General features: G+C 38.0%; 1 protein-coding gene across 4 annotated transcripts; it reads right to left on the reverse strand.

Annotated features, from left to right (window-relative positions):
• Nucleotides 1-14,744: 14,744 nt before the first annotated feature.
• On the reverse strand, nucleotides 14,745-53,603 carry npr3 (natriuretic peptide receptor 3). Of its 4 annotated transcripts, none has more exons than XM_036599001.1 (8): nucleotides 52,541-53,603; nucleotides 35,649-35,771; nucleotides 34,986-35,161; nucleotides 22,568-22,703; nucleotides 19,825-19,919; nucleotides 19,286-19,364; nucleotides 17,923-18,007; nucleotides 14,745-16,184 (listed from the first exon to the last, which is right to left on the reverse strand). In XM_036599001.1, exons 1-8 carry the CDS (start codon nucleotides 53,205-53,207, stop codon nucleotides 16,076-16,078), a joined length of 1,470 nt encoding a protein of 489 aa, XP_036454894.1. In that variant the 5' UTR covers nucleotides 53,208-53,603; the 3' UTR covers nucleotides 14,745-16,075. The 4 variants fall into 4 exon arrangements, with proteins under 4 accessions (XP_036454894.1, XP_036454892.1, XP_036454891.1 ...); XM_036598999.1 differs by having other exon boundaries at nucleotides 17,923-18,010; XM_036598998.1 differs by having other exon boundaries at nucleotides 19,244-19,364.
• Between the last annotated feature and the right edge of the window lie 13,464 nt (nucleotides 53,604-67,067).

Consider the following 67,067-nt stretch of genomic DNA (forward strand, 5'->3'; position numbering starts at 1 on the left):
CCACATTCACACAAACTGTACATTCCAACAATCACACATCCTGTGATTGTGGTGTGTGCTGTAAATCAGGGAGATTAGTACTTGTAGCATCAGTTATTAGGGATGCACTGATATTATTAGGGATGGACCGATCAGAAAATGGAACAAAACCCACCTGGATTAGCATTAAGGAGAAATGTAACATTTATTAGGGTTACACATGCAATAAAATGAATAAAGCCCAGCGTCGCTTAAACATTCTGCTCTTCTCGCATAAATGCACCATCAAATATCTGTTTTAACTATTGGTCAAATCTACTCATAGTTAGATATGATACTGATGTGTGAAAATTTATATTGTACAGAGCTGGGCTTTCTCTTTTGTCATATGGCAAATTAACCTGCTGTTTAAAAAAGCAATTTAAACAATAGCAAAATATTAAAAAAATAAATCTTAACATTTGTTTATTAAACTAAATGCAAACTAGACACCAACACTACTGTGACAACAATAAGCTTTTCGGTACAATTTACAGCCGCATTGCTAGATAGAATTGTGTCTGTCAGTCTGTCTTTAAAAGTTAATCAAGAGGTTTTTCTAATAGACAGCATTTCCCAATGGCCACCTAATAACACTTTGTTTCATGAGGGTCTGATTTTGTTTGACAACTTCCTGCCTTTACATGGAGTAAAACGGGCTGTCTTTAGTCAGTCAACAGTCAAACGGCCCCTTCATCTGAAACGACAAAACCAGAAGACAGAGCATAGTCACTGGACTCAGATGTGAGAAAATACATAAGCCTTGATATTCTTCAAACCAGGTTTGTATGATATGGTAAACTGAAAGCAAGTAAAGAAAAGGGCACACCTGTCTTGGTAAGTAGTGAGCCCTCCTGATTTTACTCAAGGTTGTAATGGACCACGTGTATGATGAACAAATCAACAATTATGCCCACTCCTCCAGAGTCAGTCTGATGCCAAGTTCCCAGTTGCCCACATTGTAATTTTATAGAGAGGAAAGCAACTGGGTGAAGTCTGGATGGTTCTCTTGGTTGTTAAGACAGTGGAGTCCAGTGCAGTCCAGCAGACACATGCTCAGAATAGTTGCTCCAATGTGGCTGTGACCAAAGGCAGGAGGTGATGAAACTTGACAGTGATGTCATTAAATCCTTCGTTGTCAGAAATGTTTTCTTTTCCACAAAGAAGCTCATTGTCCATTTTATCAGCTCCACTTACTATATAGGTGCACATTGTAGTTCTACAATTACAAGCAGCACTGCTGTGTCTGATCCACTCAGACCAGCGCAACACATTTCACACCCCTTTATGGTCTATTGGGAGATGTGTGAAGAGAGTGTGTTGAGAGTGAGTTTTGTTGCAGAACTGTGCTCTGTTATTCACTGTGCAGACCAACACCATTTTATTAAAGATAGATGACTGGTCAAGGGAGGATGACCTCCCTTAAAACATAATTTTCCCGCTTCCCTAACAGAGGAACTTGAACAGAAAAGGAAGATGACTGAGAGCAGCTCAAAAAAGGATGTGCGTTCTTGTGCTCTGTGCTGCTGTGTTAAACCATATGCAGCTCCTCTGTTTTTCTACATCAGAAATGATTTTACATTTTTATAAAGGTTTATCGACATCAAACTGATCAAATGTGTTCAAAGGTATTTTTCATGAATTTTATGTGATGAATAAATTTCTTTTGTGTTTACTATTTTGGGGAGGATGCTCCTCTGTTTCCTCTACTGACTGATAGCCTTTGCGTGCTAAACTGTGTTGGGGTAGCAGCATTGACTTTGTGTTGTTTTAACACTTTTAGCAGTAATTAGTGCTGTGTTGGGATGGGCAATATGGCAAAAAGAATATATCACAATACTTCGCAACATTTTTATGATACATAATATGCATCACAATATGCATTACAAAATTACTAAGTTGGGACACACAAACAGAACCTGTAGTGGCACATATAAAAAATACTACTACACTAATAATAATAATAATAATAATAATAATAATAAGAAAAGCTCCATTATTTGGCATTGAAGTCCCTGCAGTAAATGAATAATAAGCCTTAGTATGTACTAAGCCTGGAATGTTAAGGGGTTAATTATGCTAACTTTGTATAGAAACATGTAGTTTGTCAATGTTCTTTAAGTACTGATGATATCCAAGATCCAACCCCTAGTGCTGGGCAATACATTGTCTACACTGGTACACCAACATTCATGTCACACAACAATACTTGTCGTCTTATCTTGTATCTACACTCACTGGCCGTTTTATAAGCCACAACTACCATATAGATGCACTTCACTGGGTTACAATTATTGACCTGCAGCCCAGCTATTGCTATTCTTAGCACAGCAGTAATAGCAACACGGCAGTGACATGTATTTGTATGCATTTTTCGTTTCTTTCTGTAATACTATTACACTTTTTTAAATAGGCATTTAGACATTCTCATATCACCACTGAGCACCAAGTCTACAAATAATGTGTAGGAGGTTGAGACAAAATAGATACGTCTATGTGTACCTCTGAATCTGCCTCTCTGTCTGGTCAACTCTCGTGTTGTTGTCATGTCTTCTTGTCTACGATTGTTGTATGGTTAAGCCCTGTTAATGAGCCCTGTTGGGGAATAAAAATAATAGGCTAATGGTTCCTACTTAAAACGTCAGGGAGATGTTTAGAGAGAATGACAGAGTGAACGACCTCAGAAAGCAAATGAACAATGCTAATCAACATTTAATCATTTATGGTAGCTTCCTAATAATGCGTTCATCTTATCTATTATGTGAAGAAAAACAGTCCATCTGGCAACACTGTCGTTATTAGTGTTATTAAACTTAATTACCAGTGCTAATCATGGAATCCTCAAGTAAAGTTCCGCTCGGTTCCTGGACAGTTCCTGACAAGAATTCAACCACTGGCTAGTCTCAAATCAAAACAAAAGTATGAGGACACCTGAACATCACATCCATATGTACTTGTTAAATATCTCCTTCCAAAACTATGGCCATTAATCTGAAGCTGATACCCCCTTTTCTGCTATGACAGCCTTCATTCGTCTGGGAATCCACTCGACTTTTGAACATGGAAGTGGCGATTCTTGTTCATTTGGCCACATGAGCATTAGTGAGGCCTGGCTCACAGTCGGCAATCCGGTTAATCTAACAGGGGTTTGATGGGGTTAAGATCAGGGCTCTGCACAGGCCTGTCAAGCTCTTCCACACCAAACTTAGCAAACACATTTCTTACAACAACTCTCTAGTGTGTCATTTCATGCCGTGCCATTAAGATTTCCCTTCACTGGAAGTAAGCAGCCCAGCCCAAACCACAAAAAACAGGCCCAGACCAAACTTTACAGTTGGCGCTATGCACTGAAGCAGGTAGCATTCTCCTGATATCTGCCTAACCCAAATTCATCTGCCAGATGGACTGTGATTCATCACTCCAGACAACACATTTCCACTGCTCCAGAGTCCAGTGCTGGTGTGCATTAGTATAGGTTGTGCTAGTTTGCAGAGACAACTGCATTGTTTTATCTTCTGCAAGGTTATGATGGGTCTCAAGATCGTACTCAAGTTACAGGTCTTTTTGATTATGTCTGAAGTCATCAATTTTGTTTTTCAAGCCTGCCTCATGAGTCATGTGGCTTGAGTTCGCACCTCTGGTTAATGGCCCATTTACTGCTTGCATTTTCAGGAGTGCTTCTTTAGAAATGGTTAACAAGCGAGGTGACAGAATATTAGTTCAGGGCTTCCCACAGAAGTCTATACTTCCAGAGCTTTTCTGTTATAAAAACATAAAAACATCTAATTTAATAGACCTGGCTTGTAACGCACACTCACTCACCTCTGTACAGTGGCTTCCTCCGTAGTGTTCAGAGACAGACTTCAAACTCAAACCTTCACAGAAGGTAAACTGTAATGAATTTGTACTTGTGTACATCTTAATTGTCATACACATGTTAAAACCTTTAAATGTCTGTGTTGCCATCAAAAATATACAACACCAGTTGCTTGCGCTAACAACACTGCAAATGTCCTTGGGGTGGTAGCAGAAATTAGCAGTTTTGGATAAACAAAGACTAGCCTACTTGAAAGCAAAAACATTTCTGTGTAATAACCTATGATTTATTTTAATTCTGTTACATTTATTTTATCTCTAATTAGCAGCTGCACTTTCTCTTTTTCCCAAACTCTGTGCTTTTGCCATGGACTCAAACATACACAGCATAAGCTTGTGCATGCTGAAATGAACTCTCTCTCGATGTTCTAGAGCAGCAGAATCAGGTGGGGAAAAATTGCCCACACTCACACATCACGTTCACTACCTTTATGTTGCAGCCATTTCTCTCACTTTATAGGGCACTGCCTCATTTGTGAATTATGGACATTAAAATATTATTTATCATGTCATGCTGCCCTGTACACAGGCAGCCCCCCCCACAGCTGTTGAATGATGAATTTGAATGATGACATTGTTCATTTAAGTATTCTGCTCTGGAGTGTGCTTTTAAAAACTATTAAGCTTTGATATAAGATACTTTTAACTGCAGCATATAACATGGCCATCTAAATTTAAGGCATTATTCGAAAAGCATATAATACATACACTATATGGACAAAAGTTTTGGGACACCTACACATTACGCCTGCAGTAGCCTTTATGACAACCCGTTCTAAATCCATTGGCATCAGTATGGACTTGGTCCCTCCTTTGCAGCTATAACAGCTTCCACTCTTTTGGGAAGCTTTCTGCAACATTTTGGAGAGTATCTGTGGGAATTTTTGCTCATTCATCCAGAAGAGCATTTGTGAGGTCAAGAAAGGTATAAGTCTAAAGTCTTTAAAATAAACAGACATCTGTTTTACCTCTACACTGTCACATCTAGGGATGTGTCCATTAAATCTAAGTGTAAAATGAGTTCAGGCCTGATGTTAATCAGTGTTATATCTATTAACGTCTTTAGAATCAGAATCGGATATGTGTCCGATTCAGGAGCCCATACAATAGGGTCTGTTTACACCTTGCATCAACACGCATTTTTGGTGATTGGATCATGTTCGGATTTCACCTGACCACATGAAAAGCTAGGTGTTAATGTATAGCAAACATGCACAATTAAATTGACAGCTTCTTTACAAACACTTAAGTTCCTACTAAAGCCTGAGTAGACTGATAAATCAATGTGATGATCAGTTATTAATCTCAGCATTATGATCAAAGTAATAAGCTGCATTCTATTGCATTCTATTCTACCCTAAGCAGTACTGTTATGTTCCCTACACACTTGAGAGCTGGATGTCGGTTAAGGGAACACTTGCTAAATACCTTCATTTGAAACATCCTGCAGCACCTTCATAAGACCTGCAATGACTGATGGGTAAACTTTCCTGCAGCTTCCTGTGAAGTGATAAACTGCTGTTCACTACTCCCTGTGCAGTTTGAAGTTCCCTTCCAACAGAACTTTTTCACTCCATGTGGTTTGGAATCACCCTTAAAATGTCTGAATATCCTGTGCAGCCCACCTTGCAGGGAAGTGCGAGGGTGATTGGAATGCATAATCTCCTCAGTGGACATGTGTACTACTAGTGATAAGTTTAGCATCTGTTTTATACTGGACTCCTGCTCAGGGGTTTGTGGGAGCAGCAGTGGACTGAAGCAGGCAATAAGAGAAAAAAAAAGAGAATTTTGGGGATTTCATTTAAATGATAAGCAATTTTTTTTATTAACAAAATAATTACATGAAGAAAACTGACAACCAGTAACAGAGAGGAACAGTGAGAGTTAAGTAAATAAATAAATATATAGTTAAGTAAGTAAAGTAAATAGATAAATATATATTTTTCCCATGTGCCTTACAAAGATGTATTCTAAATGTATTCTGACTTCATTACATTTTACGTTTTGTAATGGAACACATTGCTAAATACATTTAAGACAGCATTTTGTCCAAATCTGAGCATTGTTATTGTTCTCGTTTTAGCAGAAACCCAGCGTAACACAGCAGTACTTCCAGCAGAAAAAAAACTGTGAAAAAATGTGAAAAAGGCCTCTTGGTCTGAGAATAACTCCAGCCTCACAAATCCTCCAACTTTTCTGCCTTTGTTTATTCTCACACCTGCTAGTCAGCACTTGGCAGGCGCATTTCTGATTACATAATCGTACATGGACAATAAAAATGCATTCTATTTATACTTTGTTTGAGTGATGATATGGAGTCCTGGATTGGATACATATCTGATCCATGGCCATGTGACCAGAATGAGATCCAAATTGGTTTTTTTTTCCTGCTGTGCAAGGAAATGACCATATTTCATCAACTACTAAAATTGTTAATTACTTCTCTCAAACTGTAATGGGTTACTATGGAGCCCTGCTGATGACCTCCTGTATAAATAAAATAATGCATGGCCACACCGTATTAACACATGGGAACGAGATCCTAATGTATGGCCACAACTTAGCAAGTCATGGGAACAAGTCATGGCTTCGCCATATTAACGCCTTATTAATGCCTTATTAATCTGTGGTCAAAGCTTAAGTATCTTATACCCATGCATTACTATGTCATGGCCACACATTAGGATCTCATTCCCACGCCTTACTAAGTCATGGCCACAACTTAATTATCTCATTCCCACGCTTTGATGTATGGTTTTTGTATACTCGATGTTAAGTGACGTTTTGTTTCATAGGAATGAATGTGGAGCAAAGGTTTGGGCACTCGGCTTATATGAAGAAGTTCATTAACCACACCCGATCAACCATGTCGGACATAATGTCAACCACCAGTAACCACCTAGCAACACCCTAGCAACCATCTGGGATACCATAGCAACTGCCAAGCAACACCTTAGCAACCACCTGCAATATACAGTAACCATCTATCAAACTTTAGCAGTCATCTGGGGTACCGTAGCAACCACCTAGCAACACCCTAGCAACTACATGGGATACCATTGTAACCGCCTTAGAACACTCTAGCAACCACTTGGAATACCATACAACACCGTAGCAACTCCTTAGCAACCACTGGGGATACCACAGTAACCACCTAGCAACATCCAAACAACCACCTGGGAAACCTAAGCAACAGCCTAGCAACGCCCTAGCAACTGCCTAACAACACCCAAACAACCACGTAGAATACCATAGCAACCACCAAGCAGTGTCCTACCAACAGCCTAGCAAAATACTAGCAGCCATCTGGAATACATTAGCAACAGCCTAGCAACACCATAGAAACTACCTGGGATACCATAGCAATCACTTAGCAATACCTTAGCAACCACCTGGGACAGCATAACAACTGGTTAGCAACACCTTAGTAACCACCTAGAGTACCCTAGCAACCACATTGGAACTGCTTAAGCTGCACAATCACGCTGCATTTTCTTCAGCAAATGTGCTAATATTGTTCTCTTAGAGACACAAGATTAATGCAAGTAACAGAAATCTTATTAGGTCAGTAACTGTAATGTGACTGAACCAAGACTGTGACTCTTTACAGTACTTCATTATAGAAAAAAGGTCATGCTTTACCCCCAACGCTGCACAAAAGCATCGTGATTAAGCTCATGTGCAGCTTATTGATTTTATTGATTTATTGATATTGAGAACTGCAAGCTCCAAAGAATGCAGTACCACTGTTCTACAGCTCCATGCTGGGAGGCTTATATCCCTTAAGTATGGTGACCTTAGGCTCATGTATATGTATTTAGCCTCTCATCTCTTGCAATACTCTTTATTTGCAATTCTATGTGGCATCATTAATCATTAATCCATATCCGTGCCCTTCTTCCCCCACACACCTGCGACTGAAAACAGGGATAAGGATAAGATAAAGATTAGGGCGCTGCTACCATTTATTCTCACAGCAAGAGCTAAACTAACATTAGTTAGTTTGTTTTCTGCCACTTACCAAATTACTGCTCAAAACTGCTCTCAACCAGCCAAAGGTTGTGGTGGCTAGGCGCAGCCATGCCAGCTTCAAGCACGGCCACCCTTTTGGCCACCCCAGCTGTGGAAGGTGAGACGGTCAACCAGTCATCCGTCAGCCGTCATTAGCCATCAGTCAGCCATCATTAATAAAGCATCATTTGCACTTTGTGGTGAAAGTCTTGCTGTGATAGGCCAATTTGCTCAGCGAACAGGCAAATGAATATGTACTGAGTCCCTTCAGCAGTGCTAAGGCAGTTAACTATCAAAAGTCAACTGTGATTGCGTATTATGCTAACAAGTTCTGTCTGACTAGCTTTATAATCATTAGTCATGTACAAAATCCAAAAAAGTTGGGACACTGTATAAAATGTGAATAAAAACAGAATGCAATGATATGCATATTATTTAATTAGGTTCTCAACGTAAAATAGCAAAGATTGTGGGAATTTAATCATCTACAGTACATAAAACCATTAAAAGATTCAGAGAATCCAGAGAAATCTCTGTATGCAAAAGACAAGGCCGAAAACCAATACTGGCTGGCCGTGATCTTTGGGCCCTCAGGCTGCACTGCATTAAAAACAGACACAGTTCTGCAGTGGAAATCACTACATGGGCCATCTGAGTACCTGAGTGGCACCATCATCTACACTGCAGAAAATTATATATTGGCAATTGAAATTATTAAATCTAGTCAATATATGTAATATTTCTCATTTTAAGATTATTTGACTTATTTGTAGAAATTTGTAAAAATTGTAAGTAACAATTTGTATTTTTACTTAATTAATTTTACTGAGGTATTGATGTTATTATCTCACTATATCAGCAGATGATTTTGCTTGTTTTAAGAAATATGCTTGAAATAAGCAAAATGATTTGACAAAATAGAGAGATAACTTGGTACAGAGTAAAGTAGAAGTAATGAGTAATGAGATTACTAATAAGTAATTAAATCCTATGTCATTTTGATAGATGTGAGTAGTACTTTGTAATGGGACCCTGTTTTGGAGCAATTATCCCAGCACTGGATCTGTCTATACTGACATTAACACTAGCATTATACACTGCTGAGCCTGTGCAGTGCTCTGTTCTGACTGAAAAACAAAGATAGCTTTGGGAGTTTAGTGACAAACTCTTTGCTCTCTCTTTTTGTGTTTCTTGGACTTGATGGACATGTATCATGAAGGGTCAGGCATATACTTCAAAATACATTGTGACAAAGAAGAAGACATGAAAACATAGCGCTTTCAGGAAAGGCTCTTTCATTTAACCAGCAGCGGTGGAATTCTTGCCACCCAGCGCTCGCTGAATGGCTGAGAAGCAGGGCAGGTGACCATTCACAGCCTCCAGATGATGCTAGAAACACAAACCTGCCAGCCAACCCCAACAGTCCAGCACAGAACATCACCTGCAACATGTATGTGCAGTAATAACATCCATAACACCAATTATTTACCAATTAAAGACTTTCCTACCGCGCCTGCAGCTCTTTCCCAGGAGGCTGTGTGTGTCCACGGCTGAATGAACAGATAGTGGAATGCTATAGTATCGACACATATGTTGTGTACATATATGTAAGTATCAAAAATTGCATATTTACGTATAATATATCGATCATATATATCTCTCGCTTCTGTCGGAAGAAAACCTCGAATTTCCGTGTTTCAGTTTTTTAAATAGTTTGAAAATGCCTATTACTCTTTACACTGTGTGTAAATGTCATTAAGAATGGACCAAAAAAACAGCCCAAAATGTCTTGGAAATTCATCTGGTTCCATTGACTTACATTAAAAGTAAAGAAGGCTTTTTTCCTTTTCTTGTAAAGTTATCATTTTGGAGATACGAGGTTTTCTTCAGACAACAGCGATATATAGTAGTATATGCCTAATGTTGTCTATCATATATTGTTAAATATATATTTTACACATACATGTTTGTATATGTTGATACATGGCTGAAATATCTGTCCCATATATGAAAATGGCCAATTTCAAATGAGTTGGCATGTCACACATAGGCCCATATGTGAAAAATAGAAGTTGCATAGAATCCATATATGTGACAAATATGGCATATATTTTAAATCCCTATGTTGCCATACATCAGATTTCTGTAGGGGTCAAATACATCATACAGCCATTGGGAATACCCCCAAGGTGATGAAGAAATCCTGACTGCTAGCATAGCCACTGATATAGAGACTAATAAATATAGAAGTGGTTTCCTTCTCCATTAGCCAGCTAGCGGAAAAATATATATCTGCCCCAAAGCGCTTGTATTCTTTCAAAAGGTCCTCCCAAGATACATCACCAGAAGTTGGTTTTCCGAGTCTTTAAACTGGAAAATCTCTCTCTAGAGTCTGCTGCCTCACCACTGTAGGATGTGAGTAGCATGTTTACAACAGATAGTAATGGTTATTTTTTCATTTTGGCTGTTGTGTCTGTTTAAATACTGTGTTACTTGTGCTACTCTTATCAAACTCACACTTTAGTCTAACAATATGAATGTGTTTATATCAGCATGTCGGTGTCTGAAATTGGGAAGTTCAGAATTTTGTGCAGTGAGGTACAAACGGTGGTCTTGATAGCAGTAGTTAAGAGGCTGTAGGAAGACCTCAAGATGCTTAGCAACCAGGTGGTTTGTGTGGATTTCGGTTTAAGATTCATTTGAATGTAGCAGTTATTTTAGGCAGTGACTGTCCAACTGGATCAGAGGTGAAATTCAGCTTGCCTTGTACAGCCAGGCTTACACCACATACAGTGAAGCGTACACTTTATATCCGCAATATGTATTATGGCCTGACTGATATATCGATTAGCCGATACTATTGTCCAATATCAAGGTCCTGCAGATTAATATACATCAGCAGATATAACGTTGATAAAACACAAATATTTACTGGCTTGTTTTATATTGTAACCAACACACATCTCTGAAATGAGACCGCTTAGCTGACAGCCACAGCCTGCTAGCTTCTATTACAAGCTACAGCCAGAGGTGAACCCAAAACACAATTCAAATATGCCTAACAAAAGTAAGTAAAACACATTCAAACTGAAACTTTAGCATGAGGATAACATATTGTAACACAAATAGGCCTTCATTAAAGATACTGTGAGTTTCTGCAGTTTGAGTTTAAGCAATGTGACAAATTAGAAATGACAGCCCATCTAACATATCTAATATAAAGCTGCACTATATAAGATTATAGAACTGAAAGAAGTAGTGTTACTGAGTCAGAAGGAAAAAAACACTAGAATATGGTCTGCTTGCTCTGCTGCAAATTACCCTGTTAGGCCTAAAATAAATATCATTCAGTAGAGGCATTCGGTTGGATTTCGCAGGAGTTTTGCGCACCACTTCATATGTCTTTATGCATTAAGGTCACGCACACAGGCTCAAAAAGAAGGTCAGTCTACATATTTAGGTCTCAAATACAATATCCACATTATTATTGATAAAAAATATGATGACACTAGTAGATAGTTCTTTTACATCCTTGGGAGACACGTCCTTCACTGAGTTCTCCTTGATTACTCTTTCAAAGCGCTCACAATCATCAGATTCATCCACTAGCGAAAGACGCCCGAAGCATAACCGATGTTCCAAAATCTTCTGCACGGTGTGTGCAATAACACATTTCCACCAGAGAGGTCTCCAAATCCCCAAAACCTACATAGTGCAGCTTTTTAGCAGGGATGCGCGATGAAGCAGAACTCATGTCAGTATCGGTAGGTAAATAAATATTAAAATGTGCAGAAGTGTGTTATCTGTAGAAGTGTTCACTTTTCATTTCAAAAAATGCAATTTGATCGAGGCACCCAAACTTTTGCATAGGACTGCATATTGTTTTTTTGGAAGAACAAGATGATTAGGTGATGCTGCACTACTGAACTAAAGTGCCTGCATTGTATTCATTTCACTGCATTTTTAACCCTGTAGAAATAAAAGTTTTATTTTTCTGTAATGTTTATCCAGGTAGATGTAGTCCAAATCAAAACCATTGGTCTGCTTGATTTTTGACCATTTTAAATTAAAACAGCCAGCTTTATATTCTCATTTATCAGAATTTATAGGGGAAATCCACTGATTTTTCAAAAAAATTAAGTTAAATGGGTAAGATGTAAACAAAGTCATTCAAGGTAGTTTGGTGTAAACTGCTCTGTTCCAGAGAAACTTACCAATTCAGAATTTTTCAGTGATGGTGAGAGGAACCAGACGTCCACCTGTGAAAGCTCCCTCACAGAAAGTGATCACATGAAATGGTTATGAATATGCTGCCTGATGTTTTATGATAGTTTGTGATAAAGCTTTGGCTTAAAATTCATTTAAGTCCATTTATTTAAATTTATTCATAGCGGAGAGGTACATGCAGGGCAATGTAAGGCAAAATAGTCCCCAAAGAAATCTTATTTTTCCAGATTTTCCTCTATTTTACCATCATCATCTTTCCATATAAAAACTCAGGAGACATGTGTAGGTTAACTGGTGGTTCTGGATAGTAAATAAAATGGCTATATTTGTGTTTTAGACATTGTGACCCCTGGTTCCTAACAGCACCACGGTGAAGAAAATCTGAGCCTGTAAGTTTCTCTATAATGAAGCATTTCACGTCAAACCATTCTGAATGACTTTGTTTGCATCTCAAGGACTTAATTATCCAGACATTTTGAAATATTGGTGGAATTCCCCTTCAACTCCTTAAAATCACTATTAGTCACAAAGTTTTCATACATTATGCATATTTTACTTGCTACAATTACAGCTCAGTGTGGCGCTGTTGTGCTTGTGCTCAACTTGTACAGCTGAATGCAAAGTTTGAACAACCCTGGTTAAATTATGTTTTGTTGAAAACAAGTAAACATTCTCTCCAGGGAACAAACTTAAATGTGACATTGTTCTGCACATTGATTTGCTGAGTTAACTTTTCCCCAATAAACTAAATTCAGTAAATAAACAGTAATTGTGTATTAGAATGTTCAGAAGTGTGTTCTCTGTACAGGATGTGTAACTTATTTCACTTAGAAAATCAACAAAACATGTCATTTCCCCAAAGGTGCCCAAACTTTTGAATATGACTGTTCCTAGTCAGTCATAGTTTAAATACTGCAAGGTAGCTGTTACATTTCTACCTGTGTTCACAGTGGATCTGTTTCGCCGGCAGTGTTAATCTGTCCAAGGAATCAGCTCACAGTGTCTCAGCACCCCGGGATCATTTACGCACACCCTGTCTCAGGTCCATGAGGAATCTCTAACCTGCCGTTTCTGCCATGGCGTCTGTACAGCGCTCTGACCCTCTGAAGAGGAACCATATTCAAACGCTCATAATTATTTCTGCACCATTGGTTAAAGGACTTGCCTCTAAAGAAGAATCAGAAGCATTTTCATTATATGACTTGATAATATATACTTACTCCTTGACATTACACTGACAATTGTCGCTTCAACAGATGTCTTTTAGAAGATTCTTCCTAATTCTTAGTAGATTCTGTTCTTACCTAAGGATAAATCCCGAATAAGAACATGTTGGTGGATGTCAGAGTCTTTGTGTAAACTGTGTAGGTGGGATTTAAGAAGTTTCTTAAGAACGGTTGGTGAATGAGGCCCAGTGTTGTTGCTAAGGTGTTGGTAGACTGTTATGTTATCCCAGGTGGTTGCTAAGGTGTTGCTAGACTTTTGCTGCAGTATCCCAGGTGGTTGCTAAGGTGTTGTTAGGCTATTGCTGTTATCCCAAGTGGTTGCTAAGGTGTTGCTTGGCCAATAAATATGTTATCTCAGGTGGTTGCTAAGGAGTTGCTAGGCTTTTGCTGCAGTATCCCAGGTGGTTGCTAAGGTGTTGTTAGGCTGTTGCTCTTATCCCAGGTGGTTGCTAATGTGTGTACGTAAACACAGCAGAAGATTCTAAATTGACTAAAAAAAAAAGAATCAAGTTACAATAAAATTAATAGAATTCATGATGTTTGGAAAGTGAAGATCAAGAAAAAAGACTATAAGAGCTAATGAGCAAAAAAACAACAAAAGCAAAAGGATGCTGGGAAGCTGAGATTCTGCTGCTTTTTTCCTTTTTCCGGCTGGACACTGATGGATGATTGTCTGTGGAGCTCTCCTGCTACCCGCTTCAGACCAGTTGCCCACGCCCCAGTCACCGCCACTTGCCCAGCTACCGCCACTTGCCTTGGACTAGCTGCCCACTCTACACTGAAGTTTTCATGGACTCCTAACTACTACTACTACTACTACTACTACTATTAATATTAATAGTAGTAGTATTACTGTGAGTTGTGAGCCTTGGTTCCTCCCAGGGTTTCTTCCCCAGCTCTGAGGGAGCTCTTCCTTGCCACTGTCGCCCCTGGGTTGCTCACCTGGAGGATTTACATTTCATGTTAAAACTTTGTCCTTAATGGATTTCTGTGAAGCTGCTTTGCGACATCAGTTGTAAAAAGCGCTATACAAATAAATTTGACTTAACTTGACTTGAGTTTAAAATTTGTGACAACTGAGAAATGACAATGACATCCAACACTTCATTTTGGCATCAAACTTGAGAAAGCTGTATAGGACTAACAAAGCAGTATAGCATTGAGAATTAGGCTATAACAAAATGAATATCTAGAATTTGTCATATTTTAAAAGTGGGGAGCAAATATCAAAGAAGAATTTATCAATTTATTCACTTCTTGTTCACATAATTCTTAAGAAATGAATAAAACATCTAAAGTACTTTTCAGTGAAAAGTTTGTTATGTAAATTGTAACATTTTTGTTGTCCAGGACTACAGAAAAAAACACATTCTATGTGCAAGTGAGTCATTTGATTTTGTTTATTGGTCAATATGTACTGGTAATATAAATAACTCTGCCTGGGTTTGTTTACAAAGCCATGTACACAATGATCAAGCAAAATACGCTCTGGAAAGGCAGAAACTTGTTTTCTTTAAAAAAGGATTCTGTATGTTCCACACAAGGAATAAAAACAATATTAAAATCAACACTAACAAAACTGAAAGTTCTACAAAAAAAAACTCAATAAATAACATCACATCTTATGTAGATACATTTACTTACATCAGTACACATTTGCCATCACACTAATCTTTGAATAAAATCCTAGAATGTGTTCGCACAAACCTTAAAGACAGCTTTAAATGTGGCATCTCACATTTTAACACCTAAAATTGACACATGGAAAATATAGATATATATATTTTTAATACAGAATTAAACTGATAGAGTATTAATGAGCATTTTCTGACATAGGAAATTTAGATACAGATATGATTTGATTTTTTCAAAAATGTACATGTGCAATATAAATTCTACTTATAAACATAGCTTTTTTCCAAAAAACATTTTTGATGAGAAAATTATGTTATTAATCATATCCATATTTTCCTTTAAGATCCTCTACACCTATAACAACAACAATAGGTATATCAATGTACAGACTGGCCTCTAATTTGATTTTGGGCTTGCATAGCCTGCATCTCTGAGATGTACAATTGATCTCATTGCCCAATAACATTGAATGTATCAGTTTTGGAGCTTGTAATCTGACATAGAAGCTTTATATCATCCCCTCTTATGGTTCACACCATTTTCTGTGTAGATCAGATCCTCCTGTCAAAAACTACACCAAACCCCAAAATAAAAGCAGAATTCTCACCCCTCACGTTTAGTTTAATGAGGCATGAGAAGGAAAACATTCCATCTTCGACAAACCACTTCCTCTCCATTCTTCAGAATCACTGATATACCCCCTAAAGTCATTGTTGCCAGTCTGTACTGATCCAAACGGAACAGGTTTCAGTTGACTAGCCTGTACAAATAAGGGGCCTTTTACAAATTCCTTTTCAAGGCTAGCTTGTTGAAAAAGCACAAGGCCTGTAGTTGAACAAAAACAGACCTTTCCTTCCCCCCTCCCCCCAAAAAGCCTTAGAAGCAGCTCTCCTTAATTAATACAACTTTCCTGAGTTTACGAAAGTCAAGAACAAGAGACATTTACAAGATAAAAACACTACAGTATGTCTTTTAAATATTTCAGGACTCCTGGGACGGTGTTTTAGTCTTTGGACCCATCTGACACACCGCTTCCCTAGACCTGCACTGCCACTTGCGTCTGTCGGTCTGTCTGGCAAACCCTACGCTGCTGAGAAGTTGGATCTGATGGAGTCCTCTCGTAACTGACGATGCTTTCCGTCACACGGTTCCCGTCGTGTCCTCCTTTCAATGGTTATCCTGTAATTCTTTCTGTGGAACATAACAGAGTTCATCTTGGTTAAGACTGGAACATCTTCATTCTTTATGGACATTTTTAAAAGAAAGTTAGAGTATTCTAAAATAGAGGTGCAGCTTTAGATATACTTAAAGCTTTTAAAAATGTTTAAGAGCCACAAGAGGAACAGAGAGGGGTCAAATTAAAGAAAAAACCTGAATAAAAGAGTTGAGATACATAATGAGGACTATGTATATTCCAAACAGGTGTACTGCATGATGTAATTAAGCAGTTAACATCCTCTTATGCTCTGTGGAAGCTCAATTTTGGATCAAGAGGAAGATATCTTAATTTCTTTGAAACAGGGTTTGGATGACAGTCACAAAGGCTGCTCAACTAGTGTACTAGTGTTTCAACAGCATATCAGTTGGAAATTCTTGTAAAAAGTGCACATTAAGTGACTACATAGAGAGGGAGAGAGAGGGAGAGAGAGAAAGAGAGAGAGAGTTGCAGATAAAGATAAATGCACATTTGAAAGTTAAGAGGAGCAATAAGCACTGGTCTACAGAGATGTGGGGGAGTCTTCCTCCGCCATATTCTCCACAAGTGGGCGACTGCATACATCAAGGGAACAATATAGGCCTAAATGTTTGACCCCTCCAGTGAGGGGGTCCGGTGGCACTGTTATGCTGTGGGGCAGGAGTCAACCTAAATGTTAAGAAGAGCCATTTTGTCCTTTCAGCAAAAATCAAACCACCATGGGAGCTACAGTATTTTATGTCAATTTTATTGAAGTAACATTTCATCATCTTGGCTGTAAATATGTCTCAGTCTGTGCTCAAGTCCTAGTATAGACTAAAAAATATAACCTAAACGAAAACGCAGGCTTACTTTGCTCTGCCGTAAGCTTTAGCTCAGTTACAGCTCAGGAAACGGAATAGTTTCTTGTGAAACGTCTTTTTACGAGGCTTCTCATTCTCCAGCTTCTTGTTCGAATTTTCCCGTTCCACCTTAGATGGTGACTGAGGCGCCAGAATGTTACTGCTGCACTATTTACGGTGGAGCGGGAAAATTCAAACGAGAAGCTGGTGAATGAGAAACTGACTTCAGCTTTGTGACTTTTTAGAGTTTGACAGCTCCTCACTGCAGATTAAATGTATCAGGAAACCAGCTGAAGTGCTTATAAATGCAAATAAGTCCATTCATCTCTAAATTATCGATGTCGTCTTAAATCTTTCTCTTTGCCCTTTTCATTAGCTACTAGCTAGGTGAGACTGTTTTCAGCGTTGCTATGGTGACCAGCAGTCTGTGCGCTAACATTCAGGGTTAAAGGGTGAAATAGCAGTTATACATTAACTTCAGCATTTAAGACCATTTATTGTTAAAACTGTGTTAGAACAATCAGCAGAGCTTTATTTTACCGCAAAGGAGGATTATTTTATTTTTACGTAATATCTAATTCTGCCGTGGAGCCGCAACAGGGCAGTGAAAGAGTCACATGTTGCCGACCCCTGCTGTAGGAGGTATTTTGCTAGAGTGGTCCTAATGGTGGTGGTCTCTTCCATCCCTCCTGTATAGTTCTAGGTGCACTGAAGCTGTTCTGGCAGCTTTTGGTGGCCAAACACCTTAATAAGACACTTCATGTTGGTTTTCATTTAATTTGTAACCTGTATGTAACCTATTAAAATTATTTATAATGTTTAAAATATTTTTATCACCTTATATAAACAGTATTTATTATATGTGAAATATTAGTGTAGTTTGTTGTTTTACCTAAAAAAGTAGAATCCCAAAAGTAGTGCTGTTCCAAGAAGCCCTCCAACTATGATCCCAGTCGCTGCTGATAAACCTAGTCCACCTGCTTAGGAAAGAAAATGAAGTCATTAGAAATGAATATTACAACTAACTGAAAGCTCTTGATCCTGATCATGTTGTCAGATTTGTTTTTTACAGCAATTAGGTTAGGTGGCCATGATTTCATGACCAATAATCTAAAGTTTTATAACTGACTAGATTGCTATTAAAGGAATACAGTATTTTTTAACCTAATCTCTAAGCTATAATGGTCAACAGCCACAGACGATAATTTTGACACATTTCCTTGACTTAGAAAACAATGGAAAACCTGTTGTCTTGAAACACACTTTTAACTGAATTCACTTATAACTGAAGCCATCGGGCAGCTGACAAATTCCTTTAGAAAATGTTTAAAAGACTTGTAGATCACCTTCATAAAATCTTCAGTCAAAATCATAGTATTTATGAATTAAGCTGTAAATCACTACAATTCCAAAAATCATTCTTTTTTCTGCAGCCCAAGCTGCATTTACAGTGGCCCCAAAAAGTATTCGGACACTTTAACCATTGGTAATCTTTAATGAAGTTTTCTGTGTAAAATCCATTGTAACACAACACCAAACAGATGTTAGACTTTGTGTGGAGAAACCTAGAGAAGACTTCTAACCAAACTCTGTGGCTATTTTTCTTACAGCGGTGGTGAGCTTGTGTTCACGGATGGGATCATGAACTCAGAAGTGTGCAAACCTGCAGACAACTGCAAAGAATCTGCTGAAATGAAAGAAGTGGAAGTGGATAGGAAAGGACTATGATTTGAAAGATACCTGCTGCCTTCTGAAAGGTCTTGGAATGGTCTATTTAAAATGAATGCTTCTTGATTTAACATTCTGCTTTCTAACACAATGCACACATTTTTAAGTATGTTATAAATGGCCAAATACTTTTTGGGGGTGTATATTTACATTTATGGCATTTAGCATTATGGCACTAATTTAGAGTGACTTATGATTTATTCATGTTACAGATGTAAACAAATGTAGTGTTAGGAGTCTTTCCCAAAGACTGTTAATGGTATAGTGTGGTGTGCCTGCTTAAGCAGGGAATCGAAAACCGCACTCTGTAGCTTGGAGGGCAGCAGTGTTACCCACTATGCTATACCAGCCGCTATTCATGGGCTGTTCATTCATAGCTAGCCCGGGTCTATCAGATTTGTTCACTGTGTTCATGATTATCCAATCTAATTGTGTTGATTAAACACCACACTTCTATAGGTCTTAAAGCAACAGAGGTAATTTACATGATTTGTTTGTGTGTTCTGGGGTTGGAGGCTTGGGTGCACCTCGCAGAATGAACCGTTCACTGTTGAAGCCTGGCATGATCTGGAAACTTCCATTAGTGCCAAAGTAGTTCAGGACAGTCTATAAAGAGAAAAAAAACTGCATCAGAGTCGGCATCATTTTTTTATTTTCTCTCCAGTGTTGCAAAGTTTTTAATCTAACAGTCACATAACAGAACATAACACAATAAATAATGTACATATAAGCAGAGGGAGAGGTGTTTAATCTTACATGGACTTGGCTTTTTTATAGAAAGCTGCAGGCATAGTTTGTCTGTGACACTATGTCTTTCTCATTTCCATGTCATTCTAATTCAGCTTCCCTGACTATTGCACTCACTGCAGTTGGAATCATGGGTTAACTTTAATCAACTTTAGAGAACAATAGCAGCTATATAATGTGATTTCCCATATAATCCCCACTTAAAACAAGCATATTAGTCTGTGTATTAATCTGCCCTTTTAATACATTAGTATAAAATTTGTTTTCACTGTGTTATGTCCTGATACCTTATTCTTCCAATAAAACAGATAAATCTTACCTCATAGGTTCCAGTTTCCTGGTTTGTCATGCTCATCACAGAGAAATCTCCATTTCTGTCACCATTGGCATCCATAGACACCTGGCCAGCAATGCCTGTGCAACAGAATGTAAGGAATGTGAAAATTAATTAGGTGGAAGAGTCAGACATTCCAAGGAAAACACCAGCAAGAGTCGACAAAATTCCGGGCGGCCAATACAACAGGAAATCTCATCTGCCTCCCGCCGTTTTTGTTGGCATGGTCTGAAGAAATGGTAATTTCATCCCTGCGTCTGTGTTCCCAAATTCTTGACATTTTTAAAATATTATTTCATTTAACAAGGAAAAACATGACCCTGTTCCTGATGATTCCCACAGAACAAAACATTGTTATTTCACGTTTAGTTCTGGCGTTGTGGTTGATGAAAGCAGCTTGGGCAGCAGACATGGCTGAGCACCTACTTTATAAGCAAAGCTTATGAATGAAAGTAGAAAGAATACGGGATAATCAAATTAAACGTTGTTCCTCTGTGAATTCTGCAGCTTTGGGCATGAACTGTTCTTTTAGCAAACCTTCTTTTTGATTCTATGCTCATTTTAAACATGAACATATTTGAAAAAAAGGTCTAAACACATTTGCCCAGACTGACAGACACTAATGCTGGAAGTACACTTCAAACAACAGGAAGAACTGAATGAAATGGAACCATCATCGAACCGCTAGAAGCTTGCTCTGTGCAGGGGACCAGTTGCAGTCAGGGGGAGGTCTCAGAGCAAATGATGTGATGAATAGGACAAATCACAGTCAGTAGGAGGTCTCAGAACAAACAACATTGTAATTTGTAGTTCTGTTCAGCAAGCACACAACGACCGTACAAACTCAAACCACTGCGTTGTTTTGGCCTTCGAAACATCATTTTGGTTTTAAGTATATTACCAAATTAACCGTACTTTCAATGTTTTCTTTTCCTATACAAACAGCTTGGAAAATATGTAGAACGACCTAGTACTGTGGAGAAAAAACACATTGTGATGCCATCACACTTAACACCAAGAAACATGCTGAAACAAGAACCGAGATGGAGATAATTATTACACGTGAAGTTGGATGCAGAATTAGCAACATTCCTCTGGAACATGTATGTAAACGCATTGTGTATGAAGAGCTGAACTTTTCAAAGGGTTGACTTCACCAAAAAAAGTTTAGAAAGTACTTGGATTGCATTATTGGACAAATCTCTGCAAGTCTCTCCAAATAACTGAAAAGGAAGGGTATGTCACCAATATTTTGTCAGGGAAGAGCCGTACTGCAGCCCTCTCTTGGCACTTCTGTCTTTTAGCTAGGTTCCTGAAAGCATTTACAACTACCCTGAGATAAATTAAATGGTAGCCATGGCATTTACTGTTGTTAACAACTTGTGTAATAGTTGTTTTAGCTATAAAAAGGACCACAGTTGATGTGGTCTGTTGAGATGAGGCCAGGTTAGTGGTGGACGATATGGCAAAGATATAATATCATGATATTTCAAGACATTTTCGCGATATACAATATGACACTGATATCGGATAAGTTGGAGAAGCCAAAAAAGAAACCAGTAGTGCCAGATTTAAAAAAAAAACATCAAAGCTAAAAATACAAATTGTTTTTATTTAGTGTTTCACACACTGTGCTCCTCTACATCGAATTAAAAAAACTAATTATGCATTTTTATAATGAATTATGTTGTTCAGTGTTCTTTTAAGTATTGTCAATATACACAATACACTCAGAAAAAGATGTAATTTATTGGGATAAGGATACCTTTGTCATATTGCCCAGCTTTAGGCTATACAGATTATTTTGATATCATCTATCTCTAAATAATAAAGAAAGGCAATAACCTCAATAAAAAGCCTACTTCATTTCTAGAATGCAAAGTCATTACAATTCTTCGTGATGCTGGAAATCTCTAAACAAACTCTGGGGCACGCTTTGTGTTGATGGGCAGGAAATCGAAACAAATCCAAAGAGTAAAAAAAAGAAAAGTTCCTGTGTTGTCAGTGTTGACCTATTTAACCACTAGAGGCTGAGTGTCTTCAATCTTGACTAAAGCGCCTTGACGCTGGACATGCTGATTTGGATTCTCTCCTCCTGCTAAATTATTAACAATGAACCAGAGACATAGACGGCAAACTGTTTTGAACTTTTGTAACAGCTGGTCAACTAGTACTGAACCTCCTGAACACAAGTGACCCGTAGGTGTATGTTTTACTGCTCAATCCAGAAATCACAACCGAACTGAATAAATAATCTTCATCCTTTTATAAATTCCCTCTCTCATCTTCATTTGCTCACACACACAAAATTAGCATGCTAGCATGATTAAATTTAGGTTACGCAAGTACTGTGTTTATTTTCTCCTCTTGTCACACTAACAGCTGACCCTCTGGTGCTGATTCACTAATTAAAAAGTTAATGTTGCACTTGATTACTGACGCATTTGTTGCCCCTGTTTACTTTTTCCCATCCGGTTCCATCACAGAAGAATTTCCCACAAAATCAAACAGGTCAAACCACGTTTCACAGGAAACACTTAAGCATATAAATAACCGCTGTTCAGTTTATATCAAAAAGGTCATGAAATAGCCTTAGGCCAGTTATACGTACGAGAAACAGCAAAAATAGCAAGTGACCTTAGAAACTTTTAACCACAGAAAATAAACATTAACAGCACTGAATAACTGAAGGACTACTATTAATGTTACTACTTATGTCACTAGTTACCTTCAAATGTTCTGTTCCACATTCTATGCGAGATCTCCCTCCCATTCTTCTTAGAGTGACCGCTTTTGATTGCTTCGTCTAAGGCCAGCGCATACAGCAGTAAAGCATCATGGAATCCTTCCATAAACATGTTGATCTGAAACATATCAAATTCAAAGCAGACTTTAGGAAAAGGCAGATCATTTCATTTGCAAAACAGCTTCTAGAACAGTATTAAATGACAAATCAGGGACAAAAATGTGAAATTCTGATAAAAAAAGGTGCTAAATTATGACATTATGATGACTTGAATAATGAAGACGACTCCTGTATTTCTGATCTGCCCTACCCTCACAGGTTATGCTATATCTTCAAAAACTAGTAGGTGACTAGTTTGATGTTAAACGTTTAGAAGCTGCAGGTATCATTGGTGGTTACAAAAGCATGCTGCAAGGCAATATCGATTATTTCTTATACATAGCTTGCTGAAACACTGAAGTTAAAGAGAAGACCCTTTAGTATGATTCGAGTTTGATGTTTGATCTTGTTTTGTGGAAAGACATCTACAATTATTTCCTTGTTTTTTCATTAACATTGAAATAAATGGAAAACAGTCAGAAGTGCAGACTTGAAGCTGAATGTACATTGGCAGTCAGTGTGATTAATTATCTAACTCTTTATGTAAATAAATATGTAATTATGTAATTATATTAGAAAAGAATAATAAAACAAAAGGAGACTTTAAAGGCTACTGCACACCAGAGCGTCACACAGGAAATAGTACAAAGCACAGCTATACCACAAAAGCAGTCCATTCTTCGCTCAACTAAAAACAGACTTAATGGAACAAAATATATATATACAGAATATCATTTAATGTATCACAATGAAGATCAGCTAACTATTATGACTAACATGCTGTTTTACAAGGAGAAATAAGTAACAATGTGACTAGGCTAATAAGGTTAGCTATGGTAAAAGATGATTATTAACTGTTTACTTTGCAGGTGTGTAAATGTATACATTTCAAGACAGGTCATCTACTATTGGTTTTTGCGGCTTGGTTCTAGGTTTAATTTAATGCAGTAATAGCAAAATCCTGAATGGTGTGCAGTACTGAAAGTAGTTGTAGACGGCGAATGATGGCGAATTTTATTAAAACAATGGTTTGGTGCATCCGGTGTGCAGTAGCCTTAAGCCTCCAGAGAATCTTGGCTAGACTGTGGTTCAGACAGTAATTAAATTGTAAATCAGACATGCAAAGAAAAGCCAAGGAAAGACTGTTCAGAGTAGTGAAATTAGGCCCATAATACATGACTGAAAACCATTCACAAAGAGCCAATAATTAACTGACATATTACAGCCATCTTAAACAACACACAGTATATAATGTTTCATTTGCACAGGTCAACAATCTCCACCCTACTGTAATACTAATTGGCCGTAACCATTGCTGATTCTAATACCAACAACATTTCTACTTTACCTACAGTACATTACTGTCATTCTAGAAAAATGAATGTGGAATCTGCTAATAAATGCTTCCATAGTTAAATCAGCTATCAATAAGAAGTGCACAAGAGCTTTAAATACTGAAAAAGTTAACTCTAATAGTTGCTTATGTTATGATAGGGACTAATGGTCCATTCCTGCGTTACAGCATGTTGCGTGTCTGCTCCCCAAAGCAAACAATAGTAAAACCCAGGGCTTAGTGGGACGGCTGCTCGAGGGGAGATTCAATAACTGGCGGCTGGGATCGCTGTATATTTACATTCACCTTCGACTGCCTAATAGGAATGGAACAGCAGGAAAAGCTGATATAGTTATACAACTGTTTATATACATATTCTCTTCTGGAAGTGTGAGCTACAGAGAAATCTCAGAGTGCTCTGATAATAACAAAGCCCACAGTGTTTTCACAGAAAGCACAGTTTGCAATTCAGCAACACAATGTATTCGAATGAACATTCCACATTTGGTGTGTAGTATGTCGTGCATTTTCTTTGCGAAACATAAACCTTTGCTGACATTCGAGATCGGGCACTGTTGCTAACAGTTTTTGTAAAGCCCCACGCATAAACTGTCTGCGTTTCAGTCCTCAGATTCTGGTCTAATTTGTAGAGACCTCTTCCAAAATGCAGGGCAAATGGCCCTTCTTTATGGCCTGTCTTGTGGAAGAAAAACCTAAGAGGAAAAAAAGAACCAGTCAACCGTGTCAGGTCCCCTCCTTCTTGTATTTGGAACAGCCACCAGGTTGGCAACATTTGTGGAGGGGAAACATCTTTGATTCCTTGGGCAAGAGCCTGGGAATCCTCGCTGAAAAGAGGAAATACATCACTGAGCTGTGTGTCATGTACAAGTGGCTGAGAGTCAGTAGCCAGGTTGCTGAGGAGAAGCCAGCCGTGAAGACCACACAAGGCTTCAGCTTCACGTGTCATAAGAAAAGAGATGTTGAACTGCGGGTGACGTCTTCCCTGGAACGAGTCCACTGTCATGGGCTGAGGATTTATGCTCTGCTACCTCACAGTTTGTGGCCTGTTTCAATGGAGCTGTCACCCTGGGTGACTTTTTTCATGAGAAAAAACGCTTTCACGGCTCTTGTGGCTACAGGATTTTTTTGCATATTTTTTGCAATATGCTGACAGCAGTAACACTCACCGTAAGCTATAAACAAAAGCTATAACTCCAACTGACTTTGGAAAAAACACCATATTTCTCTGAAAAAAACTTTAGTGCCTATGTTATATTATATATAACATCATGAAGGTATTTTCATGACAGTTTTTCAGAGATTTGTAAAGAACCAGAATAACTGAGAACTGTGAATACAGTGTCCTCATTATACTCTCTTTCTAATGAAACATGCAGTTGTTCGGTTTAAGTACTGACGATATCCATGATATGCTAAAAAAGAGTATTGTGATGTACTTTATCTCGAGGGCCATAAAAATTGCTATATTGCCCACTCCTACCTATGTGTTTATTCATAATGAACGTCCTCCAGACAAACACACAGTATCCACGAGTGTTTCTGTCCATCCTTCCACCGTGAGAAGACAACTCAACACTATGAGTCTGAAAGAATGTGTAGCTGTCAAGAAGCCACTATTGAGAACAGGAGATACAGCAGATTTAAAATTGCACAAGACCATGAACTCTGGTCACCTGAGATGTGGAGTGAGGTTTCATCAGCTGAAGGCAGTTGTACATTGCTGAAGCAACGAAAGACTTTTTGAAACTTACAACCTCAGTCAAGCACGGTGGAGGATCAGAGCAAATTTAGGGAGGTATAGCATCATGATGCTGATAAGTACAAACCAAAATTTCAGTACACCGTGCAGTATGCACTGGAAAACTTGGTTGGGAAAAAATTAATTCTACAGCAAAACAACGGATCCAAGCACACTGCTAAGAAGATCCAGATGTACTCCTCAACTAAAGAAGCTGAAGGAATAATGAGAACCATGGTCTGGCCACACCAGAGCCCAGACCCCTATATTACTGAATGAGTTTGAGATTATTTGGATTGTGAGAAGCAGAAAATGCAACCAATGTCTAAGACTGAACTTTGGAGGAAGTTTACAGGAAGCACGGAAAAGTACCTCTGCAAATGTCTTTTACAAACTAAAAGCAAGTCTTAAAAAAGAACGGAAGCTGTAATAAGGATGAAGAGTGGACACATTAAGGCCCAATCCCATATCTTATTTTTAGCCCTACTCCCTGTTTTTGTGTGTCACCTTGCCCCTTGCCACTGCGTTACAAGGGGTAATGGTTGAAATCTTTCCCTACGAAATGGGACAAACCACAAATAAAGAAGAACATTACTTCATTAACAGACCACTAGCGGTGCTCTGTAGGCGACCCTGCCAGTCTGCAGTGATGGCAGAGGAGGGTAAAGTTCAGTAACCTCACTGGGCTAAATTTAGGGAATCATATGCCTTCAAAGAGGGGGGATGATAATTATTTATTATCACCCACCCCTAATTCTTTGGTGATATGAAGCTGAAGTCAGCTGTTGACCAGCTTCCCAGTTCCACCTTAAATGGTGCAGCAGTTCTGATGCCAGAATGTAACTGCTGCACCATTTAAAGTGAAACGGAAAATTTCCCTAGCTACCGAGACATCATCAAACTACTAGTGATTTTTATGTTTGTTATGAAGAAAAAGACCATAATGCATTGTAACATCATTAAACTAAGATAATACAATGGTTATCATAATTTTTTTAACACAGAAAAAACTCACATTTGTGAGTTTTTTGTTCGCTTGCGCAGCCATCTTGCCATTTTTCTCTGTTTGGAGTGTGTCCCTGCAAAGCCTCCGTTGCAAGGCCATGCAGCCCTAACACTTCACCCTACCCGTCTATGTGTAAGCGCAAAACAGAGGGTTAGGGTTAAGTGGTAGGGGCGAGGGGTGAAACAGGATTGGATCTAAATGATAAATGATGAATGGACCAAGAGAAAATGGTCCAAAATTATTTAAATCTTATCATAATCTCATTACATTAGCTTATAATAAAAGTTACCATTTCTGAGATTCAAGGTTTTGTCATGTCAGAGACAAACTATGACAAGCCAAAACAAATCTATGCTTTCAGCTTATTAGTCCCAGTATTTTCTCCTGTAGCTTTTTCCTTTAGGCTGATTAGCCTCAGGGACGAGCACCAAAACAAGCAACCGCATGTCAGTTTCCTCACCATGGTGCAGAATTACCCAAAGCAGGCTTACTGTCACTCCTGGACAACGCAGCCTTCATTTAAATGTAAGAACAAAACACTTCAGTTATGCTTACTGCTGTATCTTTTGAACATAGATACCTCATGAACAATAGATATTATGAAGATAATCTTACAGCTGGGTCAATGGGAATTGGCAACATTATTCACTTTGTCAACTACAAAGACAACTCAGTCCTCGGAGAAGGATAAGAATGTGTTCTACAGAGACGGTCCAACCTCGTGTCTGTGATTGTCCTGAACACTGTGATATCCTGCTTTGTTTATCAGCTCGAGATGAATGAGGCGGAATGAACAGTCCGTAATAACACTGGGTGTGTTACTTCCTTTGTTTGTCTCTTTCTTGCAGATTTGTCACAGCCAGTTCAGGTCCCAGGAGTCTTCAGGGCAGCTAAATGGTCCAGAAAAAACAAAAAAAGTTGTCTGTGCATCTTGCACAAGATAAGAGATCAACGTCTCTGTGGAAAAAAGCAATTGTGGGTGGTTTTACATTCATCTGCAGTCTGCAGGCGGAATGCAGTGAAAATCTCTTATTCACTGCACTGATGTTAAAGACAGCCTCAATCAACTGCCTGAGGCGCAACTGCCCTGTAAATTGGTACCTTTGTTTTCAAGTTATCTGATTTCTGAACACTTTTAGTGAAGTCTAGGCATCTGAAAGTCTGGCATGATTAAATAATATTCGATAAATTTGATAATTAAAACACTCAGAAATGGAAAAATAATTTGAAGAACCAAAACATACACCACTTTCATTAACCCACACAATTCTGTGACAACAAGTGTTTATTTATCAAGCCAAATACTAATGTTAGCCTCGGAGTTACTGATGGTACGTACTTGCAAGCTCTGCACGCCGGACTATTCGGAGATTATGATTTAGCACAGACTGTGAGATTCTTGCAATTCAAGGAGATAGTACTGGTCTTCACTACAGGTGCAATCCAAATAATCTGGATTGCTAGGTAGCCAGCATGTTCTGAAGAGCATTTATGACCCAGAATCAGAGCTAGAGCAAAACTATTCAGACCGCAAGTCAGCACCTGCTCACATGGCATGTGCTCCAGTATAAAGTGGTTTTTATAATTATTATTAGATTATTAACCCCTGTTCACTGACAAGAGTTGATTAAAAGTTGCCAGATTGGGCAGAATGCACAATTTACCATGATATCTTGTATTTAATCTTGATATTAAAATAATTATCAGAGATATTATTTCAATACCTTGTAGTGTTTCACTTACATTTTATTAAAAAGAAAAATAACCCGAATTTATGCAAGAGTGAAAAATACTATTAAGTAAAATTCTGTTATTAAAGTAAAACATGCCCTGAGTGTTTCTCTTTCTAGAATATTCAAGATAATACTTAATAAAATAGTTACATAAAAATGTAAATATTCAGTAGTTGCAGCCCTAAACAAAATTGTACACCAAAACCTTCATAAAAAACTGTCAAGCTTGAACAATCTGCAGTGCCTCACATGCAAAAGCTGAGCTAAGATGGAAAAAATCATAAATCTGACTGAAATCTGCAAATCTTCAATCTGGCACAAAAAGCCAAACTGTTAATCTAAGCTACTTTGTACAATAATGTGCCAATAATTGTTCTTTAAAATAAAATAATAATAATAATCATAATGAAGCCACTACATCTCGGCTGTTTTTTAACCCTCTTGAGGAGGATTGTTGACAGCTTCATAAACACATACATCCTTAGAGCATCACTTCAACACTGCCTCCTACATCTTTCAAAACCTTTATGTGTTGTCTAGAGAACTTAAAAGGACCACTACTTTAATCATAAAATATATTACACTTGTCCAGTAACTGTGCAGTAATCCAACACACCCACCTACTGGTCATCAGAGCATACAAATATTTGCCATGTGCTGAGCAACATGAATAATTATTTCAAGGATGTTGGGTCTAGCAGGGATTGACTTTGGACACAGCGCTTGAACAAGTGGCTGGGTATTGTGTGGAAGCCCGCTGCATAATGATGCGTGGGCAGAGAGCTTTGTTGGAGCCAGAACATGAGTGTCTTTGTTCCTTATCTTCATCTTTTAGCCCTGAACTCTCCTCTCATAAGTCGCTAACCCAGACAGAGACCACAGTCATGGGTCAGACCATGTCCCCAGCGAGGCAACATTCCTAACCTTTGCAGATCTGTTCCTTCTTACACTGAAAAAAGGAATGCACTGACTTTACGACATTTCCACTTGAATAAAATAGATTAAATCAGCACAATTATAGACAAGACTAACTAACTATTCTTGTGGAAAGGATGTGCAACATTTGAACCAAGTAAATGCAATGCATTTTCAGAGCAGCTTTAGCCTTTAGCACTTTTGTAGTGCTGTATAACAATCCCATCTTTGTGGGATCTTTTGTGAATTCTATTGGATTTTATTTGAGTCTAATTTTAATTTGCATAGTGGGTTTCTCAGACCTGAGGTCACTTCACAACAGCAGTGTGAGTCAATGAATACAATTAAAAATAGATGTAATTTAATGTGCAAAGTCAATAACCACCATGTGTTTGTTCAATTTCTACTCAAAATGGCTGAAGCACAAGTTACTCAATTTTCAGTGAAAAAAAAAGTGTTTAGTCTATTTGTCAGATCTGAAGCAAGAGTAGACTGATTTTCTCCTTCATCTCTCTAAGAAGAAAGCTTTAAGTACTGTTTATCTGATGATGACAGTTGTGGTCATCTGCCATGGCTGTTACGAGCTTCCTTTACATTTAATCAATCATTAACCGTATTGTGAAAACTTACATTTCACTTCTTGTTCAACAGATCAGAAACCCTCCAGATTTGTCAATGGCTACTGTCCACAGATGACTTCAAGTACAAAAATACAGAGGCTACACTACAAATACACAACAACAGGAAGACCAGATACAGGTTACTAAAAAGTACTTGAAAAAGCCTACAGGGTTCTGGAAAAAGGTCTCGTGGACAGATGAAACCAAGATTAACTTGTATCAGAACGATGGCAAGAGCAAAGTGTGCCTCTGCGCCGGGACTGAACCTTGTTTTCCCACGTGATGGACGAGTAAATTTAGCATTCAGCTTGTTCTCACACTCAGTAATGGCTACTGTCACAACAAACATATTTCATAACTAAACAAAAATAAAATATTTAATGAATATATTAATACAAAAATATGTATGTGTTCCTGTGCGCCTATATATGAAAGATATACATATATATCGCTGTTGTCAGAATAAAACCTCGTACCTCCAAAAGGGTACGAGGAGAAGGAAAAAACCTTCTTTACTTATAATGTAAGTCAATAGAACCAGACATTTTTCCAAGTCATTGTGGGTCATTCCTTTTGGTTCATTCATCATGAAATTTACAAACAATGTAAAGGACAACGGGTATTTTCAAATTACGTCCAAAACTGAAAAACGACAAAATGGAGATACAAGGTTTTCTTCCAACAGCAGCGATGTATTTATTTGTTTCTATAGCCTCTATATAAAAATCTGTTGAGGTAATGTTAACTGTCTCTCAGCTCTTCAGTGCACAAAATTGTGATTGCAGTGCTGATGTATGTAGCTGTTACTTTTTTCTTTTGCATAATAGTGAATGGTGCTTTGGTAATTTTATATTTTGCTATTTGCGTAGCAATATATACACTGATATATATATATATATAGATATATAATAATATATATATATATATATATACACCGATCAGGCATAACATTGTGACCACCTCCTTGTTTCTACGCTCATTGTCCATTTTATCGGCTCCACTTACTATATAGGTGCACTTTGTAGTTCTACAATTACAGACTGTTGTCCATCTGTTTCTCTGCATACTTTGTTAGAGCAGGTACTATTTGGATGGTGGATCATTCTCAGAACTGCAGTGACACTGGCGTGGTGGTGGTGTGTTAGTGTGTGTTGCGCTGGTAAGAGTGGTTCAGACACAGCAGTGCTGCTGGAGTTTTTAAACACTGTGTCCACTCACTGTCCACTCTATTAGACACTCCTACCTTGTCAGTCCACCTTGTAGATGTAAAGTCAGAGACGATAGCTCATCTGCTGCTGCACAGTTTGTGTTGGTCATCCATCAGTGGTCACAGGACGCTGCCCACAGGACACTATTGGCTGGATGTTTTTGGTTGGTGGACTATTCTCAGTCCAGCAGTGACACTGAGGTGTTTAAAAACTCCAGCGGCACTGCTGTGTCTGATCCACTCAGACAAGTGGGTCTGGACAATGAGTGTAGAAACAAGGAGGTGGTCATAATGTTATGCCTGATCGGTGTATACACATACAGCGGTGACTTTTTTTTGTTGTTTTTCAGTTTTTTACATACTTTGAAAATACCTTTTGCCTTTTACACTGTGTCAAAATTTCATGATGAATGGACCAAAAGAAACGGCTCAAAATTACTGGTTCCATTAACTTAGATTAAAAAGTAAAGTATGTTTTTTTCTCTTCTCCTGTAAAGTTACCATTATGGAGATACGAGGTTTTGTTCCGACAACAGCGATATACACACACACATATATAAACACACACACACACACACACACACACACACACACACACACACACACATATATATATATGTGTGTGTGTGTGTGTGTGTGTGTGTGTGTGTGTGTGTACAGAAGAACTCAGTTTTTCATACAGACAATCAAGCATTCAGTTACGTTAGAAAGTGTCATTGCTCCTGCAGCTTTTACGTATGTGATGAGTACTGTGCAAATGGCCAGGCTTACATTCCCTGGCAGCATGCATGAATTGCTGAAAACAGGCTTGGGTGCCCATAAGAACACGAGCCACTGTAAGCCTATCCGAAAAAATGTATCACCTTCCTTAATGAATAAAGCGAGCATTCTTCACCCCAGTCAGTAATTTAGTATGCATCCACACAACGTCGGACTCAGCAAAAACGAACAGATGCTACAAGCCTCCTCTACAAGCAAACCAGCTACTGACACATTTGTGATCTGGCAATCAAGCTTATATTTCTGGCCACTAAGGCCATATTTTCACAGGGGAGGTGTAACTTTAAGGATTCGGTACAATAAAGTAATTGTGCCTGGCACAGTGAAGGCTTGACATTTATATATGGATTCAGAATGCTCTTTGTTCACATGCAGTTGGTCCCTGGCTGTGGTTCTTGAGGACACTAGCCCCAGCCAATGGTCCCCAACCGGAGGCCACCTCCTGCCTTCTGTGGGTCCTGTTGATCTAGCAATTGAGCCGGTCGAAAGTGGCAGGGACCCCACTGAGCTTATTAACCTCAGCGAATCGATTTATCAGCAACTGTTTGTTTCGACATGACAGCTCCCACTGCCTCCCCTGACAAATCACTGATGGCTTTTCAAAGTAAGCTGACGTGCCACAGACAAAAGAGCTGGGCTGAACAGCCGTGTCTCTGCAAGCACTCATACGAGCACTTTATGGAACCCCAGGTTACCTCATTCAGGCATTCACAAGGGCTCACAAAGTGAATGGAGTCTTCAGAATACTGGGCTATGTCTGAGAATCCGCCACTTGCTCTCACCAAATCAAACACAGATGGAAAACTCGGATGGAAACAGAAGGAGTCGAGGAGTGATGGAAAGAGAATAAACAGAACAGACACTCTTGCTCAAAAATGCCCTTTTCGATATATAGCATTTGGAATATTCAAAAACTACATAAAAAAGCTGACAGCAAGCCTCAGCAATTCAATGGGTGGAGTTCTGTTTCAGGCACATTTGAATGGCTTAATGACTGACTGTGCATTGTGAAGAAAGGTTAGAAAAAAAGGTGATGTTTTGAAGTTTCCTGTCAAAATATGTTATGCAACAGGGTGTTTAGACAGTAACAGGTCTGTCTTCACATTGCATTTATAGGTTTTTTCACCATATAAAAGAATAAATGGTATGTGAATTTCTCTACATCTCAAACTCATCTTGAAGAATCTTTGCAAGGCAGAGTTTAGTGTTTCCTCCTCAAACACACCTAATTCAACTCATCACCTAATAAATGAGCCCTTCAAGAATAAAGTGATACTGTGTTTAAGCGAGAAAGCTCTAAACTGTGCAAAGTACAAAACTTTAAAATAAGATTTCAGAGAAGAAACTAACATTAAGAGTGAATATTTATTTTATCGTTTGATTGTTCATATGTTTATGATTGTCTTGTCTTTAATTTCAGACATCACTATAATGTCTCTGGAAGGGTTAGCATGAGTATTGAGTATTTTGTTGTGCTACAATGAGGCACAAATGAAATCATACAGAGTTTGGACATACTCACAAAAAGGCTTTCTATATTTTCACTATTTTCCATGTTTTAGGATAATAGTAAAGCCAACACTATTAAAACAATCAAAATTACAAAATGAACAATTATGTAATCACCAACAAGTGTTAAAAAATCAAAAATCAAAACTCTCATATTTTAGATTCTTCAAAGTTTCTACCCTTGCCTTGATGCAGTTTTGCACACTATTGGCATTCTCTCAAGTAGCTTCATAAGGAGCCACTTGGGATGCTTTTCCAGTGTTGAAGAAATTCTCAAAGCACTTGTTGGCTGCTGAAATACTACTTGTTGGGGTGGCACAGAAACAAATTAGTAGACTTCACTGTTTGTATTTCACGATCATTTAACAATGTTAAGCAAGCAAATATCTTTGTATTTGGCAAGCATTATATTTCACGCATTTAAGTGCCTTTCAAGTGCCTCTGAAAGAAATTCTGTGTACAACAGATCCACCTTCCACAATACAAGATATAAGAAGACAGAAGACTCCCTGGAGAAGAATAAAGGTATTTTGGAAATCCATCGTTTGTATTTACTATTTTGCTGTTTCTTTATATTGTGCTTGCTAGTCATCTACATCTGTGATTAATAAAATAACATCTGTAGTATGTTGGTTTTAATGTTGGTAATTCATTTTTTCGGAACTATGGTAAATATTGTATCCAAACTTGATTTTTTAGTTGTGAAGCCATTTTGAACTTTACCAACTGCATGCAGACATTAATAATTCATAGATTTCATAGAAATGTAGAAATACTACATGAATCAAATACCACAAAACTAGCTCAGTAAAGTGAAATATCATTTTTAGTGTTGTTATAATGACCAATTTTTATTTTCAGTCATTCCATAGCAGATAAACTAATTATTTCAAATTCAATTTAAAATATTTAATTTATAACTAAAAAACTAACTGAAAAGCTTTACGTGGTTACATGAATTAAATAGTATTTCCTGACCTGACCCGCCAGGCTCTTAGTTACTGGAAGTGGAAATAGGCATATGACATAAATGACACACAATGTATCATAAGTAACTGAATAAAAAGACGTGTATAAGGTGTATGAAGTGTTCGTATCCAACTAAATGCCTCAAAATAAAAATTCAGTGGATGGCGCCTTACCTACCAGCTGGAAAACTAATGCACATACAGTTGTATGCAAACCTTTGAACAAACCTGGTCAAATTGCTGTTTTGTTGATTTTCAAAGTGAAAATAAGTTAACATCTCTACAGAGAACACAACTAAATATGGCATTTTTTTGCAAGTTTTAGTACACAATTTGTAGTTATTTACTGAGTTTAAAACTGTATTTAATACAATGACATGATGTCTGCCAATACTGTAATATACAATTTTGCAGTGTATAACATGTAACATGAAGCCATATTGTACTAATTTGTTTCATAGACTTACGTACATCATTGCAGCCTTCACAATCATCCACACCTGTCTTCTGTTGGGACTTTCTCATCTCTAAAGAGAAATCCACAAACTCAGGCTTGGTAGACCTCATTAGTGTCACTGTGTTCAGAAAAGCATAGGCTGCCTTGGCCTCATTGTCATACTTGTCTCCTCTCCTCCAAGATCCATCCCCTGTAAAACAAGGCTTTGTCTTTATATGAAAAAAATCATAACACACAAAACAACACCGATGGTTGTCTTAATTAAATAAAAAATTGTGGAACAATTCTGAATGAATGTGAGTTAAAATAGTAAATTATAAAAAATACATTTCATTTGAACGGCCACTGGTTTTCAAAGACTATTTGCTCATACTGCAGAGATTATGTCTGGAACAACCGTGAGTTTTTGGTAGACAGGAATTGTCCTGTACTGGAATGGAACATCTTGATGGCCTGCACACACCAAACAATATTCGGGCACTGCTCCGCTGAGCCAAACACTTCCTGAATGTAATCTCTATCAAGCAGAAGAACTGGAGGATTTGCACTTTTTTTCTGGTGGACTGTGCCAACGGTCAGAGCGGGCAAACTCTACAGTGCAGCAGAACATCCTGACCATGCAGATATGCTTAGCAATCAGCACACAGCAAACACATAAGCAAAAGATTTAGCTTTACCATAGGACGAGGAGTTGAATAGCTCAATGTTGAAAAAGAGTCTGTTGCTGTTGGTTAATCCTCGCCGATGGGCCTTTAACATGACATCTCGTACGACATCTGCATGGAGGCACATGATCACCACTGCAAAATTATAAAGAAAACAAAAACACGTTAGATGTTTGTAAGAGTACAGACTCATGTAGCTGTTCACATTGTTTGCTCAAGCGGTGAAATGTGATGACGATGATGATGATGATAATTAGGGCCGGGTTTCAAAATGCATTACTTTATAGTATGACCATATTACTTTAACACTACATAGTGTCTAAAAATTGTGTCATTCAATACCAAATTTCACTACCTAAGTAATCGGCCTGATCAGCGTTGGTGAGCCAATAATCATGCTGGTGATTTGTCTGTTTCATTATACTCTGTACGCCGTTATTATTCATGGCAGTGCTTCTTGGTTAGTATTTAATATGTTACTGCCAATAAATACACCCACTTCCAGCACTCACACTCATTTCTCCTTTAAGCCAAAGGCTTGAGGTGATTGGTAAATGCAGATAAACCGCAACCGCAGCTATCGCAACCGTTGCGATAGCTATCAAAACGCATCATCTGTGGCTTGATGAAAACACGTGTCTCAAAAACTGTGTTATCTCTTCATGTGTAGTCCATGTCCTATATAAGTCCTAATAAGTTGTCTGGTTTTAATACATTCTGTAGCAGCACAAGGTAGCGTGTTTTTTAACTGTGGTAATACCTGCACCAAAAACACATAAAGCTGTGCTGCAGCCTTCTACGCACAGAACATTTTTCTTAGTGAAACATGAACGTTGGCTTAACTGGCTGATGTTGTAGTTCCATTAAAGCTGTCAAAGGGTCTACATCCTAAATTATTACTTCATTTTGTCCACTTAAAACATTTTTTTGTGGTTTTATGCACCAAAAACAGTCCTAATTTATTTTTACACAACTTCTTTTTATGCCTTAGATTTGAACAGGCTATTGTAAATGACCTCTGTTCTGATCTGTTCTCTTATATTGTGCCCCATCAAAAACAGTCTGGGTTGAAACACTCTTTATAACTTCATTGTGAATGGGACTAAACTGTAGTAGGCTGACTAGGTGGATATTAGTAAATTAATAGTTGGCGTGACATCACAAAAACCAGTGACAGCTTAGTTTGCATATATGGATCTTAAAGGAGTGAATGGTATGTTTTAAAACTCTAAAAACCCTCTAAAAACTAAAAGATGTAATGCAAAAGTAATTTATGTCTTATAAGAGTGTGATTTTACCAAACCACACCGAACAAAGTTAGCTTACCAAGTTAGCGAGTGCACCCCATGATGCTGTCGGCAACTGGCCAAACCCACTTTTGGGAACAAACTTAACTACGGCATTTTTTCTGCAAATATTAGTGCACAATTTCTATTAATTTGTTAAGTTTAATACATTGCATTATATATTAAAAATATATTTAATATATTAATTTCAAATAAACAGCTAACTGTGCATTTAAATGTTCAGAAGTGTGTCCCCTGTAAAGGATGTGTAAATTATTTTCACTTAGAAAATCAACAAAACATGTAATTTGAACAGGAGCACTCGAACTGTATCAGTATTGAAAAATCTTGAATGCTATTAAACTCCAATGCTGATAACACAATATATTCCCAGTCTTTGGCAGGATTGGGAGTATATATTTCTGTATTTTTCCAGCCCCTCTTAAGAGGATGAACTGTTTAAACGTGCATTTCGAATTGTGTTTATGATATAAGTGCACAATTAAGCGCTCTCATTAAAAAAAAAATAATAAGCATGCACATTAAATGTTACTTTTTGACACAGTACTCAGTGCAAATTAAAAAAATAAAAAAGTTAACATCCTATTTTCTGGCTTAATTCACTAATTACATGTATGTAAACCTTATGTGCACATCGCAAATCGAGCTCAACATGTAAAAAAAAATTATGTCATGTAAATGCTGAAGAATAACTTCATTTTTGGCCAGACTACGAAGAAAAAAAAACAGCTTGGTGTGTAAAATATTTTCCCATGGAGCACAGAGGTTGAAAATAAATAAACAAACAAATAAGCATGCAAACAGAGAGTTTTAAAAAAAACTCAAGGTGTCCCATAAATAGGAAGATTCAGAGTGCTGGAACATTCCCTACAACTCTGTCAGTGTAGCGTACCGCCTGAAATATCCTCAGCAGAGTGGGACAAACTTCACCTCAGTACTCCTGCTCTATGGCACCCTTTAATTACGGAGTGCGCAGCACACTACGGGCCCTGTGTCCACTCTCCGGCGATTCCATGGGGTACAGCCCCAGCCAGCAATATTTCAAAAATCTGGATTTTCCCACTGACGCTAGTTACAAATGAGCTGAGGAATGCAAGGGGCAACACATGGCACACTTACTGCCAGCATGCCACATTTCGTGTGTCTGGAGGTAATTTTAAAAGTATAGTACTGCAAATGCATGCAAATAATATCACTGTGAAAACGTGTAACATGTTGTTAGAGACTGCAGGGTTACTCTGTTGCAGACCAGTGCAGAGTGCGATGCAAAGTAAGTGGCAGTATAATAACCTATCTCCGCTCAGTGAATTCCCTCCTCTATGCCCCCGAGGACCACTCTGCAGGCCTACACTGGGCCAGCTCATGGTTCGACGCGCACGTCATTCACTGTGAAAACATTGCAACACTGTATTCCATCCGCATCAAAGTACACTTGATCCATTGTAACAAAAACTCCCAGTCACTCACAGTCTGGCTAGTCAGTTATGCCTCATCGTTAAGGCTCAAAGAGCCGTACAATTATAAGAGGGGCGTAATGTTTTTAAGCACTGCTTTACATAAACACAGAGAAGTTTTGGTCATATTCCGAAATCTCCACGACACTAATAGGTCAGAGGAGAGTAACATTTTTCCATAAACAGTTATGAAGATTGATGAGATCTGACTGTTATTGTTTTATTACCCTTTGTGTGGTAGTAAAAATGACTGCATACTTTACTGAATATTATTTGAATATATTATAATTAAACAATCATTTGACATTAATAATGTCAACAATAAAAATCATCATCAAAAACTGTTGTCAATTTTCTATTTACATTTTCAAAGTGGCGCCCTAGAGTGAGTTAATGATTTAACCTGAAGAGGGCAGCAATTCACTTACAGTGTCGTACCTATTTGAGCAGATAGCAAAAGAAAAAGAACAATTATGGCTGTGTTCTGACAAACGAAGCTACGCAGTTCACACTTTAAGTGATTTGTCAGATCAAGCTAGTGTTACCCTTACAAACATCACTAAAGCTCATCATGTTACATTACTAATGTTACTAACGTCACTGGAACATACTAACACAGAAGTGTCTGTTAATTAGAAGTGTTTAGTAGGCTAGTTTAAAAAACTACTGAACATTCAGCAGCTCATCCTGTCACAGCGTTATATACATTAGCTAGCTAATTCCATACATTAGCTTAAAAAGTAACTCAAAAAAATGCCATCTGCTCATCCTGGAAACCTATTCACAAATAGCAAAAATCTCTTAAATGATGCTGCAGTCTAAAAAGCTATAACGTTAATCTACATATTTATTATTATATCACTTATTCTTAGCTTATGCTTATTACTTACTGTAACGGGCAAGATTGAACAAGTGTCACATGTTCTTTTCCTGTGGTGGTAATTTAGTTCTTGGTAAACAGAACCTTAGAACATGTTCAGAAATTTCAGAATATTCCCAAACATTTACACATCTAAACATTTACAAATCACATGTAAGCTGATTAATCGTTTATTAATCAATTAACTCACATGACTACTTGACTATCAAAATATTTGGGTTTTTTTTTGCAGCTCTAATCAATTATAAAATTAAAAAATTACAATACAATGATGCATTTTTATGCTACATTCAAGCCTTAGGTGGTTTAATTCACAGTACCCTTGAGCAGGGGTGGTCAACTCTGGTCATAGAGATCTATCACCCTGGAGAGTTTAGTTCCCACACTTGGTTCTAACATCCAGATGCTCCTGAAGGCCTTGATTAATGGAATCTCTTCAACTAAATCTGGGCACCTCAGCCTCTGAGGCAAAGCTAAACTTTGTTAAACTCAAAGCAACAATTTGTCAAAAATAACATATCATCAGGTTACATTACACACAACACGTACAACATGTCAAACATTAGCATTTCAAACTACACTAGAGGTGGGCAATATATCAATATTTCATGTTCATTGTGATAAATTTTGTTATTATTGTAAACAATATGCTTTTCTAAGCATGTCGTGGATTTTGTCAGTACTTAATGAACTCTGCATGCCTCATCACAAAAAGTATAATGGATTTAAATTTGGTGCAGTTTGTAAAACATGACTGTACAAAGAGGTTTTTAAATAAGTTTTTAAATGTGGCATTACTAGTGTATTTGTGCCAAAATATCATGACATGAAATGCGTATGTGAACGTCTTTAAGTACTGTAACATAATATTTTTCCCTTATCGACCATCCCTAAACTACACTTTTAAAAAGGGGTTTCTTTGAGTGTTATTTGATAAAGGCAATGGTTATTATATTGAACTGTGAACACACAAGGAATCATGTGAATGCATAAATGGTTCTTTCAATGGTCAAAGGATTCTTTATCTATGATGAAAAGCCAGTTGTATACAGATGATTCTATACAGCACTAAAATGGTTATGCTATTGTTAAAGAACTATACTATTTAGTAGTATATTACATAAGTACTATATATTGGAACCCTTTTTGCCAAGAGTGTATTAAAGTCCTGGTTATAAAACATGATAATCTATTATAACAGCGCAATTGTTAGATAGTGGTAACATTACAATAATGAACATTGTGCCAATTAAACACAAAGCTAATCTGATAAAAGACAACACCTAGTATAATTGCACAGAGAAATCTTTTCTCACAGCTATTACATCAGAGACTTTTTAAACCTAGACTATTTTCTAACTAGCTAAATTCTTGATGAGTGCTGTTAAACTACTGGTCATTTATAGAATGCTGCAAGCATTTTTAAAGCATTATAAGTGTATAACGGCCTCACCAATAATGTTGGCAGATACTGAAGTCCCCTAGATTTATTAGTATTTGCAAAAATCCTACCAATAAAGCTCACTTCTGATGCCAGTCTTTTCTGGAGACTGTTAAGCTGGCAGTCACCATCTGCTCACTTTTTACAGGGATAAAGGCTAAATTGGTATATTTAAACTCAAAACACTATCATCACCATCATCATCATCGTTATTACCATCATCATCATCAGCAGCAGCAGCAGCACTGTCTTGTCTAATTTTTTACTGTAATCAATCATATCTGCCCATATTATCAATTATCTGAATTTTACATCACTGGCAAGCTGCAAAACTGCATATTGACAAATCCATTAAATTTTGCTCTATATACCTCTCACTTGCAGAGTTATATATGCAAAAAATAATATGGGAACTGAAAACACCATAAATTAATCTGGAAGCTCAAGCAAAAATGCCAGAATACAATTTATTGAAGGGATGTGACTTGAAGGTCCCAATATTACTTTTCAGTAACATGTTTTTGTTGTAGACTTGAATATTTGGGTCCTGTAACTTATTTACTATTGTAACTCAATTTTACGAATTTAGGCACATCTATCCAATCTTTTCTCCATAGAAACATTTGGCATACAGTATCATTCATATTAAGCTGATGTGCCTGCTTGGCCTTGTCGTTAATGTTATCTGGATTGTTATTACAGACGTCACAGCTGTCAGTAATACCCACTGATATGCTGCAGCCTTTGCCATGAGTTCAAGGTTGAAAAACACATTGAGCTGCTGATAATAACACCATCATTTTGATGCTTTATGAATCAAATCAGACGTCAGAGGTGCTGGAAAATGTCCCAGTGACGACTTTCACCTTGTTTTCAAAGATCTTTAACAAAGACAACTGCAGGCAAGAAGGAAGTATTTGGCAATCTGCACAGGCTTGTGATGATGATAACGTATTAAACATCATAATAAATGCTCTCTTGCTAGGAGCAGCATCCAAAATCAATGGCTATCCTTACGAACTTTATACTGGCATCTGTCTCTTTGTGGGGAACTTCAGTGGAGTTCATTCTCAAGTGGAAAAAAAAAATTGTCATTAAACAAGAACCGAACACTGAACTCCGCACATGAAAGTTAAGCCACAAAAGTAGACCACAGTCTGTGAGCATGCTTTAATAACAAAACATACAGACTTATTTTGGGTCTATTACTGTCATGTTACTATTCCTCTAAACCCTTAAATAACCACAGAATCCACACAATGAAGAGCTTAACCTCTTTCTGCAGGCCCCCAAGTGGCCACAGAGCTGGTGGGTTGGAAATGAAGGAACGGCGTATAGTTCAATAGAGAGAGCTCCAAAACAGGAAGAAACAGCATTTTATGACTACTGTGAAAGGGGTTAATGGGTCTGGAACAACAACGCCTCAAGGTACAACTGCACCCAAGAACATTTATAATATATGCTAATATATACAAGAACAACTCCTATAATTTATGGTAATTAAACATTGACTGTAGAATCGCCAACCACTCAGGTCATCTGTTCGGTCATCTATCACAAACTAATAAAATGCACTTTAAAGATTTGTGCCAGTTCTGCATAAAATATCTCTCCTTACACATATTACCCTACTAGAAATCTACAAGAAAAAAAACAATTTGGTTCGGTTTGTTAGCAAGCTAGCCTTTTCTATCCCTCCTCCACTTTGCCACAAAATGTAGACATTGACATATAGCAGCAAATGGGGCAGATATAAAAGGTTTGTAACTGCTTTTGTACCTAACTGAAACTTTTTGAGTAACATTAGTCACTTGTTTGCCTCATTAGCATTATCTTAGCTAGTGAGCTATGTCACCATGCTACACTTTTAGCACGTTTTTACCTCACAACAGTTGTTCCCTCTCTAAATTGTGGCTTATGAAATAAAAATGTAGTATGCAGATGTCAATTTGTTAATAAACATGAGCTTTTACTATATTCTCATTAAATCAATCCAGGTTATACCACAGTAGCTAGTTTTTATACCGAGTTTAGTAACGCTCACTCATAGTTAGCTCCTCTTCACCTTAACAGGTGGTAACTGCTGTTACTGTGGCCAAATCAACGGTGACCAAATAGCCAGGCACAATCTTAACTAAACATGCCCATTAAGAAAAGTTTAATTAACGCTACACTTCCAGTTCACTAGACTAACACAGTGAACTCTGTGTAGCTGTGTGTGTTCGCTTTGTCAATGCTAAGGTTTAGCCCAGGTTCAGTTTATGATAGCTACTACAACTTTTATAGAACTCCAAATCCAAATACCAGGTTGAACAGAGTCTATGTGACTCTATGTCCTACTAGCCTTTTAACCCACTATGGTTGGTAAAGTAGAAGTCCAAGTCTTACTTCTGATATTTCATTATCTGGTTAGTTTTTAAACTTCCTCCACTTTTTCTTTCTCTTTTTCCGCCCAACTATTTTAGGTTGGAACAAACATGGAGTACCTTTATAAAGCTGAGGTGTTAAGGCCATGTCCGTACATCCTTTAAAATCAATGACTGCTATTTATTTAGTTTTTATGTGAAACATAAACAAAAACAAAAAGATTTCAGATTTTTTGGTCTAAAATGTATTTAAAATCTGTGTAGTATTGTGTATATGTCTGATCTGCATTACCACATCTAAAATTCATTAGTAGTGGGCAACTGTATAGTTGTTTGTGATAGCTTTAGCATATAGTTTTTTTAATAATACTTTTAGATGTATTACAGTAATTAACCCAGCAATCTAATTAATATAATTAAAAATATGTGCTGAGTGGTTAACCCGACTTGCCAGGTTATATTGTTAACCCAAATTGCTGGGTCAGATCATCTCAGTGTGTGTTGTATTCAACAGTAACCCAGTCATGTAGTTGAAAACAACCAAAATTGGGTCATTAGAGAGGTTTTCACTACAACCTGAAAATACTAAATTTAAAAGCAACTAATATTCAACAACTTATATAATGGTAAAACTGTCTGATTTGCTTTTGGGGGAGAGGGTATTCAGAGCTAAAAAGGACAGGGTTCATTCTTTGTAACAGGACCCACTTGGCTTTTAGGTTCCCCTTTTTGACTCCTGCTCTACAATATACGGTAGGATTGCCAAAGTACTCCAATGTTATCTGCAGGTAGCCAGTGCACGAGTAGGAGTGTCTGCAGCATCATCAGACAGAAGACCTTGGAAAATTCAACCTTAATCTGCAATCACAACAGACACTTGCAGTTTGTTGCCTTGCAAAACAGGTATGACCAAAGCTGGACTTGAACATTAGCGACAGAAAAATCCTCAATTTTGATGCAGTTAGCAAGAGTTAACTTGCTAACGGTGAACGCACAACATTATACATAATTATACCACATAACTATGTACACTCAAGACCATAATGCTGCACACTGTATACTAACAAATATGTATATATAACTGATGCGGTTTTCACCAGTGGGGTGACTTATAACTGCACCTGCCCTTAGCCAGGAAACAAACTTAGCAACTAACAAGTTGATGCAAAGTTTTCTGTGCAAAATTTATTCACTCTGGATGTCATCAATGTAAAACTGTTCAGTGTGATGAATTCCATTGTAATGAATGCACTTTTGCTTGCAAAATAAACTTGAGAGATGGTTTTCCTAAAGTTCAAAACATGGTGGGTGTCCAATAAAAATGCAAGCCAAAAGAGACATGTTGCATGAGCTCAAGAACCAGATGGACCTCTGTGGCTCCATGAGGAGATCCCTGGATTCAGGAAGGAAGATACTGCTGAGATTTTCTTCACCCTCTTTAAGCACACTGCCAACACGTTGGGAGGGACACAAGAATAGGAAGATTGTAAGATTGTATGATGAGACTCTTGTCACTGGTGAGATGCAAGAGGATTGTGCAGGGATGAAGAGCTTCCAGAGGCAGATGATGATATCAAGGCTGCTGTACTCACCAAATACAACAAATTAAAGAGGCTGTGAGTGCTTCAAGCCAGTATCATTCCTGCAAGGGAGACTGAGGATTGAAGTGAAGAATGTGTCTAAACCTAAACTAAGGAACTTGAATCAAATACCAACCATGCTGACAAAGACACAGAGGCCAAAGGTTGTTAGGTTTCTGTCATGACAAATAATGAGGATGGATAAATACAACAAAACAAGTGTCAAATAAATACAATACCAGACACTACGCTTTATACAGCAATCCTATCCAGAAAAGGCTGGTGTCCTCCTGCTTGGCTGGAATGAAAACCTACAGCCACACCAGCCCTTCACGGAAAAGTGACCCATGCTCTAGACTGTATTGTAGCGCAGAAACATCACTTACCTCTAGGTGTGGGAGTTGGAAGTACACTTCGATGTAATTACCTGTCATTCCACACTTAAACTGGACCATGTGTCATGTCATAATGAAGTCCTAAGTCACTATCTGAAGCACAAGCAGATTTGTTTCTGAATCAAAAACTGTCTCATTTCATCATAACAATTTGTTATGCCCAGAATTGCAAATCACAGGAGAATTTCAAGCCTCAGATTCTTTTCATACCATACCAGAATACATGTGAGAGTGTTTACAGATTTAAGAGGACAAGCTAAATCAGAAAAGCAAATGCTTTGCTTTGTAGTGTTAAACTCCCAGTGAACATTGTGTGAAATATTTAAAATGTTTGTACGACACTAAAATTGCATGTTATATTAAAGATCCAGCGAAGTTTGGACAAAAAAAACCAAAGAAATATAATAAAACACAGCCTAAAAAATTCTGATGAGACCTGATGAGATCTTAGAACTGTCTAAAATTCTAATGAATGCACTTGATTGACAGCCCTCTGTCCAACACTCCCAGACTGGTATGCCACGGAACTAAAACCAACAGCACAAGTGGGGAGAAATGAGCAAAACGGACTCTACATATGCAGATAGTCGCCAACTATGCTGTGTAGTGCATTAAAAACACTATCCAGTTTTTATATGGTGACGTATTAAGGAAAGTAAGGTCCTTATTCACTTCACTGCTTGATGTGCATTCAAGGAATGCAGGAATGGCTGATCATACAGATGGACAAATGATCTAATGGATGAACGGGTGGACAAATAAACGGACAAACAGATGGACAGATCAAGAGACACACAGACAAACGATCAGCTGGGTGACAAACAAATAAACTAGCCTGTGATGCTAGGTCAGCTTTTGCCTAGTTGTTAGCTTTCACTCTGGGGGGGCACAGTTTTGTTAAAGATGTGTGAGTGGGAGGAACCACATCAACCTTGTGTGAGGGCACTGCTCACTTAAGCACTAGCCATGATTAGGACCGCCCAGTTTACACTGAAAGAAGATCATTTTGGTGAGATATATCAGCTATTTATTGAGCACTGGGCCTTTTCCACAGAACATACTTTGTTCATGTATGTTGTTTGCTTACATAAGCAAGATGAATCTAATTGGAAAGGAAAAATGGATTTAGCAAGAGCATAGATTTAGAAGAAGGCAGAAGGTACAGCCAAGAAGATGGTGTGATAGGAAATCATAAAAAAAGTGAGAAGCTACACTGAATTGAAGTTCCCATGTAACGGTTATTTGGACCATCACCTCTACAGACAAACTACTGCATATGTTATACCTCATGCCTTCTTTGACAAACTTTGACATTTAGTTTGCAGGTACCTGAAAGACACAGTACGAATATTAAGAGAACATGTCAAGAGCTGATGGGCCGTGGAGTGGAGAAAGGAGAGCAAGAAACTCACAAGGAATCAGACACACCACAGGATGAACTTACATTTTGTAATGAGTTTAGTGTCTCATATTATGATTCCTTTGCTACATATAAATGAGCCTGACCATCTAGAAGGCTGGGTGAGGACAAATAAATTATCACCTTACACCAGCGTATGACTGGAAATTTCCACTCATTACATTCTGCAGATCTTCCCCACAGCCACTTTATCAAAGACTCCCACGCCTTTTAGACATCATGGTATACATACCACATTGCAATGTTTCATGGGCCTGCTAGAGTTGTATAACACAATAAAACTGGAGTGATCACCTCAGCTACCTTAAGGATGTGCTACAGAGGTACATGGATATTGGACTGGATCACCCATCAACATAAAGAATGGCACTGGGTTCAAGGAGGAGGCAAAGCATGCCACCATTAGAGAATCTGGAAGCCACTGTTGGGACACCCTGGCAAACTGTGAGCAGGCTGTGGAGTGCAGAAGTGGCCACTGTGTCAGAAATCAGTATTACAGAGCCCAGACTTTGCTGAGAGGTTGTGGAGGTGGAATACTGGCCCAGCTTCCTATGATCAGTCACATATGTACAATTTATCTATAAATCTGGGGCTCAATTTTTTTTCTGTTTCTCTACAGCTAAATATTTACATCTGACAAGTAGATTTGCTTCACCCACCAGACACTGCGCCTCATTCCCATAAGCTGTATATAAAATATATATCTGAGTTTGAGATCCCTGGTCTAGATGCTGTCCTGTGTCAAGGAGGGCCTGGAAATGAGAGATCTGTTGTCTTTCTCAGCAGTAAACAGCTGAATACGGAGAAATTGTTTAACCTGATTAATCAGTTACAGTCAGTAAATATGTCTCTTTGTCCAATGATGTTGTGTTAGTAGCATATGAATGTGGTGATGTGGTGGGTGGCTTCATGTGTCTCAGAAGAAGTATATGCTAGCCTTCACCCTCCCAGCCTGATAGCTTTGTGTGATGGGAGACACCTAATTAGCAGATGGAACTGGCCACGATTAAATTGGGGAGAAAAAAACAAAACAATTTTTCAGCACTTCAAACTCATGTCTGGTTTGAGCAACCCTCACCTTCTGTTTGTACTTGAAAAGATGGCGTCAAGCTATCGGTATTCGTATCAACATCAAAAAACCAGGGGCCATGTATTCACGTTTTTTAACACCATTTTTCATAATGACTTATTTTCATTTGTTTTCTATAGATCTCAATTTATTTGTGTCATTATTGTGACACAAAGAATTTTATCTTGATAAAATAATGTCCGTTATGTCATGATAAAGATACAACGATGTCGACATCTTGAGAAAACAACACTCGTTTTGCTGTGATAATGACATAACTATCACATGATCTCGATAAAATAAATAAAAAATAATTAGATATCACAGAAAAACAGAATACATGGCCCTTTAGGGCACTATTATTTAATACATTATTTATCATGTGTATGAGGTAATCACGCATCAGAGTGTAAAACAACAAGTATCCCAGAGAAGAAACCCACACAGCAGCTGTATGAACTCACTATTTTTATTTTCATTCATCTAGTAAGCTAGAACCATAATGCTTTTGGGAATGCATGAGTAATCAGCAAATAAAACTGGTTTTAATCTTAAAGTGTCTTACTCATGAGTTCCTTCATGAATATAATCACAGAACTGTTGTTGAACATCTTGGTTTTCTGACTGTTCTTTAACCCTGCTCTGCTGTAGAAAGACATGCAGTAGGAGTGGTGCATCATGGTAATGCAGATTCTACAGTATTCCCTGTATGAGTGGGCGGTTCTCAGTGGAGAGTGGAGCATGTGATGCGAGTTATGAGTGGGATGTTTTTTATTCTATTATTAGCACTCTAAAATAAATGTAATAAAACATCAGAATTGTGCACACACTGTGCAAAACAAGGGTGGGGTAGCAAAGAACAGTGATGTTTCAGGGTTAATATTTTGTAATACTGGTCTTAGTCACTTGTTTCTCTGTTTGGGGCTCATCTTTTTGCCTGAGTAATAATGATTTACACTTTTTGAAATCTTTGTTGACAGAATCTTAATCATGAAATGCAAACACTACACTATAAGTGACAACAGGTCCAATTTGTGGAAAAGTCTCTCAATTCAAAACAGTGTTAAATTGTTTCACATCCGAAATTCTGTCTTATATGTGCGTCCCGTTCACAGTCGTTCACAGTGTCAGCAGCAACATTTGAGCCACGGATTTCTCAGCTTGGTTGAAGCAAAAGACCATGAGACCACACTACTGTAAGACTCAGCTGACTGATGGAGTCGAACCACAGGTCAGGCTAGTGGACTCATAGGCCCGGCTAGCATGCTGCTATGCTAAAGGCCAAACCGAGACTAATGGCTTTCAATACCTCAAGAGACCAGCAGTTCTTTCCTTGTGTCTCTCTAATGACCGCTCCCTTGATAACAATCTCAACTAACATTAACGCAGAGTATAAATGACTATGCTAGCTTAGTCACCCACTACTTCTGCCTCTCCAAGAAATACTGGCGATACAGAGCGTTACTGGCGTTTTTCTATATCGGTCAGAAGTATCGGTATCCCCATCGCTGATAACGATACTGCGGTTAAGTGCCAGCTTCGATGCTGATGCCGATTTCAGTATCAGTGCAACACTAGTTACAGGGTTGGACCAATTTTTTTCTGATGTCTGATCCAGCATCTTCTGCTGAGTTTGGCCCAAAACCAATAACACACATCAGACCGGTGACACTGCACTGTAAGAGTGAAAAAATGAGAAGACAGAACCCCTAAATTATTTGAGGATAGGCTGAAACAGTGCCTGACTGTAATTACTAAATGCCTCCCCCACTCTATTTCTTGTAACATACAGAAAAAATGCTAAGAAAACAGTTAGATAACCCTTTATAATGGCTATATAAGGGCTGTATTCCACTCTCTTGGGTGACCAGAAATGGTTAAAGCAAAACAAGCAATGTCAACTTTCGCAGGCAAATGCGTTTTTCCTGGTATTTCCAACATGCTTGGATTCCTAAGCATGCACAAACGCCTCATGAACAGCACCTACACATAACACCCAGTGGCTATTGGATGTTATTGTATATGCTAACAAAGACCAATAGTTCACTTCGACAGAAAAGTTTGAATGGCGGTTTAGAACAAAGCAGGGCCCTCGGGCAATTCTCAAAAGCTAGAATAGAGGGAATATGTAGGCATTTGTCAGTCCATATATAGGAAACATCTTTGGCTTTACTAACTCTTACACCAACTAAAGAGACAATAAGCAGCATTTTAATGCTTGTTTGTGCATTCCATATTACTGCTTTAGCACTGGTCAAGGGTCTAGTCACTGTAGGAAAGAATCATAATGGAACCTTACACCTCTTGTTGATGCTGTTAAGGAATATTATGCCTTCTTAATATTTCTTAACCTTTTATAGATAATATTTTTCCATAATCATGCACAATGATAGTAGAATCAAATCAGTATCAGCAGATATTTGCTTAAAAAAAATTTGCAGCATCAATCAGATGTTTAGACTTTATGCTGGGCTACTGTGCCAAATAATCTGCATTTTATTCACTTTACTGCATTTAAAAATCCCATACAAATAAGTGTATCTGTAACTCAGGCACAATGACTTTATAAATGTTTATGTACTAATTAACTCACTTCCAGTATCAACAATCAAGGCCTACATGTAGAATCCTTGAATTCTGGCCCAGAGTTCTGGTTTTTGGAAAAGTAGATGTCCCATTAACTCTGTGAACTCTAAGCTCATTATTCAGTTATTAATCTTAAGACTTATTATTCAGTAACTAACATGAAACTAATATTTAAATTTTGTAGTTCTAAAAATGAAGAACTGTAGTATGGGCCCACAAACAGGCTGCTGGAACTTAACTTGAAGGTCGTTAGAGACATCTAAGAAGCTCCTCAATTGCTATAAGCAGCAGGCCAAAAAACACGACACTGCTTTACTTTGTGTAAGCTGAAGAGCTTTGAAAAATGCCTGTAAGTGCATAGGGGAGTACTTAATCCTACAATTGGTACCTAACATTCCCAAACATTTTGCCCAGTGCTGCGTGCCTGTCAAAATTCTGATCATTTTTTCCACATGCACTCTTGTGCAACTCAGCTGACCTCTTACCCATCTTGCAAGACAAGGCATGGTGTCTGGAGCAGCTCTGCCTAAATTGTTATGAAGAGAACATTAATCCATGAGATGAAAGCATAACCTCAGTTAACATTTGCATAATCAGTGGGTCATGAGGGACGACAACAAGAAAACGTTCATTATATGACCTTTAAAAAACACAATGTTCCCAAACTGGGTCACCTTGTAGATGCATTTGGTTTGTAAAGCCTGGTCAATAATTGATAACCGCTTTATTTTTAACTCAGAACTCATAACAAAAGTCTACACTGTTTTTGGCAATCACCCGCTAAAGTCAGAGGGTATACGTTCATTTCTCTAGGATGCTGCTGTGGATCCAAACCCAGGACAGTGAAAGTTTACATCATTCTTGGTTCTCCACTGGGGATCTACTGCCCTGCACAGTTTCATGTATTCCATGAAATCCCTGCAATGAGCACTTTATAATGTTCTTATCAGCCACATACCCCTAGATTAGAGATTATAATCAAAACTACACTCTGCTTGGCTTAATTTCTCCAGAATGCTGCCGTGGCCACTTCTGAGGAGGACTCACAATGAAAGGCTATGGTGGTCTTGGCACGTACCTGAAGTTAATGAAATAGGGATTGTACATTCTTCATAACTTCATTTCTCTAGGATTGTTCTGAGGCTACACCTACAACATTCTGGATAATCACATCCCTAATAAAACTACAGCCTGCTCAGCTTGATTTCTATAGCATAGTGTTTATTCAAAATGTCTGCATAATTACAATATCTAGAGGTAAAGTCACTCAGAGTAGATGGATTTGAATGCTCTTTTCTAGAGAAAGTTTCTGAGTCACTACTGTTGACAGTGGTGGTGATAGGAACCAGACGTCTGCAGAGTTCAAGGCCTCTAAAATCTCTCTCACAGAAAGCAATTACATGAACCTGTTATGAATATGCTGTCTGATGCCTGAGATGTTGTTTTATGATAGTTTTGAGATGAGGTCCTGGCCTAAAACACATTTGGTGATTAATTCATGGCGCAGGGGTTCATTCATGGTGTTCCAAGGCATGTTTTGGTTCCTATCACCACCACTGTAAAGATGAACAATGCACCATTCCTCAACAAACCACTCAGATAACTTTACATGTATCTCAGTGACTGAGTTATACTGATAGCACCCACAGGGCTGCAAACTTTCAGCTATTCTCTACCTGATAAAGCTCATCAGCTGGATCAGGTGTGTTGCATCAGGGAACAATTGGAACTGTGCAGGGCAGCAGCAGCAAGCTTAAAGGGGAACTCCACCTGTTTTTCAAAGTTTCTGCATAATTAAATGGCTAACATGTCAACAAAGTTGTTCAAAGTGGTTTGGTGTGAAATGCTTCGTTCCAGAGAAACCCGCTGAGTCAGAATTGTTTACAGCCAAGAAGCTCCCTCACAGAAAGTTATAATATGAAATGGTTGTGTATACACTGTGTGATGTCTAAGATATTGTTTTACAGTAGTTGTGTGATAAAGTTTTGGTTTAAAACATATTTTACACAATCTATTTTAATGCATTCATGGTGGAGGGACACATGAAGGGTGTTCTAAGGTAAACTGGTCCCCAAAGAAAACTAATTATTTCAGATTGACCACTATTTTACCATCATCAACATTACACACAAAAACTTAGAAGACACATGTAGGTTCACTTGTGGGTTTGAATAGTTAATAAAATGGGTGTATTTGCATCGGGACCCCTGGTTCCCATCACCACCACTGAAATGAAAACTGGACTCAGTAAGTTTCTCTACAAACGAGTTATGTCACATCAAACCACTCTGAATAACTTTGTTTACACCTCAACCTCTGAATTATGCAGACATTTTGAAAAACCGGTGGAGTTCCCCTTTAAAAGCCCTGCTCTGTGGTGATGAGTGATGCTGCCGTGGTTCCTACCTTGGTAGCTGAGCATGATCTTGAAGATCTCGTCGAAGTGCGCCGCCGAGTCTTTGGGGTCCACGGCGAAGGCGGCGGTGTCGTACTGGCCGTCCAGCAGGATGTGGACCCCCTCCATGGTGAAGTAGCAGTTCCTCTCCTCCTTGTCGTCGTGGTAGATCAGGTGCGCGTCTGTCCAGCCGAAGTGCGCGAACATCGCGGCGAACGTCTCCGCCATCTTCAGGTAGCTGGGCGCGATGCGCGTGAGCAGCGCGTACTCGGGCTGCTTGCTGCTGAAGCCGGACGCCAGCGCGCCCGCCGAGATCACCGGGATGTTCCAGTGCGAGGCCACGCGCACCACCGGCGCAGCGGCGTACTCGCACACGGGACCCATTATCAGGTCGGGCCGCTCGTCCCGCGCGACGTCCACGAGCGCGAACAGCGCCTCCATCCCGCAGTTGGAGTTGACGTAGCGGAGGGTGAAGTTGACGCCGGCGAAGGGCCCCGCGGAGAGCCGCCGCCGCGCGTACTCGAGCGCAGGAGACACTCTGGAGATGGAGAAGATGTACGAGTCGTTGTGAGGCAGCAGCACGAGCACGTCTACGCTCTCGTTCAGCGCGCTCGTCCTGACGGGGAGCGCGAGCAGCAGCAGCCACGCGGAGACGCAGAGAGGCGCGAAACACGGCATGTTTACAGTCTCTACAGTCCTCCTCACAGACGCTCTCTCTCTGAAACGAACCGCTGAACCAAGTCAACTCGTCTTTTCCCCCTTTCTCTACAGATTCTCACTCTTTTCCCTCAAACCTAACTTATCTCATTCCAGTGAAGAGGGAACAGTGCAGGTAGGTTAGCTGGCTAACACCGGAGCCTCTCTGTAACTTAATGTCACTCTTTTTCTCACCTTTCTACGGGCTTTTCGAATGAATGGCGTGTTGCTCCCTCTTTCTCGCTAATTCTTCAAGCCCCCACAGCCCCTCCTCATCACCTGTTAGTCTTCTGTGTCTGTCTAGCTCCCCCGGCTTCACTGCGCTGTGCGGTGCCCTACTGCGAGAGTGCGCTGCTGCTGCTGAACTGAACTGTGCGGCTCGGTTGCCACACACGCTGCAGTCGCTCAGGAATTTTGAAGCATCCTCTTAATTATTATTCCTGCGTCATTGCCACGCGGCCCCGCCCCCTACTTAAAGGAGCAGCAGCACCTCCGCCTGACCCCCAGTCTCAGCCTCGCCGTCGAGCCAGCGCTTAAAAACAGTGAGTCTGCTAACAGGGGAGGACAGAGCACAGCGCCTCTGTACCGGAGTATAAGGAGAAATACTCTTCAGCTGTGTCCGAAACTGTAGCCTGTTCACTATATAGTGCACTATTTTGTACATGGTGCAGAATACCCGTTGCACTTAAACAATCCCATGATGCACCACAATAAGTAGTGTACAACCCATGTTCTCTAGCACATAACGTATAGCCGTAATGCACTGCATTGTTTGTAAGTAATTAGAAAAACTGTGTAATGTTAGTGTTTGAAATCGTTTACTACCATCACAAATTCTGTTCCCTACAACAGTGTTTTATACAACGATCCAGATTTTCGATTGTGTAGTGATTAGAGGACTATTTCGGACATGACTCTGGTAAAATATTACCTGAGTGAAAGCACAAGTATTCTATCAATGGCTTCCTTCACGTGTTCCTTAAGGCCATAAGTACAGCGTGATACACATTCAAGTGGTTTTGGTCGGAAACGAAATGGACAACCTAGGAAAAAAAAGAGTATTTTTGCTTTCTTTTGTTTTTCTGTCATCAAAGAGAGGGAGTTATTTTGCATTATTGAAACAAAATGGAGAGCAGAGGGTGCTCAATATGTTTTTATTCATTTAGAATAGTTGAATCACAGCATATTGTTGCTGTACAAAAAATAAATAAATGTTTTTATTTTAATTTTTACATTGTGTGAAAATTTTGTGATCAACAGAAATGCTCCAAAAATAATGGAATAAAATATTTTCATGTTAACTTACATTAAAAATACTGAAAGTTTTTGCCTTCTCCTGTAAAGTTGCCACTTTGGAGAAACTTCTTTTTTTTAACTGAAACTCAGAGCTTAGAGTAATTATTAGAGTTCCCAACTAATAATTACGACACTGTGGTGTTGGTCATGTGCACTCATTTTGTAATTACGAACAGAATTTTAAACAGGACTGGAAGGCAGCAGTACATTTCTACTTGAGTAAAAGGACAGAAACGCTTGTGAATGTATTTAATGGGAACTCTGACTGTTAAAACATCTAAGCCTCAATATGGTGTGCATGTCCAATAGTATTAAAATATGTTGCAGTAACCAAGCAAAATACTTTATTTACGATTAAAAATAGACAAAATTCAGCTATGTGAAAGTTGCTTTTTTGTTGCCACATCAAATCAAACAATGGGCTAATTTCGTTTCTCATTTAAATATATCATTCATATTTTTTCCAATTTTCCAAACCAAGAGAAAAACTTTTTGATCGAGAAATCCAGTGCAACCAAATGACACATGACAATGTTTCTATTTAGGTTATATATCAGATGGTATGTACGCTATTTTAAGGCACTGTTTTAAAACAGTCAGCATGCTGTTTAAGTATCAAAAGTAAAGGTCCTTTAAGTTAGTACAGATCTTGTATAACAGTATTTTGATGAACGAGTTCTGTTAAAGGGGCATTCTGGCCTAACGCTACCATTTAATATGTTATTTGTCATGTTATGCAGTATTCCATAGTGCAGCATTGCACCCCTCAGCCTCACTGGTGTGACAGAATTCACAATTTTGTTTCCCTTTTATGTTTTCATCAGTCAGTGTTTTCTTATTATGATACCCAGCATGCATTGTGCAAAGACTTCAAAGTCCACCTCACAGCACATAAAGAAATGCACTGATGTAGATGCTAATACATTCAGCTTTCTAGGAGTGACATTCACTATCTGGCTTCTTTTTTCATTAGCCAGCTAGCGAAGGAAAAAAAAAGTGAAACAGCCCACCCTCAAGTATCCCACCCAAAGCACTTGTAGTTGATCAAAAGTTCCTCCCACCTTTAAGACACATCATGAGAGGGGGGTATTCTTAGTCTTTAAACCAGAAAATCTCATTCCTGGGACTGCTGTGGCACTGCTGTATGATGCGAGTGAGCATGTTTACAACAGACGTAGCAATGGATAAATCTTTTGTTTTGGCCCTAGTGCCCCTTTAAGGAGATGTGTGTGACTGTAGACACTAAAAACCTACTCATTAACATCTGCAGTCACACTGGTCTTCTTAATTGAACTTCATCAAAAACAACATAACTTTCTACAAGAAGTCAAAGAACCTTTACTTTTGATACATTCACAAACAAGTACTTTCATACTTTCACTCAAGTAGAAGTATAGATAGAATACATGCAGTTTTACTCAAGTTTTACCAAGTGTATTGCAAATTTTACTGTAAGTAGTGCACCTTATCCATTATTTCAGTACAAAACCCACAGTTATTCATCAGTTTCCTGTGTTGTGAATTTTCCTTTTGACGTATATATGTAGCGTTTCAAACTACTGAGAGAAATGAACTAGGCTGCTTCATAATAGATTACAAAAAACAAAAATAGGCCTCATGTAGGCCCAACAGCTGGGCATGTATTTTAGGAAGTAGTCTGTTACTGAAAAGGCCTACAAGAGGAATATGGAATCAAGAAGAATGGAATCACAAGCCTGTTGCCCTTCTTGTTTTTTTCAAGACATATCAGTCTATTAGCCACTCATTTTGTTCCCAGCATGAACCTGACAAAGTACTTGCTTCCATATCTGAATAGAAAAACAGTCAAATGGTAAACCTCTTACACAGTGGCATCTAGTGGAAGCTACAATACAATACACCAGTAACAGATTACAACTCCACAATCCTGGCTCTATTTACGAGTCGGACTGAAAGGACACTCTGTGAGTGCACAGTAAGGCTTGGAGGTGGGCAATATGATGATATTAATCGTTATTGTGATAAGTTACATAATATCACAATTAGCTTTTCTGAGTATATTTTATATTTATATTTTTAGTGCTTAAAGAACAGCTATTTCTGTCAAATGACCTTATTTACTTATTTAGTTCCCACACGTTCTTTATTTGTGGCCATGACTTAAATATCTTGTTCCCATGCCAAACAAAATCTTGGTTACAACATAACTATAGCAACTTAACTATCTTATTCTCACTCCTTACTAAGTCATGGCCAGGCATTAGGATCTCATTCTTCTTAAGTTGTGGCCATGACTTAAATATCTTTTTCCCATGCCTTATTAAGTCTTGGCTATGACTTAACTATAACAACTCAACTATCTTGTTCTCACTCTTTTCTAAGCCATGGCATGATTTAATTATCTAGTTCTCACAACGTACTAATTTGTGGCCACTACTTAACTATAACAACTTAACTATCTTGCTGCCAGTCCTTACTAAGTTGTGGCCATGATTTAACTATCTAATTCTTACAACATAACTATCTTTTTTCCACTCCATTATAAAGTTGAGGACATGCATTAGGATTACTTTCCCACACCTTAGTAAGTTGTGGTCCTGACTTAATTATCCCTTCTCACATCTTACTAAGTCTTGGCCATGACTTAACTATAACAACTTAAGCATCTCATTCCCATAACTTAACTTCTTGTTCTCTTGTACTAAGTCAGTGCCACAACTTAATTATCTCATTCTCTTTCCTTAGTAAGTGATGGCCATGAGTCAACTATAACAACTTAACTATCCCATTCTCAATTTTTGCACCTTACTAAGTCATGGCCATGACTTAACTATCTTGTTTCTACTCCAAACTAGGGCATGGCTGTGACTTATCTAGCCTTAATAATTTTAAATAAACTTAAGTTAAAGTTAAATAACCTTAACTATCTCATTATCATGCCTTGACTATCTTGTAGCCATGACTTAACTATAACAACTTAACTATCTTGTTCCCATGCCTTACTAAGTCAGGACCATGACTTAACTATCTTGTTCCTGCTCCACACTAAGTCTTGGCCATAACTTAACTATTTTGTTATTAGTAAGTCATGGCCACATACTAGGATCTCATTCCCACAGCTTAGTAAGTTGTGGCCTTGCATTATTTTTATATAGAAGGCATAACGCCAGCAGGCCTTCATAGTAAAGTTTATAAGTTTCAAAAGAATGTGGCACTACTGGTGCTTTTGTCTCTGTTACAGCTTATCAAACCTCAGAAAAGCTAAATGTCGATGCCCATCGTGTACTGTGAAAATGTTGAAGTGTCGTTGAAGTATATTTTAATAAATCAGCCACTCCTAGTTAGCCTCTTCCAGCTTTTTATGACCACTGTGGCTTGAGTATGTTTTGCTGTAGTTTACGTCCAAGTGCTCAGTCTTGTGGCAAGACACCATGCAACAGCATTTACCTTTCAAAACAGAAAGGAAACACGGCAGGTAAATTTAGTACGGCTCATTAAGGTCGACTGAAAATGACTGACCGACGCTGCCTAGACGAAGCACAGTATTCCATTCATGTCCCTTTTAAACAGCACGCAGAGTTTTAGGGCAATTGAGCAATTTATCTGCATATAGCTTCCCCAGAACAGCTGTGGCACTTTGAGCTATTATATAATTGTGGGTAGGGAAGCAGAATACTTACACACAATTTAGTGAACAAGCCTTTTACTAAGTGTTATCTTTAGCCTTTAACGTCATTCAACCCAAATTACTCCCATGGTACAGTTAAACATGTTTTGGGATGTAGGTCAACCTTGAATATTATGCACCTTATTACGTAGGATCCTGTAAGCCACGGGCGTGCTTCTTAGGTTCTTATATTAGATGTAGTTTTTACTGAGAATAATACAGTCGCCGTTTGATATATTTACACAAAATTTGACTTGTTCATCACAACTGAATGTATTAAACTCACTTCCTATGCTCCTCTTTAAGGGCCCATATTCTATATTTTTCTTGTATTTCATGTTTTCCCCCCTGAGGTCCATTTCTGAGTTTGTGTGTGCTTATGTACCCCAGTCATAATTCATTTTTCCATGGTCATATTCCATCCACTCTTAATGTAGAATTATTTTTCATTACTTTGCTTATGTAAATTACATTCATATATGGAAACCAAGCTGTAAAAATAGACCATTTTGAATTCAACATTTTGTGATGTCACCAGAGCTAACACATTTACCATATCCATCCATTTACGCTGAAGATAAAAGGAATGTTTCTGCCCGGACCACTTTTTGAATGAGGCATGATACAGGAAAGCCAATCAGAAAAGAGCTCGTATATATGATCGCCAATATCTCATTTTTTGGCGATTTTTAGTTTTCTTCCTCATTTGTACAGCAGCTGACCTTTACATTGTGTGAAAAACTCATAATAAATGGACCAACAGAAATGCTTCTAAATTGCATGGTATAATATCTTTTAAAATTAAATTACATTAAAAGTTATGAATGTTTTTGTATTTTCTTGTAAAATTACCATTTTGGAGATACATGTTTTTCATATTACAACAATGAAATCTTAGTCTAAGAGGCACAGTAACCAAAACAGTCTGTTTATGGGATAAAGGGAGGTTGGAAAATGGACACATGAAATGAATTATGACTATTTTTGCTACAAAAGCCACACAGTGTTTTGCTGTTGTTTTCACCAGGGGTGGGGAACTCTGGTCCTCGAGAAATTACTGAAGAGACTAAATATACTAAATATATCTGATTCAACTCAGTTAATTTCCAGCTTTAGTTGGTGTCTTAAAACAGGAAAATCAGTAAACTGTGCTGGGCTTTGGCCTGAGTTCCCCACTCCTGCTTTACCCCTGTTTTAAAGGGCCCATGTCCTTCCTCGCGTTTTTAAATAAAAAAGTTTTATGTATCATGTAAACATTGTTAACATTTGAAAACATAGTTTGCTCCCTAGTTTGTCTCTGGTTTGTTTAACCAGGGTAGTCACATTGATAATAAAGTCGCTTTTACCTCTCTTTCTGAGCCTTGGCCAAAATGGCAGCATGTAACAACCAAAAGGACAACCGAAAAAAGAAAATAGAATTTTGAGTCAATTAATAACAAGCAGACATAGTAATACAATTGTTTAACAGGTATCTTAAAGTCAGTGAGGAAAATATATTCCTCCAATGTCAAATGTTTCTGCAGAACATGTCAAGTTGATGGAGCACTATAGCTAAAAGTTGCCATAATATAGTTAGAATGCCAAATTGAACATAACCATTAAAATTTGTTTGTTAATGAGAATACAGACAAATATGAAGAAAGCGGCCCAATAATATCTTTGTACACAAAAATAATCCTGCATTTACAGTCCACGTATGGAAGCTAAGCTGTAGTACATGTATCCTCCTATTCCGCCTGCATCAGTTTAGCCCCGCCCATTCATGCTATTCTAAGGAGTGTTTCAATCCAGGCTGCTTTTGAATGAGGCACAATACAGGACAGCCAAGCAGAAGATAGGTCATTAACATATTGTCTTAAAAGCACAGTAACAAAAAGCAGTTGTTTAAGTCTAAAGTATAAAGAGAGGCTGGAAAATGGTGGTATAAAAATGAATGATGACTGGTTTTGGAACATAGCACCACACAAACTTTATAAGTGGACCTCAGAGAAAAAAAAAAAAGATGTTTTATGAACCAACTTTTATTTTTAAAAAAATGCAAGAAAAATGTAGGATGTGTTCCCTTTAAGGTGTGAGGCTCACCCCATAAGAGCCCAACATCTGTATATTCTGATTTTAGGAAGATTTTCTCAGCTTGCTCACCTTTTGTAAGCTGTTTTATTACAATATCTACAGTAGTGTTAAAGGTAAAAATAAACTGGATGTTCCCAACGTGTTGCAAGAGCCATCTGCTGGTCACTTAAATGATATACACTCTCACGGAGTGAAGTGCATCCTTTCTGATTTTAATATCTTATTATTCTATATTCGATCCTATTTAACTAACTAATGTACTAAAGAAGCTTAAATGTATTCTAAAGAAGGCCTACACTGTCAGAAATAAAGGTACCGTGCAAGTACATTTCAAGGCACAAACAATGTAAATGTACCTTCAAAGGTATAACAATGGTTTGAAGGTCCAACTGTGTACCTTAATTAAGTTTTTTCCAGGTGAAAGTTACGTAGTAAACCTTTTTATAATCTAATGAACTAAAACAGAAGGATACAATAAAAAGCCTGGAGATGAATCAGGGGGGGTGGGTGGAGTCAATACAACTTAGAAAATATAATTTCAATGGATTATGGTACAATTATGTTCCCTGACTAAAGGTACTGAGATTTACCCTTGATGGTACCACCCCAGTGACAGTTTAGTACCTTTTCTAAGAGTGTAGTGCTGTTGTTATGGCTTATTTTTATGGAAAATAATTGCACCTTTGCAAGCCATTCATAAAGAAATGTACATAGATGTAGTTCAAACATGAAAGTGCAACAGTCATCCATAGGTAGATAAATGAAAAAAAAACCATTTTATTTATTACTAAAATAATAACACAAAATGTTAACACTTTGTATATCAGTGAGGGTTTCCTCTATTATGGAAATGAATCTAAGGATTAAATGACCTGCCTGCTCCTCATAGTCTAGTGTATATAGTATGGTAAAGTCACAATTCATAAATGACTTTTTAGTTCTTTATTCTTAAGAGTGAATGTTTGAACACTGTACTATAGTGTTGTAGTCAAGAGTCTAAATTAGTTTGTAATTTTTGGAAGCAAATGATGGTGAGGTTCTTCTCCATCCCTTCTTCTCTAAAACTTATTCAAAATCACCACCTAAAGTCAATTGAATGAAAAACCAAACAACATACATTCATTTGTATTATTAAATGAAAACAGTAATAATAACATTCTGTTATTATTATTCTATTATTATCCATTCTCAGGAGATGTTTGAAATTTTGAAACAATGATCATCAACGAACAAATAAAACCCAGTTAATCCATCATGGAAGGATCTGTTAGATCCTCAACCAGCAGTGAACAGAATTTTATTTAAACATGAAGTGAAAACACTGTTTTATTCTGTTCGAACGTTTTGTTGATATTCAATAATGATGAGAAATAAAAAAATAAAAAAAAGTTCAGTTTGTAATGACCTCAGAAAAAGGTATTGCATTTGGCTGGTCTCAAGAACAATCTCCCACCTTACCCCAAGACTGAGAAAAGACCAAGTCCAAAAGATGCCAAGACTGGACTTGAGTGCTACACCATATAGCAGAAATACTGTATGTTAGAGCTGTACTATGTGTGGTGTAAATGTGTAATTGCACGTAACATGCAGAAGGGCATTTTATAATGTCGGTTGTGCTTCGGACCCCTTCCCCGAGCAGATGAATCTGATGATTGCGAATACGTTGGAAGAGCATTCAAAGAGAACTCGATTTAGGTTAATGTTATAATATGTAATATGGACAATATGTATATGTATAATGCCATATTTGTTATTACCATGGGCCATCAAAAGAGTTGCCTGCAAAGCCTACATGATGTCTCATCCATTATCATGTGCTTAATTTCTCTCCCATTAAGGTGAGCTGACTAATGTCCTGTTTCAAAAACCTGTTTCCATTTCTGCTGGGTGATCAATATCCTTGATCAATATTGATTTCTTCATCTGCTGTTCTTTTTCTTTCTTCCATCAGTTGCTTTTCCCTTAGTGGAGCAGTTTATCTTCTAGCCTGAGTGGAAATGCTGATATCCTCCATCAAACAACATCCCTCACTGCTAAACTGTCTGTTGTGTATTCTAGATGTGTTTATTTAAGCTGATATGAACGAAGATCTGTGTGAAGATCTAGTTGGTACAGCTTTTGTTCCATGTACTGGCAGTATTTTCCAGGATAAACAACAGTCCTAAAAGTAAAGGTTTCTCATTCAATCTTGACCTTAAAGGGTCCACATCCCACCTTTCTCTTGCATTTTATACTTCCCCCAAGCTCCACTTATAAAGTTTGTTTGGTTTTATGTCCAAAAACAATCATCATTAATTTTTACATGGCCATTTTCCCTTTTTATAGAATTAAACAGGCTGTTTTTGTTACCGTGCCTTTAAGACGGATATGTGTAAATGAGCTTTGTTCCGATTGGCTGCCCTGTGCCTCTTTCAAAAAGCAGACCAGGCTGAATAACTTCTTATAACATCAGTGTGAGTGGGCAGGGCTAAACTGCTGTAGTCTGGGGGGGCTAAATGCAATTTTTTGTGACATCACAGAAACAACGAACTCAAAGTGGGCTGTTTTTGCAGCTTAGTTTCCATGTATGGACTGTATGGAGTGAAGAGAGAATGGTATGTTTCAAAACTTTAGCAATATTTGTATACTACATCAAAGTATATTTTCGAAAAGTGCAGAAAATTCAGTTTTCCACAGTATGGGCCCTTTAAATGTTGCAGGTTCTTCCACCTATTCAACATCCCATTTACAAAACTAGTTCTGTAAAGCCCCTCTTTGATCCCCTGCCCCCCCGAAATGTCCGTGTACGTGCCTTGTTACCCCAACCTATTTTTCAGAAGTGTCAAATGCTATATACACTTACAATTTGTACATAAATAGCATATTTTAAATCATTTAACACTCAATACCTGACTCTTCTGGGTCTTGTACTTTTCTAAAATGGGTTTTCAGCAAAGAATAATTTGTAATTTAGTCAGACTTAATACATGTACGGATAACTAATCTTTGCAGAGTTTTTCACAACAATGAGCCAGCAGAGAATTCATCATTTAAGCCAAAGGTTGTTGATTAAATTGAACCAACCAATTGCTGTGGCAATTTGGAAAAATGATAAGGGCCCAAGTCAATAGATGAAGCAAACAACATCAACATAATTGAATTGCTTTAATTTGATATTGTGATTTTTATGCACCGGGGAAGGAGTTCACAAATCAAAAAGGTGCACTTAAGGAAGCAGTATGGCTGTATAGACCACCTCTGGTGCAACTTTTTGATTCTTAAAACACATTCTGGGAAAGGCACTGTGTGTGTGGGTGTTAATCACTACATCTCAGTGAATAAGGCCTGTCTTGCTGTGTCATGTAAAAAAAGATTTATTATTTCTCTTAAGCAATGACACGGCACACTAAGTGCTCAGCAGTGGAAATCACTCTATTGCCATGGAAAATAACTCAGAGCCAGATTTTGTGATCAGACGACGAGCTCATTTATTTTCTCCCCTTGAGTCACATTTAACTAAAGCTGGTCTATTGTAGTAGCATATTAGTCTGATTAAATTTAGTCCCTTCCAACACCTTCTGTCTGCCAAACAGGGTCACCCTATTCTGGGTTCTTCAAGGCCATCTGGTTACTGGAAAATTGTGCATTGAAACTGAATACAGTGTGCTTGATACATTATATTAACTCCTTAAGCCCTTAAATTGCAGGGTTATTATTATTCAGTACATTGTATGCTTATTATTATCATGAACCTTAGTATTTCACAGCTATGTAAGTTATGCACAATACTGTGCGAAAGTCAGAGATCACCCTTTTTTATTTAATTTCCAGTCAGCGTCAATGTGTATATGATTACTTGGATCGGGAAAAGCAGAAAATGCAACCAACTTCTTAGATAGAACTTTGTAGGGAGGAAGAAACATCCCTGCAAGCAAGCAAACCTGGAAGCTGTAAAAAAACATGCACACTAAATACTGACCATTTTTAAATGTAGTTATTGAGTTTTGTGTAAATTTCTGCTTTTTTCTGCATTATGCTAAAAATGAACATCATTGTATTTAAAAGCTTTTGCCTGCAATTTAACTAAATGAAGGATGGCCTCTGACTTTTGCCCAGTACTGTAGTGATGTGAGGTGTATTGAAGTGTGGGCCCTCTTCCAGACCTATAGACTTTAATGGGTTCGACTGCAGGCTTATTATTCCATTATTGATTTTAAGACTTAATTATTGAGTAACTACTAGGAAACTAAGATGTAAGTTAGGTAGTTATGAGAGTGAGGAACATGTGGTCCATGAGAGATTCAGATCTTAAAGTATGAATTTCAATACATCACTTTCTCTTATTACCAAAATGGCTAGAGAGCATTCAGGCAAACTATAAATGGTGACAGACCAGTAGCATCTCTTTGCACTGTGATGCCAATATCATTGTTATTTCTGCTTCTTGTCTAAGGCAGTTTTGCTGTATATTAGACTTATGCAAGACTTGCATAAAAGATTAAGGACTTGCATAAAAGCCATAGACACTGGTCTACTTAGGTGATCAGATAGGTCATCCTTCACCATGTTCTCCACAAGTAGGTGAGTGCATGTGTGGTGTACACTATGTACAGATATATATTTCATGTTTAAATACAGTATATGCACAGTATGTATATATAAATTAACATTGAAGGTAGCATGTAGGCAATGTGGTATGAATTGATTATCCTACTGATTTTGTTGCATGAAAATACAGATGCTCTAGATAACTTACAGACCTTTAGATCTACCTGTAACACAGTCAACTTTACTCAGTCTCTGCTACTTTATGATTGGTTTGATTGAATTTAACCAGTTTGCTCTCTGCAAGCAGTGTGAATATAGGATTCTGGAAGCAGATTAAATTGCAAGCTATAAAACAAACTATTTCATATGTTGCTGGTGTGCGTGTGTGTGTGTATGTGTGTGTGGTAGTGGAGCTGATGCCTGGTCCTATTTATCAAAAATACGTCCTGTAGTTCATGCTTTCTGAGGTATATCAGATTCATCACATCATCAAAATTCTTTGTCTTTGTTTAAGGTTACTTATTTCCAAACAAGGCCTACATATGGTGCTTACAATGGGTTCTGTTCTACCAGGCATGACCCACATTGTTGATGCATTATGACAAACTGACCCACAAGTTGTCCCCTGGGGGAGCATTAACCAAACCCACATTAATCTCTGTTTAAAGTTCCCCATTGTTTGTCCATCAAACTCTATGTAGCTGTTATGTTCTATGAAACCAGGATATTGTTAAGGCTGGAATTGAAAGCTAGAGTGAACCAGCTTCTGTCATTCAGTAGCCAAGTGGGGTTAAAGATGCACAAAATGAAATATAATCCTCCTCAAGTCTCAAGTCATAATGAGATCTAACCATAATTCTTTTATTGGGTTTCATGCTCTATGCTCTAAACTGCTCTGTGTGTGCTATTTCAGGCATGATTTGTTTACAGGATTGGTTCAGATTCATTCTTCTTTCCGCTCTGATATCCAATCTAGCATTTTCCTCTGATGTCTGTGACGATGCATCCCCATAAGGACAGGCATCTCTAATGATTTTAAATGACCCTAATGGTCTCTCTGCAGTAAGAAACAGCCTGATAGAAACACCCATTTACATGCAAAGGTTTGGGCGCCCCGGTCAACTGAAATGTTCTGTGGATTTTGTAAGTGAAAAGAAGTGAACACATCCTCTACAGCAGAGGTGCTTAATCCTGTTCCTGGAGATCTTCCACCCTGGAGAGTTTAGATCCAACATACCTGGCTCTAACTGTCAGATGCTCCTGAAGGCCTTCATTACCTGAATCAGGTGTATTACATTAGGGTTGGAGCTAAACTCTACAGGGTGGTAGATCTCCAGGACCAGGATTGAGCACCACTGCTCTACAGAGAACACAAATCTACACATTTTAATGCATAATTACTGTTTATTTGCTGAATTTAACATATTGGGGAAAAAAAAACATAAAATGTGGCCTGTGCAAAAGTTATGGCACATTTCATATTTAATGTTTCAATATGTTAAACTCCACAAATAAAAAGTAATTGTGCACTGAAAATTGCAGAAGAGTCCAAATTTAAGTTTGTTTCCTGTAGAAGATGTGTTAACTTGTTTTCACTTAGAAAATCAACAAAACATGTCATTTGACCAGGGGTGTTCAAACATTTGCATATGACTATACATTTTTTGCCACATGGTGTTTTTTTGTTTTTATAAGAGCTTATTTTTTGTAGTAAAGTATTTTAGAATCTTTAAAAGGCTGTGCATGTGTTATTATTGCTCATTTAAGGCGAGATTTGTTAAGTCACTATGTGTGGAATACTTTTGGGTTAAACATTAAATATTGAATACATAAAAATATACAGAAGTTCCACCTTAAAATTAGCTCATCTTGTGTTTTAGAGCTAGTATGTGTTCAGTTATTGGTCCAGTAGCTGTAAACCCCACTGTGTGAAAAATCAGGAGACTGCATGTTATGGTTAAGAACAGTAGATGGCGCCCTTACGGCATTCAAGATAACATATATTTTGCGAGCGACTGTGTCTTTGGCGTTGACTGTTGATTGTTGTGTCACTGTTAGGCTTTCTATTCTATTAATGTATAATATTAGCTTGTATTGTATTTTGTATTTGATTGCATTGCATTAAAAAAAATCATTCCTCAGATTAATACTCTTCTGCTTCCTAAACCCCAACCTCATACTAGAGCCATTACTAGCTACTAGCAGTTTATACAGTCACTTAGGGCCCATGCGCCACCAGGGATCCTCCGTGTATGTTTGTTTAAAAATTGACTTAACATTATTTGTCCAGAGAGTTTCTT

The sequence above is a fragment of the Colossoma macropomum genome, unplaced genomic scaffold, assembly GCF_904425465.1.
Source record: "Colossoma macropomum unplaced genomic scaffold, Colossoma_macropomum, whole genome shotgun sequence".
Taxonomy (NCBI): Eukaryota; Metazoa; Chordata; class Actinopteri; order Characiformes; family Serrasalmidae; genus Colossoma; species Colossoma macropomum.

Excerpts from the sequence above, each read along its gene's own strand:
- npr3 (XM_036598997.1), bottom strand. The coding sequence starts at position 53,207 with ATGCCGTGTTTCGCGCCTCTCTGCGTCTCCGCGTGGCTGCTGCTGCTC. Across the intron at positions 19,365-19,824 it reads AGGAAACTGGAACCTATGAG|ACTGTCCTGAACTACTTTGG; the intron begins GTAAGATTTATC and ends TTCTCTTTATAG. Across the intron at positions 16,185-17,922 it reads TTGGGATTCTACTTTTTTAG|AAAGAATTACAGGATAACCA; the intron begins GTAAAACAACAA and ends TATGTTCCACAG.